Source organism: Parasteatoda tepidariorum, chromosome 3, assembly GCF_982258835.1.
Source record: "Parasteatoda tepidariorum strain Cologne lab strain chromosome 3, Ptep-v5.0, whole genome shotgun sequence".
In the NCBI taxonomy this organism is placed as follows: domain Eukaryota; kingdom Metazoa; phylum Arthropoda; class Arachnida; order Araneae; family Theridiidae; genus Parasteatoda; species Parasteatoda tepidariorum.
In genome coordinates, this window is record NC_141757.1 from 117,449,163 (window position 1) to 117,521,251 (window position 72,089).

Sequence of the window (72,089 nt, forward strand, 5' to 3'; positions counted from 1 at the left end):
GATCAAATTTAGGAAAATAGTTTATTTTCCAATTTAACTATAAATCGCGTATTGAAGGGTAGATATTATGATAATATAGTTCAAATCTTACTCATATTAGGGTTGCAGCAAATTTAAACAATATTGTGATTTAGTGCACTTAAAATTTTCTCAGTGTATTGGATGCAATAGAGTGATAAGTGATAAATTAAACTTTGAAATTGCGATGCACATTGTTTAAATATATCGAAAAAATGCCAAAATAACAAATTAATTCTTATTTTACCATATTTACGCAAAGAAGTCAAATGAAGATGTTATTCAAACTGTTATGAGAAAAACCTTTTATTAACTGTTTTCAACTAATACGGTAAAAGAACCAGAAGTTTATCTCCCACCCAATGAAGACACATAGCCGTTTCATAACCGTAAAGGTAAAAGATGATCTTTACCGTAAACCTTACTGCTGCCGGTCATTTTACAGTATTGCTGGAATGATATTTCTAACAGTTCGTAATCTCAAAAGAAATGGAAATTCCAATCACAATTAACGATAATGTAAACACATTGTGTTCCGTATTTATCGTTTTTAATTTATCTATCTATCTATATATATATATATATATATATATATATATATATATATATATATATATATATATATATATATATATATATATATATATATATATATATATATATATATATATATATATATATATATATATATATATATATATATATATATATATATATATATATATATATATATATATATATATATATATATATATATATATAATTCCTGTCAAAAATGAAGTAAAAAAATAGTGTGAATGTTAAAAGACGGAAATTGAAATTTAAGCCACTGAAGAAACGAAGATTCTATTGAAATCTGTCAAATCACTATTGAGTAAGAATGGATTATAAACATGAAAACAATGCCAATTGCTGGGATGAAAAGATGTGAGTTCACAGACGATTGTTAAAAACATATCCAACTTTCATCTGACAATCAAATTCTGTCTTCTTTTCTAGTATTTCGGCAATGTTATTGAATTTATTTCACTTCAATATAAGTTCGGCCTTTTTTGTTCTTTAAGAAAAGTAATGGGTTTATTTTTAATGAAATATATTTAACCGGTTAACCGTATTTCCTTGTGATTTACTTGAAATATATTTTTTAGTTCAAAATGCAAAGGGAAACATTTAACTGATCAAAATATTTTTCAATCTAAGCTTTAATCAATACTTTTATTATGAACGAAAAGTAACAATATTCATTACAATTGCAGTTACAACTTTCTCAATATGCTGATGTCTTAACAAATTAAAAACTAATAATTGCATTATGAAAAAAATATAATCAAAAATACCAGAATCTGGTAAAATTTATGTTACTTCTGGCTCCATGAGACCACCAAGCAAAATCTCTTTGGTAATGATTTTAGTAAAAATAACAATTAAATATTGTTTTATATTATGCGATTAAATTAGGTAAAAGTGGTAAAATTTGGTGCTTTTATCATGATACTTTAGCGTATGGTATAAAAATCATTTATTCGGTTGCATTTACCTTTTAGATTTGTATATTTTACTGTATGTATGGTAATAAGAACCATTATTTTAAAAACCAGAATTTTTGGTAAACCATTTCTATATCAATGGTAAAATTACCAAATGAAGGGTTTAGATTTCACATATTTTGATTCTATTAAGCAGAAATATAGGTTTTACCAAAACAACAACGTAATTCTGCAACACGGTACTTTTACCATAATTTTTCCTGCTTGTGATTCGCCGTACGCAGAGTTTATCCTAAACAGAAAACATTTGCCGATGCACGCACACCTGCTGCCAATAGAAATCGCCTTGTTGCTCAAGTACTTCTTCTCCGGACGCATCGATTTTAGCTTTTGATGACTTTAAATTCACTTTAATTGCCTTCAATTAAAAGTTTGTTTACGCAGTCTGTGCTGCGCTTTTTTTTCCAAATTTCCTTTTAGAAAATTGCCTGGTGGTGATTCTACTGCTACTGTATTTCACATGCAATACACGAGTGTCCCATTTTCTTTGGCATTGTAAAGCTCATTGATAACCTCTCAAAATTTAAAATTTATTCTGCGATGATAGACTATTTGCTTTGGAACAAAAATGGGTTCTAGTGGCATTTATAACTGTAATTAATGACGTCACTTATCTGCCCACACATCACAACGTGTATACACAATTGTACAAATGTCCTCAAATCTGTATTATTTTTGAGAGTAAGCTGTCAAAAAATATTTACGCTTTTGACGCCCGTACTGCCGCTGTTGGGATTAAAGTTTCCACCTGACACTGCTTAAGCCAGGGTCCGATTCTCCGTGTTAATTACTGGGGATCTGATCAGATTCCACATTCTTCAACATGTTTTAGTCGTTCCGAATTCATTTTTATGAATTTGGTCAGAAAATTCATCGAGTGGTTGAGGCTCGGGTGATCAGTCCTCTGATCTAAATTGCGGTAGTGTTATGTTAAGGTATTAACTTGAGATCACCATTGAGAATGAATCATTAATAGCCCGCATAAGTGCCCTGATGTGACGTTAATATCCGAACATGACTGAGAAAACAAAGTAGGGTCGAAACCACCGGAATATCGTGAAATTTACCACGTGTCTGGAACACTAAAAAGCTCGGTAATTTTTTCCTAGGCGTTTGGTTAATGACTTTTGGTAACATGAACAGGAAAATATGGTTTTATTACCATATTGTTTGTTAGCAAATGTGGTAAAATCTATTAATTTTATCAGTATATATTAGAGCATGTTTGGAAAATAATTTATTGGGTTAAATTTACTTTTGAGTTTCGAACTTTTTCTAAATGTGTGGTAATAAGTACAATTATTTTTAAAACCAGAATTTCCGGTAAACCGTTACCATACGAACGAAAAAATTACCAAATCAAATTTATCTATAATCAATCAATAGTTTTATTACAAGATTTAAGGTAAGTTTTACTAGAAATGTTATTACTCTTCAAGTATGGTAATTTTACTAGAATATTTTTTTTGCCGGGCTTATTTATTTCTTTTAATCTTATTTTTCAAACCTTTTGCTGACAGATTCTTTAATATTTAAGGTTCATCTATACCTATATAAAAATAGTCAAAAAAATTTCAATAAAAATGTATAAGCATTTACACTAGACACATATAAAAATTGCCGTTAAATCTAAAATATTTTTGGCTCAATCTGCAATCCTCTAATTTGTAATACGGTGCCGCATGCGTGGGAAATCTTTTAAAATGATTATTTGGAAAACATTAAATTTTCTATTCCTGTTCTTTAATTTGAGTATGACTACATGAGTTCTAAGAGTGTTGAAGTCGTGAATGTTCTATTCATCCTTAACATTTATATCAATACAAAACTTCCACAAACATTATTCATCAGCTTTAAACTCCATGAACATTCAACAAAGCATGCTATTTGAAATTTTTTGGGCCGCAGCCAAAAGAAATTTGTTTTGATCTCTGTACCGTTATAAATAACATTTACCAAACAAACTTTTGAGAAAACTTTTTCCTTTTGAATTCTGTACATATAATAGAAATCGCTTCTCTCTTGAAAGTGTTATCCATAAAATATTTGTATTTCTTAATGCTGAACATACTGTAATATCTAAATGTGAAAAATATCAGGGACTGGGTAATGACTAACGATAATATTTGGGTAAAACTATAAAAGTTAATAACTGAGAAATAGTTATGTTCTAGTTATCAACAATCATAATTTAATAGTAAAATCCGTTTAATATATTGCCCTGATCAACTAAAGGATTCATTTATTTTCGTTCTTTTAATTCATGAACAAATTTCGTTGTATTTTAAGAAAGAAACTATCTTCTGCTCCATTAAGCCCTTGTAATTTATTTTGTTACCTAAATTGTTCCTGTACGCTTGGTTTACATCTTTAAAGATCTATGTTTAACATATAAAAATATATGTTTTTTAAAAAAATATTTGTAAAATCTTTAAGGAATGATGTTGGGGTGAGACATGAAGATTTTGGAACCCACTCTAAGATGTTCTGATTCTACCCCGTTCGATAAGTCAAAACAGTTTAACCGATTTTAATCTGAAGAGTACATAGATTCTATCCTGCTCTTTTCGTTTATAAACAAGCGATTTTGTGCTGAATTAAAATGTTTTGAAGCAAGTTTTTCATTTTACTTCAAAATATTTCCGAACAATGTACACATTGTAATATTTTATTATAAACTTTGCATCGATACTAAATTTCACATGAAATATGCACTTAGAAAACGAGGATCTGATTTGTGTATTTTAAAAAGAACGCTCAAACTGGATCGAATAAAAATGTTACCAAAGTTTCTGAAAGTCGGGACTTGTATTTTATTATTTTTAAGATTTTCACTTTTCTGATTAATTTTTTTTTCTGATAGAATTATTAAAAATATTGATTAAATCATCATTATATAAAGAATTTTGACGTCGCGTAGAAACTATGAACTGGACTGTTCGAAAATTCAGATGTAAAATGACTACTAACTTTTTAAAAATAAAGAATAAAAAAATTGAGTGCTCTTAGAATAGCTTCTTGTCGCGGAACTGAGCCAGTCCGTTATCTAAATTATAAGTTTCGATCATGGTTACGCACTCATGGTTCATATTTTCAGAGTTACTTTACGAATAGCTCTGTTTGATCCATTTCAACGAACTGTGTTCATTCCGGAGGCACTTTTAAAAAGTCATGCAAACCACTAAATATGTCATACTATTTGATCCTAAAATTCCGACGCTTTTAATAACAACTATGTTTAAGGAACATATGGAGCTCGAGTATATATCTTTACTTTGATCTACAGTCACTGTTACAAATATAATGCCTGTCTAAAATTTCCATTGGTAAAGTGATTAAAGATTTAGAGATAATTTCTTTAAAAGATTAGAGATAATTTAATAGGAAAATATGTGTTTTTAATAAAGAATAATTTATAAAATCTTTTTCATGAAAGATTTCATTGAATGGCTTTATCTATTTCAGATGTTTCACTATGCATAAGGGTAACAATTTGAAGTTTATCTAATCAAGGCATTTTTCATTACATAAGATCTATTGACGATTAACTTATATCTTTTTTAAATAACTAAACAATGGTGGAAACAGATTGGTGTTAATGGCTTACAAAGTTAACATATGTTCTAAAAAAAACAGACGAACCCTACCGGAAGTCTTGAGGTAATCTTCTGACGTAATAGCATAGACGTGACTATTTATTTGTGTGTATACTCGGTATATTCATTTGTCCTGAATTTAATTTTTATGTCTGATTTTTACGAAAAAAAAGGGAAATTCTTATTTTAAAATATCAGATGAAGACATGAAAAAGAAAAAACTTCGGGAAACTATCCTATATTGATATGCAATTGCCTGATTGTTGAGATGCGGATTAACTCAATTTAGTTTACACCAGCAGAAATTTTTCTACCTGAATCTTCTACCGGAAGTTGGAACAACCTCTATAAATACTGCTACCTAACGCGAAGAACATGATACACGGTAGGGAACAAGGCGAATACCGTAGCAAGGTTTAATTGACCAAAACTTTCGTTCCATATTTTAAAGAAAAGCTACTGTAAATATTTCTAATAGTTATTACTTTATTGTTGCCTGTAAGAAATATCAAAAGCAAAGGATAACTTAAAACGAATTAAATAACGTTTATTTTTACTATTCTGCGAAATCACAACTCTACAAAGATACATTCAATACTTGAAGCTGTACAATTTGATTAAACGTATTCTTGAACAATAGTAAATCAGTACTAGTCATTAAAAAAATACTTTGAGATTTTTTTCTTCATTAAAATAGCTATATACTTCTTTTCCACGAGACACACTCCTTATATATCCTTACGAAACTCTTGCAACAAATAACAAGTTGCTGATCTATCTTAATGCCAGAAACTAGTACTTCTTTTCAAGATGATTTATTCGATATATTCTTAGAAAGAATCTTCAAAATGAGCTCGAATGACTTGATTCATCTTATCACATCATGAGACTAAACATCTGGCTGTAATGGTAGTCAGCATCATTAGTATATTTTTTTATATTTTATGCTGACAGTCTTTCACTAGAATTTGACTTCAACCAAACTTTGATGGACTAGTGTTATGAAAGTTAAAACACATTTCTGGTTTAAATGTTAGAATGCACTAAGTGTAGGATAAAATTCTGTGCAGTTTCTAATAAGGAAACACGTAGTATTAAAGCTCATAATAATTTGTTATGAATCATATGAGTTCCTTATATTGTATTTCAAGGAACCTGAATTAACTTTTAAGAGTATTGGTGCACAAGATTATGTCTTACCATGTATGTCTAAATAACATTAGAAGGGTTGTAATTTGTTACTAGCCCATCCCATCTGATAGTCTGAGATTTGTTGAATTAAAAAATTTACTTTTGTGATAATGGCTAGTTAATTCTTCGGACTGTACAATGAAAGAAAACTAAGTTCAATACTAACAGAACATGGTAAAATTTGCCAAGTTTCTGGTTCTATGGGAACAGGAAAAGGGTCGGCAATTTTTACCGAAGCACTCTGGTAATGATTTTATCATTACTATAAATAAAATATGATTTTATAATGTGTAGTAAAATTTAGCAGCTGTGGTAAAATTTAGTAATTTCGTCATACCTTTAGAACATTGCATAAAAACAATTTATCTGATTAAATGTATTTCGAAATTTTGTAATTTTTTTGGTATTGAATTATAATTTTTGAAAGTAAAATTCCTGGTAAGTCGCTACCATATGAATAAAACAATTGTCAAATGAATTGTTTAAATGCCGTATTTTTTAATTTTATTACCAGAAATATGGTTTTCCCCTACCAGAAATATGGTTTACCCCTATCAGAAATATCATTACCATATCGTACGGTAAATAAACAAAAAAAAATTTATCCGTGTAAATTTCTTTTTAAGACTTGATCTTTGCTGAATTCGATGAAAACATAAAAAAACAACATTAAAATATTTTGAACGAATCTATCCAGTTTAAAACTTGGCCTCTATCAAATTTTTTGATGTTAGACAATATCGTGTTTTAATGTTTTAAAGTGCAATAAACCAGACTGTACTCAAAAGTCATTTCCTTCGGGACTCATTTAAGTCTGTTAACCCAATTTGATTCAGGCATTAAACTGTAAAACTTATCCTGTTACAGTGGTAGACAGAATAATATATTTATATTTTATGCATAAAAAATAGCTTGATTTATTTCTAAATAAACATTTTGCACTATTGAAAATTCGAAAGGTTATAACCTTTGAATATGGTTTATTATTTTTAAATTTTTTGTTAATAATTCTACTAAAAGTCATGTTAAGTGTCAAACTTATCAAAAATGACATTTTCTGAGCTTTTAAGGAAAATGTTTGAAAAAAAATTTTACAAAATTTCTCTGTGGTCTCGATGCTATTTTATTGAGAGCAAGGACAATAATGGTCATTCTAGGTAAGTTAAAAAGTCGACCTTTCCATTGTTAAGAACTAATATACATTTAATGTATAAAGTTTCGATTTTCTTGTAAGAAGAGATGACGCTAATGATTATTTTTCATATTATGCATCATAAGTTTGTTAATTATTCTCTAACAAGCAATACTGGGTTAAAAAAAAATTTTTTAATTTAAAATGACTTGTTGGTAATTTATAACCAATTTAGGTGTACTTTTCTAGTAAAATGGCCAGATTCTAACACTTTTCCATTAAAAATGACGAAAGAAAATGTGTTATAAAATAAGCAATAAATTGAAAATTTTCAAAAAATATAATGTAATGTTTTCAATGTAAATTTATAACAAAAAATATAAACCATTGAACAATTCCCAATATTTTCAATAAACAAGCCGATTTTACGACCAAAATATCAGACCCTGTACCTTAGAATTAAGAATATAAAAAGTTTTTATTTTTAATTATTCTGCCTGTAAAATGTCTGTCATAAAGAATTCCTCTACTACATATTAGGTTAAAATGTGTTAGTACCTTGATAAGTTTTATTTAATCCTTTATCATTAGTAAGGCCCGGATTTTGATGACATTTGCATTTTTTTGCATTTTTTGCATTTTTGGACATTTTTTGTCTTTTAGAGCATTTTTTTAGATTTATAGGGCATTTTTCTTTAAATTTTGGGGCGTATTTTGCATTTTAATGCATTTTTTAAAGCTTTTTTGCTATTTTTTTTCAATTTTTATTATTTTTTATCAATTTTCATTATTACACTGGCTTCCAAACAATGAAGAAAATCTATAGGATATTAACAGGTGAAGCAAAATTTTCAAATTGAAGAAGAATTGTCAGTAAGTGAGACCGTCTTTCTCAAGTACGCACCTATAACATCAGTAGATGTTGAAAGAAGCTTCTGCAGGAATGAAAATTTACTTTCAGACAAGAGACGCTCGTTTACATTTCAAATTAACAAAAAACATTTAATAATCCAATGTAATTCTGATATTTAGTAATATTATGAGATGGAAGTTGTTATATCCATAAAAGTTTCTATACAAAATAAAAATATTTTGGTGTCAATATATTTTCCTTTTTTTGTTATTTTAGGATATAAAACATATTTTTCAAAATTTTATGAATGTAGAACAAGTATTGCATTGCTTTATATTTTTTAAATGACTCATAATAATTTTAAAGAACAAAAAAATTTTTTAATTCAATATTTTTACTTTATTTAAGGCATTTTTTGCCCTTCTTAAGGGCATTTTTTGCACTTTTTAAGGGCATTAGTTGAGACTTTTTAGGTCATCAAAATCCGGGCTCTAATCATTAGCATCATTATTTTTAACCACTTTCTATGCACTACTAGATTGGATAAAGTTCTTTTCTGAACTACAAAAAACTCCATCTGCATCTATTGCCTTGCAGTTCACATTTGTTATTTTTTTTTATTTCATTAATAGGCCTTTTTCTTGGTCGTAAGATGTAACGAGAATAAAAAAATAAGACGTAGTAAGCCCATCAATTATATGTTCGTTAAGCTGTATTATCAACTCCATTCCAGTTTTGGTGTTTATAAGTTTATTGATGAGACATACTTCTTCGTTTTGTCCTAACATTTTCAGATCTGCTTGTGACAGCCCTTGTCTTGGCTTCATAAGTAAGAATGAACATTTTACCGACCGACCTGTATGGTGGTCAGGGAAATGACTCCAAGTCAGAAAGGTCCCGGGTTCGAATTCTAAATAAAGAATGGAAGTCCTTTCTTTCTCCTTTCTGTACTATGCGCTCATCTTAATGAGGAAGCAATGTAAGCCATCCTAAAAAAGTTCCCCTTATAAAGTGGACAATCTGCCCTTCTGATGCCTTAATGATGAAAGTTAATATCAAGGTAGGAATTTTAAAAAGAAATAAGCATTATACTTCGTAAGTAAGAATATGTATACTACTTCATATGAACGGATGAAATACTTCATGAATAAAACTGGCTTTTGTGCTTCATACATAATAACTGGTATTATGCTTTATAGATGAAATCGGGTATCATGCTTCACAGATAAGAATGGGTATTATTCTTCATATTCAAGAGCGGGTGTCACATTTGAGGAATGAGAATGGATGTTGTATTTTATGTTTGAGATTATGTAGTACATTGAGTGAAAAAGGACCATTTTAATTAAAAACTTTTGATCTAATGTTCGGATCTTCACGTTCTAGGACTCATTTTTAGCGGTTCGGGGGAGAGACCTATAATATACTAATCAATTAATGCAGACGATATTTTAAGTTACAAAATCAGGCACAAAAACGTACTTTCCCAGAATAAATATATTTTTTTCAAGGAATTCATATTTCTGATCCCCAAAATATAAGGGGTAGTCGCAATCTGGGAAATATGGTCCCCATGATGTGAACAGGAGAGTGATCCAAAACTTAATTAATCTCTTAATTATAATTTTACTTTTTGCTTATTTCATCATAATTTGAGAAATATTTAAGTGAATTAAAATTTTTTACACATAACTATAAAACTCATTTTTCCAAAAATAATTCCATATAAAAAATAAATTCTAGTAAATATTTATTATTTTTTATTATTTTATTAGATTTACGAAAGTTTTTGAATTTCAAAATATTTTCAGATAGGGACCATTTTAAAGTATGTAATTTTACATAGCAAAATAAAATACTGAGAAATCAAATTTTGAAAAGTCGAGTATATTTAATAGAATTATCTTTGGATAAAAGAATTTCGTAATTGCGTGCAAAAAGTTTTCAATTCCATTTAAAATTTCTCGAGATATGGTAAAATATGCGAAAATAAAATGAACATTAAAAGGTTCAATTTTTGGTTTGTACTCCTGACTACTTTGGGAGTCAGAAATTTGACCGTTGAAAACAATGTATGTTTATTCAAGTACGCTTTTGAATCTCATTTTGTAAAATAAAACCATCTTCACTAACTACTTCGGATCATTAAGAATTAGGCTAAGAAAGTGAAGATATTTTGGGCCCACTGTACATATTGATCAAAAGCTATTTCTCCATGTTAACCCCTTGAGGCAAAATTTTTTATTAAACATATTTTTCATACATTTTTCATTATTTTGTTTCAATATAGGTGAAAGTAAGTGCAAAATAGTTTAGTATTTTTCTAAATTATGGTTATGGAATACATCATGAACACCGGTGTCTTTTTTATGAGGCTTGCTTCCCGAGCCCACCTCATTTCCAAACACATTTTTTTTTCTACAAGTTTGAACTTATTTGCATTTATTTAGATCTAATTGAAATATTTATTCCACATTGAAATTTCATGAATTTACTAAATCAATTATTGATAAGTGTTTGATAAGAATATTTTATATTTTAGTATAAATATAATTTTGATGATCTAGCAGATTTTTCTAGTAACTATTAGACTTTTTTTTATAATTAAAAATTGAGAGTAAAAATTGTAATAAGGGTGTCAGAAAAAAATATACTGAAGAGATCCTAGTGTCCAATCGAAGGGTAAATTAGATTATTATTCTTCTATCTGATTACATGTTGGTATTTCTGTTATCTTCATGACAAATCGTAAAATTTCTCTTTCTTATCATTTAGCTTAATATTTTAATTACTATGAACGCTATAATTCTATGCATATTTATAATTGAATATTTATGTAGTAATATCTATGCATAATATTAAATATATTTATTTATTTATACTTAAATTACTTTTGCTGTAAAGACGATCACTGTTCTAGCGGTTACTCTACTGGACTACGGGGCCAGTGGTTGTGGGTCCAAATCCCACAGTAGGCATGGTTGTAACTTCTCTGTGTTCTATGTCTTTTCTTCTGTGTTATTGAGTGAATATAACCAGCCCTATAAAGGGTTCTGCGGTTGTTTGACGTGGGCGACGCTACTCCACCGCCAAGGTTAAGTCATAGGTGCCTACTGGGTAACGATAACAGCATTCTCGCATTTCTTAGGCCAATGGGAAATAGACCCAATTACCTGCCATTAAAAAAGGAAAAAAAATTGCTCTAAAAAACATTGTGTTGAAAAAGCTATTAGGCAAAATTTTTCGAATTAGAATTTTTTTTTTCAATATTTTCAAACCATGTGCAGGAAATGCATACTGTTGATGCAAAACTAAATGTTTTTATAGAAATTTCAAATAAAGATATACCGGTGAAAAGTAATTACAATGTAAAGAAATTCATAAGGAATTTGTACCATAGTTTAAAGAAATCGAACTTATTAATAGAAAAATTAACTTGAACTTCTTCTTGCTACATTTCTTCTCTGAAATTTGATTGCACATTTATTTAAAATCTGCATTTCAAATTAAAAAAAGTAAAATGTTTTAATTAAAAGTATTTGCTAAATTCGAATTAGGTTAATTAAAACTAACGTAATTTCGAGTTAAAAATATTTTTAAAAAATTTATTGTTATCAGTGTAGCATATTTTACGTATTTGTGGGGTGCATAGTGCTCTAATGTCTTCTAATTTCCTTAAATAAAGAGTATTTGTGCATAGTGCTTCTAAATTTTTCACAAATAGGAATTCTTCACTTAAGAAATTAATAACTTTTAGCTTAAATCCGTAAGTCTCAAAATCTCACCTTCTAAGTTGCTGTCGTAAGAAAATGAATATTTTGATGAATAATATCCAATTTTTCAGATTTCAGTGACATTAAAACAACTATTCATGATTACTGGGTAATGTTTTGTGATTTAGCCATTATCGATTTTCTTATTATGAAAATAACGCAAAACGGAAAGCATTTTTATATATATTATAAAGATTTTTTTGTATGCTTCTTTAGTTACATTCATTAATATCTTACAGATAGCAGTGCAGTTTATTGACATTTGCTCGAGGAAAAAAATAAAATAAAATTCACCAAATCTTGAATGCCAGGAAAATGACATATTAGCTTAGAACTTTAAAAAATAGTCATTTTAAGTTAATAGTAAGTAACTCAACTTAGACTTTGATGTTAGATGGACCATAAATTGCTTAAATTAATTCTTTTTATCCACTGTAGGAAGAATCAAAAAAAAATTTTTGTTGCTGATATGGACGGAATAAAATTTTATATAATAATCAATCATTAGATAAATAAATAACTTTGATTGCACTCAAGCATATAACAATCAGACATAAACTTTGTATTAGGTTAATATTTGCTGTCCCTCCTTACTGTATTAGCAGTTAAAACAAAATTCTGCTAACACTTCAATGTCCTGGAATTCATAAGCCAGGAAAGTGACAGCCAGGATAATGACATATTCGCCATTTTATAGCACATAACTTTACTTTAATTTATTATTTTGGCCTAAGATGTTTACATTCTGCAGAAAACAACGGGATTTCTTAATATAAGTCGGACAAATCTATGTAGTTAATGTTATTAATGATTTCAAGAAGCCAGGATAATGACAACACAGAAACCTACTGGCTCTGTCTAGTTTAGTAATAAGCCACTAAATTAAAGTTGCCAGGAAAATGACAGATTTTCTTGGGACAAACAAATTATTGACCGAAAAAATTATTTTAAACGAAGCTTTTGTAAATATAACCCTCTGCGTATATTCTAGAAATACTTACACTTGTTTAGATAAAAAAAAAATTAGATGTTGAAAAATTTATGGGAAGTTTTGAAGCCTAATTATTATTGGAAACATTGTTTGGGACATGACAGGAAAACAACATTTTGAAGTTCAATTAAATTTTTAACTGTGCAAAACAGTCAATGCTAGTGCAAAGTCATTTTAAAATGCTAACAGCAATGCAATTTATTTATTTTTTAAAAGAAAGTTCTCTTAGTATTATAGTATTAGATCTTGGAGCAAGGGACAGTGAATTGTCATATTTCGTGAAAACATATATATATATATATATATATATATATATATATATATATATATATATATATATATATATATATATATATATATATATATATATATATATATATATATATATATATATATATATATATATATATATATATATATATATATATATACGTTTAAAATTATGTAAAATTGATATTGCATTAAATTTTGATGCAATTTATTCACAGACAAGCATGTTCTGAACATTTTGTAATTCAATGCGAGTTCTCATTGTTATGAACTCAGATAAATGGATTAGTCCCTCAATGAAAAATTCCATAAAAATAAAGTGCATACTTTAAAATATGTTTTATAAATTTATTTCTCCCCTCTTAGATGAATCTAATAATTTCAATAAAATTACATTTTTAAATGCCTTTTAAACAATGGTTTAAAATATTAATTTAACTGAAAAGATATTTGAACTGTCCTTAACTGAAAAAAATTACGTTCCTTTTTTGCTTCAAACAACACGAGTTAAAGATCTGAAGATGATAAATTTATTGCTAATTTCTTAAAACTATTTTGGATTGTTAGAAGCTAAGATTTTTTCCTACTTTTTGAGTAGTTTTTTTTCTCTTTGCTATAATAAAAGAACCTTTTATAACTTTAGGGATTTTTTCAATGGCAGGAATAAACATCAATATTTAAACAATTTTTATTACGATTATATTCTCGTTGATAAACAATTCTTTCTTTTTTCAGCTGACAAGTTCTGAATAAAATAACAGTTTTTAATTATATTACGCTTAGGGACAAAGCAAAAAATTATTTTCCTTTAAAGCTGAGGAGTAAAAATAAAGCCTAAACAAAATTTCATTTATTAATAAAAAATAATTAAAGTGTTTCGAGCATTACGCTTACTAATCTTGTGTAAACTTTACAATATTTTTGTTTAGAATTTATCTGATTATTTTCTATTAAATCAGATTAAAAATAAAAAAAATACTCAGGTTATAGAAAGAGTTTGAAAATAGCATCTTTTGTTTAAAATGATATGCTTTAATACAGATTTTATAATCATTCTTTTATTAAATTCATAAATATAATAGCCGTTATTTTATAATGACATACTATGAATATAATTGCTTTTATTTTATTTTATAATATAATACTATAATCTAGCATTTTCTAAGTTTTATGAATTTTGTATGCTTTTGTTAACCCTTTGAGTACATTGTTTATATTAAATTTAGTTGCATGTTAATTGGGTATAATATAGCCTACGTCACAGGTTGTGTTGTTTCTACTAAATTTAACCCATGAACGGCATTTTCTGCGAGCCTAACTTCAAGCCACAAAAAAAGAAACGAAGTGTTCGATCGTTTAAATAGCTGCTCGCCAGATTTTATTGCATTATAAAGAAAAGTTATTGAAACTAAATACAACTAAATAAACAAAGACAACTAAAACAAATAACAGCAACTACTAATAACAATAACTAAATAAACAACAACTAAATTCCATTTGTTTAGCATTGCGTCATATGTTGTTCCTACTAAATCTAAGTAGTTGTGTTTTTTTCATATTATACCCAATTCACGAAGAAAAACAATTTAGAAAAATTACCGTATTTATATGGCAAAGCTACTTCTGGTTAAAAAAAAACTAATTCTGGTACTTTTACCCAAATACATACTGAAGTACTTTGTACAACTAAATAAGATTCTTTTCACAACACTTAAATATTTACTTTATTTTCTTCTTATATAGAGAGAACAGTCGGCAAAGAATTCTGTTAGGTTAAAAACATTTTGCTAAATAAAAACAAATTCTAAAGGAAATAAAAATAAACAACTTAAAAAATAAAAATGCCGTTGCCAGCCATAGATTTTTTGAAAGTTAACTTAGCAACATAAATCAAAATGACATACAAGTGCAGCTAGATCAAAATTATGATACCTGAGCGCTTGACGTAAACTCCCACCTTTTGATTAACTATAACATCAAAATATTATTCAAAACAATCAGTCAAGCTTACTATACCAACTTCTACTAACAAATTAGAGTTGTTGCAATTAGAGTTATAAGAGTTCTGAAGGAGACTATTCAGTCAAAAAATCTGGTCGGAATCTTTACAGTTCTGCCTCTCCTTGTTATAACTCTTCGAATCGAGAGATCAGTAACTAAAACGTTTCCTTCAGGAGATTCCACTATATCATTTGTTTCAGCAGCCGCCACCGGACAAGACATCTCAAGAGGAAAAATTCTTTGAACGGATCGAACCATCTCTCCGGTAGTGGTTTTAGGACGAGCTACTCTGATGTGCCCATCTTTTCCTACGTAGGTTTCCGTCACTCTTCCCATTGCCAGAGAACGTTCTTTTTACCTTCAGTTTCAATTAGGATGATATCTCCCACAGTTATTGGTTGATTACCTTTAACCTTGGACGGACGCATTACTAATTTTCCAAGGTATTTGTCCCTAAATCGCTTTCTTAAAGATTCCCTTAGATTTTGTTGATAACGAAATCTTCACTTTAGGTTCACTCTATCGATATTATCCAAGTCTGGAACACCCACCTCTTTTAACTCACCTAAGAACAATGCAGGTGCCAATGGAATCAGGTCATTAGAGTCTTCGGAAACATATGTTAGGGGTCTTGAGTTTACACTACTTTCACAATCTATAAGAACACTTTGTAGTTCTTCGTAATTCAATTCAGATAAAACCTTTCGCAAAAAGGTCCTGATCAGCTTCGCCATGATTTCCCAAAAACCTCCCCACCATGGAGCAGCAGGGGGACTGAAGCGCCACTGAATTCGATTTATTGAAGATTCTATCTCGATAGCGTTCCAATCTATAGATTTGAATAGGTTGTCGGCTCTCACGAAGTTTGTTCCATTGTCACAATAGATGATCTTTAGTCTTCCTCTTCGGGCTATGAATCATCGAAGAGCCAATAAAAACCATGTGTGGAAAGTTACTTTTTTCTTTCCTCCAAGCCATGAGCATGTACCTAGGTTATGCAAAACCCTTAACCATATAGCCCAGGACTTGGCCACTAGTCCAGATCCACTCCAGCCAAGGAGCGGGTCCAGTCAGCGGTATTAATTTTGAAATTTTGATATCTACAAGACAATATTCGCAGTATACAAATAGTCACAGTGTATAAATACAGTGATATAGAATTTGCTACATAATAATCTCATTGAGGCTATGCTAGGTTGTATAATATACACATCAGAGGAAGAAAATAACATAATGATGTTCATTATTTCGCAAAGAAATCTTTAAGAATAGTTGTTTACAATGAAAAATTTTCTACTTAACGTAATATTTAAAAAAAAAATTTTTTTTGAACTGAAGATGAATATAGAAGAAGAAAAAAGACAAAGAGAAAAAAAATATACATGTGTAATATGAAACTACTAAAATTTTAATAAATAGTCATTATCTGCTAAAAAGTTCATTACTGTTATTAATCTCTTGGTTAAAGTATAGTTTATAACGAAATTTTTCTGCCAAATTTCAAAATTTGTTGGACTAGGCTGACAAGTATGCCAGGAGACAGTATAGGAACAGCTAGTGAGATAATGGTCAGGTAAACCTTGTTGGCCGCAGGTGCAAAGATCAGTATCTGTTATATGCAGGTTGTTAGAGATTGTAATATGTTTTTATAGTTGGTGTCACGTGACTCTGACTGCTGCTGCTGCTGATTTCATTTAATTTTTATTTTTTAACTTTGGTTTTTATGTTGGCAACCTTCTTGAAATGTTTTGTGTTGATTATTTAGTGTTCGAATTAGTTAGGTTTTGAAAATATCACTAAATTGAGATTGCTTTAGAATTAATAAATGTTTATTAAGTTTTAATTTGTATCTGTTTATTCATCTGTAGAACTAGTAGTTCATTTGAATAACATTAAAAAGGCGTCCGTGAAATTTATTTGTTTGCTGCAATTTACATTTTCTGGCGTCCGTGACAGGACATTTTTTCCGATTCGAAACAATGTTTCAAGCAGCAAAAGGATTTAAAAAAGAAGATTTGTTGTTCGTCGCTGAAGAAATTGGCGCAACATTACCACAAAAGGTCACAATATCGGAACTGAAAGAAGCAATTTTGAAAAGTAAGCAGTATTCCGAAGATCCACAGTTTGTTGAAGATATTTTGGTAACAACTGTTAGTGACCGGAAGCATAAAGAATTGGCAGAGGCGGATCAAAAACGATTAGAATATGAAGAAAAGCAAAAACAGTTAGAATGTGATGAAAAGCAAAAGCAATATGAAGAACGGGAAAGAATAAGATTACATGAACTGGAGTTGGCGCGAATTCAAGTAAACTCGCCAGTGGCAATAGCAGGTGAGTCCGAAAATTCTATGATTACTAGTGCTAGGAGGAAATTTAATTTACCCAAATTAGAGTTTCGACAATTCAGTGGGGATATCAAGGAATGGTTACCTTTTTGGAGCCAATTCCAACAGATTCATCAAGATGTAGATATTGCTCCCGAAAATAAATTTCAGTACCTTATTCAAGCTACTGTAAGCGGATCTAGAGCGCGAGAAGTTGTAGAGAGCTTTCCGCCAACCGGAGCTAACTACGCCAAGGTAATTGATAGTCTGAAAGCTCGGTTTGGAAGAGATGAACTTTTGGTAGAAGTTTATGTTCGCGAACTATTAAGATTAATAATTTCGGTTCAGAAAAATGAAAAATTTTTAATGACTTCTCTCTATGATAAACTTGAATCGTACCTTAGAGCATTAGAGACACTAGGAGTAACAACTGATAAATGTGCTTCAATACTTTATCCAATGGTTGAATCTTGTTTTCAAGAAGAGTTCCTGAAAGCATGGAACAGAAGTCCTTCTTACGCAGCTTCAACTGATGCTAAAGAACGACTGAACAATTTGATGAATTTCCTGAAAACTGAAACTGAAGGAGAGGAAAGAATAAATTTAGCCATGGCTGGGTTTGGTTTGGGTTCAAGTGAAAATCGCCAAACTTTTAGGAAAAAAGGAAAGTCTTTGATTTCAGGTAGAGTGCCTACAGCTGCCAATTTACTTACTGCGGCTTCAAAAGAGGTAAAGAAATTATGTGTTTTTTGTTCAGGAAAGCACTCCAGCTCAGACTGTTTCACCGCTCAAAGGATGAGTTTTGCCGAGAGACAAGATATAGTAAGGAAAAACCAGTGTTGTTTTGCGTGTTTGAATCCTGGTCATCCAGTACGTAAGTGCAAAATGTTTATCAAATGTATTGTATGCGGTAAAAGACATGTGCCACTTATGTGTGAGAAGCTAGATACCCGAGGTAAAGAATCAGGAGAAAGTGGTGAGAAATGTGAAAGTTCTGAGATTAACATGTCTAACATTACTTATGGTCCCAAAGTGTTTCTTCAGACATTAAAAATCAAACTGGTTTCAGATAACAAGGAAATTCTAGTGAGAGCTGTATTAGATTCCGGATCCCAAAAAACGTATATTTTGAAAAGTCTCGTGGAACAAATGGGATATACTCCGGTAAGAAAAGAAACACTTATACATTCTTTATTTGGTGGTATTAACTCTGATAAGTATGAACACACATGTTATAGAATTCGATTAAGAAATCCTAAAAGCAGCATAACTTGTAACATGGAAGCTTTGGATCAGTCTTCTATATGTGATAACATTACACCTGTAACTTCAGGTCCGTGGATCAAGGAGCTTCAGGAAATGAAGATAACTTTATCAGATATTGGTAATGAATTGCAACCTGTACAAGTACTTCTTGGAGCTGACGTGATAGGGAAGCTTATGACAGGTCAGCGTAAAGTATTAACTTGTGGACTTGTCGCCATAGAAACTTTACTTGGTTGGACTTTGTCGGGAAAAGTGCCTGAAAGCGATACATCTTTATGCAATTCTATGTTGGTAACTTCTCTTTTAGTGAAAGAAATGGATATATCAGATATGTGGACATTGGATACCATAGGGATACAGGATCCATCAGAACAGGAGACTAAAAAAGAACTTTATAACGCTTCGGTAGGTCATTTCTTAAAGACTGTTAAAGTTGAAGATCAACGTTTCCTTGTTAGTCTACCTTGGCTTGACGTACATTTGCCTTTGCCCGACAATTTTAATTTAGCACTAAAAGGGTTGCAAGTAACAACTCGGAAGCTTAAAGCAGAAAATTTGTTTGAGGAATATGGAAATGTTTTCAAAGAATGGGAACGAGAAGGCATCATCGAAGAAGTTCCTGTAGAAGAACTGAAATTGACTTGTCACTATATGCCACATCGTCACGTAGTGAAGGAGAACAGTACAACAAAGATTAGGCCGGTGTTTAATGCTTCGTCTAAACAAAAGGGACATCCCAGTCTTAATGACTGTGTTGAAAAGGGCCTAAATTTGATCGAATTAATTCCTTCCATAATGACAAGATTTCGCCTCCATAAGTTCGGCATAACAGCAGATATACGCAAAGCTTTTTTGCAAATAGGTCTCCATAAGCCAGATAGAGATTTTCTACGTTTTCTATGGCACGACGAACAAGGTGAGCTCAAACATTACCGTCATCGAAGAGTTGTCTTCGGTGTTTCTTGTAGTCCCTTTTTGCTTGCGTCAACCATACGATACCACTTAGAAAACAAACTAGATGAAGCCACACAAGGAAATGGAAGATATCCTGAAGGCATTATCCGCCAACTGCTACTCAGTTTTTATGTAGATAATTGTTTAGTTAGTGTTGAAACTGAGCAAGAGTTAGAACAGTTTATTGAAGTTGCCACAGAAATTATGGCTGAAAGAAAATTTGATTTAAGAGGGTGGGAGTTCACTAATCCCGCTGAATCCACTGTAAGGTCAACAAACATTCTAGGAATGATATGGGACAGACAACGTGATACTCTTTCCATAAATATTCCTGATGTTAATGAAACAAAGAATGAAGTGATCACAAAGCGAAATATTTTATCAGCTTCACACAAAGTTTTTGATCCCATAGGGATAACCAGTCCAGTGATGATGCGTCCAAAACTTTTGTTACAAAATTTGTGGAAGTCTAAAATTGGTTGGGACGCTGAAGTTGATCAAAAAACGGGCGAAGAATTTCTAAGATGGTTAAATGAGCTTGAATGTTTGAAGAATGTGAAGGTAGCAAGATGGTTGCACTGCGATAAGGGAGTTGAAAATATTTCACTTCATTTTTTTTGTGATGCAAGCAAGTATGCCTATTCGGCAGTAATCTTTCTGCGAGTTTGTTATATGACTAATGTTTATGTACAGCTGGTACAAAGTAAAACAAGAATTGCCCCTTGTGGGAAAAAAGAGACAACAATTGCAAGATTAGAACTTCTTGGTGCCACAATATCTGCTCGTCTATCCACTGAGGTACGAAAAGAGTTTAAAACCCACAATGTGTATTTTTGGACAGATTCCACCACAGTGTTAGCTTGGTTGAAAAGAGAAGAAACGTGGGGTGTATTCGTACAGAACCGTGTTCAAGAAATTAGGAAACTGACACCAGTTCAAGCATGGAGACATGTACCTGGATCCTTGAATCCCGCGGATCGGCCAAGTAGAGGTTGTTCAGCTAAGCAATTGTGCCAGTCAAAATGGTGGGAGGGTCCCTGTTGGTTGTACCTTCCATCCCGTGAATGGCCAACTAACGACTCAGAGGAAGATGTCAATGAAGAAGAAGTGATTAGAGAAAAAAGAAGAACGATCGTATCTTCAATTGTAAATATTGAAGTTACAGAAATATGGAGCGATCATTTTTCCTCTTACAGTAGAAACATCAGAGTGGTGTCATGGATTCTTCGTTTCATACATAACACATCACATGAAAATAAATTAAAAGGTAACTTGAGCTATGAAGAATTCAAAGAAGCAGAAACTCAAGTGCTCAAATCCATGCAATTAAAAGTGTTTCAAGATGAGAAGTTTCTTAACAAAATGCAAGCATTTAGAGATGAAAAGGGATTACTGCGAATAAGAACCAAACTTGTAAATAGTGATGAAACTGAAGATTTTAAATTTCCCATTCTTTTACCTGGTAATAGTTTCGCTATGAAGTTAATACGAGAAGAGCATGAGAAATCAATGCATGCTGGTTCTTCTATCGTACTTGTCAGACTTAGGGAGAAGTTTTGGATTCTTAAGGCTAAAAAGTTAGTAAAAGATGTCATTTCTAAATGCGTGACATGCAAGCGTTTCAAATCTAAACCAGTTGAAGTTCCCTTCGCTCCGCTGCCTAGAGAAAGAGTTACCTTGACAAAAGTCTTCGAGGTAAGTGGTGTAGATTATGCTGGTCCTCTCTACTTGAAGTCAAAAGAAAAAGCTTGGATCGTTTTATTTACGTGCGCCGTTTACCGAGCGGTCCATTTTGAACTGGTACAATCACTCACCACAGATGCTTATATCCAAGCCCTCAGACGATTCATTGCCAGACGAGGCCGGATTTCAATCCTTTATTCCGACAACGGCACAAATTTTGTGGGAGCCAACAGAGCATTGAAAGCATTAGATTGGGACAAAATAGCCGCATACTCAACCGCTCAGAGAATCACTTGGAAATTTATTCCACCTACCGCAGCATGGTGGGGTGGGTGGTGGGAGCGAATGGTCAGAATGCTCAAAGAACTGCTACGTCGAGTTCTAGGGAAATATACCATCGATTACGAAGAACTCTACACGATATTGTGTGACTGTGAGTCAGTAATAAATTCAAGGCCACTCACTTACATACAAGATAATCCAAATGAATTAGTACCGTTGACACCCGAAATGTTTATTCACGGTGGAGGTAACAGCGAAACACCAGATCTAGATAATGTAGACCGATCTTGCCTCATAAAACGAATAAAGTATTTACAGAAGCTACGTGAAAATCTCAGACAAAGATTCAGAAATGAATACCTTGCTCTTTTAGTCCACAAAGGGGTAAGAAGAAATAACGTTTTAGACGTTGGTGATGTTGTGTTAATAGGACATGACAATGTCCGTCGCATCGATTGGCCACTTGGAGTTATTTTAGAAATTTTTCCTGGTAAAGATGGTATTCCTAGAGTTGCAAAACTGAGGACCAGTAAGGGGGAAAGGATCCGTCCATTTCAAAGGCTTTACCCATTAGAAGTGTCTACCAAAACTGATATTGAGGTCTTAAAAGCTGCTAGAAGGACTGACGATTTTGTAGAAAACAATGAAGCTTTAGAGGTGAATTATTTTCCTAAAACTAAGTCGGGAAGAATCATCAAAGTTCCTGTTCGGTTGGACTTAAGAGCATTCTTTTTATTTTTAGCTCTAGTAGTTTAAAGTTCCAACTTTCGTAAAATTTTGGTTGCAAAGTTCAATAAGCCTAACTTTGCAAGGTGGGAGTATGTTAGAGATTGTAATATGTTTTTATAGTTGGTGTCACGTGACTCTGACTGCTGCTGCTGCTGATTTCATTTAATTTTTATTCTTTAACTTTGGTTTTTATGTTGGCAACCTTCTTGAAATGTTTTGTGTTGATTATTTAGTGTTCGAATTAGTTAGGTTTTGAAAATATCACTAAATTGAGATTGCTTTAGAATTAATAAATGTTTATTAAGTTTTAATTTGTATCTGTTTATTCATCTGTAGAACTAGTAGTTCATTTGAATAACATTAAAAAGGCGTCCGTGAAATTTATTTGTTTGCTGCAATTTACACAGGTAATTAAAGAAGGTTGGAAATGGTTCGTGACCCGTCAAGAACCAGATGACTTGTTTTGGAGGAATTGTTTTGAAAAAAGTAACATTATTAATAATTTTGAATAGACGTCTTCCTCTGTCTGAATTATTCCATTGAAATTCCATTTTGTTAAAAGAGATTCTTTAATACTTCGTTTAAGATATGAAACTGGAAGTGGGTATACGCAATTTTTTGGCTGTCTCGTAGATTGTTTCGCTAAATCATCTGCTTTTTCATTACCTATTCTATTGCTGGAGAAATATTTGTTAGTACTTGAAGTGCTGTCGTAGGGGTAGAATAATAGGCTCTACTCATGCTTAAAAGAAATTTTCTTTGAATAGATTGTAGAGTGCGATAAATGCGTGGAGAGATTTTCGTTGCCCATAGGCTGCAACCATTAGCTAATGCGAGAATTATTACTGTATTGTATATTAATTTTCTCGCTTATGATTGATACCCCATGATTTTTGGTTAATTTTTTGAAGCGAGTCTAATAATGTATTAGATTTTTGTTTTAAAACCCCAGTTTAATTTTTTATCAATAACCACTCCTAGATACTTAAAATGATTAGAATGTTTAATTTTAATATCATTGATTTTAAATATTGCACTGCCATCTGTGTTATAAAAGTGGATGTAAACTGTTTTTTCTATAGAGTGATTTAGAGCATTGTGAATAAGCCATGTATGAATTTCATTAAGGGAATTATTTGTAATCTCTTCCAAATTTCTCCTTGATTTGGCAAAAGTCAGATCGTCTACAAAATCTTGAATCATATAATTTTCAGAATGTATGTTTAGCAAACTATTGATTGTAAGATTCCATGCTGTAGGACCAATACATGACTCCTGGGGACAACCTTTTGAAATGTTTTTAATTACGTAACCTTGATCTGTTGAAAGAATTGCTTGTCTATTTGTGTTTATACTTCCTATGAAATGGTAAAGATTAGAGGGAATATGATGTTTTGACAATTCATGATTAATTATACTATATTAAATGTTGTCAAAAGAACTTTTAATATCTAAAGATATAGCTGCAACGTGTTTGTAATTATTTTTTAGGTTTGTTAAGTTATCTTTAAAATTATCCAAAGCTAAATTGACTGACTTGCCGAATCTGAAACCGTATTGAAGATCTGAAAGGGCGTTGATATTTTCTAAATGAAAATTTAGTCTTTTTATGATTAGTTTTTCCAGAAATTTACCCAAGCAAGGTAGAAGGGTGATTGGGCGATAAGATGTTAAATGTTTTGGATCTTGGCCCTTTTTTAGAAAAAAGTAAAACCTGACCTTTCTTAAAATGATCTGAAAAATAATTTAGAGTAAGATATTTGTTGAAAAATTTAAGTATTAAAGTACAGAAAAATGAGAATAAAATTTTAACCACAATGTAATCTATTCCATCAATGCCAGGTGCTTTTTTGTTGTTAAGAGTTTTAATTAGGCGTTGTAACTCATTGTGTGTAAATGGGGGATCTGGTGTGTTATTTCTGTAAATTAGCGGACGTTATGGAATAATATTATCGTCGGGATAAAGACTTTTAAGAATACTGTTTGCTTCGTCTAGTTGAGAATTATTATTGTATATATTTGTGAGTATTGTTGGATATGAATTTATTCTGAATGTAGATTTATAATGGACACCGTAAATATTCCTAGTGTTTTCGCAAAGGATCTGCCAACTTTTATATTTAGCTTGTATAATAAGTTTTTTACACTCTGCTCTTTTTTTCTTATAAATTGTTTTATATTTATTAATAACCTCTATATCATTTGATCTTTGAAAGCGTCTTTTCATTGCTATTTTAACTGTTAACTTTAACTCTAAACTGTTAACTGTGTTGTCCACCAAGGGGGACTTGTTGGACGATGGAAAAGTTTAGCTTTGTAAGTTTTTTGACTGCTGATTAAAATTTTATTAATTAAGTTATTCGTAAAATTGTTTAGGTCTGAAGGATTTTGTATTGTATTTAAATCATCTATTAGGACTAGGTTAAAAGTTGAAAAAACTTTTTTGAACTTATTATGATTTCCTTACTTCGTTTTGAATCCAGTGAAAGAGGAAAAGGTGTATGTGTTATTTACTTGGATTAATATGTACTTATGGTCAGAATTACTGTTTATATCCATTACATTCCATGTTGTGGATGCTAAAATATCTGGATTACTTGTTAAAGTAAAATCAGAAAATGATGAAGTTAAGGAGGTTACATATGTCAGTATTCCGGGTTGGATATTAAGAATTTTCAAATCATTACATGTTATAAAATCTGGTAAAGCATCGCCCCTGGCATCATTGTTGTTATATCCCTAGAAGTCATGATGAGAATTAAAATCCCCGCAAATTAGAGTATGTGAATTATAAAAATTTTTGCTGCTGTGGTAGATTAAATGCTTCATTAAATTTATTCCATTATCACTTGGAGAATTATAAAAAGAGATTAAAATAAATGGAGAATTATTTGATGAATTTATCGAAATCGAAACTGAATTTTGTAGGATATCTAACTGTAGAGGAGTTATTGTTTTATTTGGTATGAATATACCGCTTTTACAATCTGCCGACAGGAAAAGCTTCCAAAAGCTTGGGTATCCTATTATTGTTCCTTTAGGAGAATATGGTTCTTAAAAACAAACTATATCGATCCCATGCTCAACGACCGTTTTTTGCAATAAAAAGATAGCTACTTTGCACCTTTGAGGATTAATTTGTAGAATGTTAAGTCCATCAAGATTTGTTGATATAGTATATTGTTTTATATCATTATTAAATTGGTTAATCATGACTGAATGAAATGAAATTAAATTGAAATACTTTGAAACCAAAATTTAAACAATAACGAAAGTTGCCTTGAAAATTTAAAAAATAATTAAAAGGAGGAATAGTACGAAATGAAAAGAAAGGAGGAAAAAAAATATGGAATGTGAAAAAAAAGAATAAAATTTTAATTTAAATTAAAAAATTTTAGAACTATCTAATAATAAAAAAATAGAATCCTTGAAACAAGGGTGGAATGTTAGAAATCTGCTCTTAGTTATATAAAGTATAGTTCCAAGCGTTTGCCTGGTTTGTTAGCTGGTTGACGACGGTTTAAAAGTTTGTTGTGGGCATGTCCTGTTTTTTTTTTCTTTTTTCTTTAATAGAGTTACCTTTGTTGATTTATTTTGAGATTGACGTCTCAACTCGTTTAATTCATACTGGTACGTTGTACAATGTGGACTGGATGCTTTATGATGTACGTTGAAGTTCGATGTATATTTTGTGTTGGAATATAAATAGTTTATGCAAGTTGGGGTTGAGCTGGTGCAGTGAGAAGAATCATGTTGCGATCCACAATGTTCACACGCTATTCTGTTTTTACAGTTGTATTGGTGGTGACCTAAAATTTGGCAATGTCGACACCGCAACAGTAGTATTCTTTTTCTAATTATGCAATTCTGAAAACCTATAAAAACATAATAAATTTTTATCAATGGAATTGCCAATTGGAAGTTGGTTCGTATTATAACATGTCCTTTATTAATGCCATTGTTGTGCGGAATTGACTTGGTGATTGTTATATTGTCTGTGTTTTCATTGAAATCGCAGTTGGCTTTAAGAGTTTCTATTGCGTCTTCATCACTGCAGGATGTCGGAACATTCAGATGAATCAGGGATAGTTGCCGTTTAGGTTTTTCTTCATAGGAAATGCCAGCGTTCTCTATGCTTGTCCTTATATTCTCCTTTTGTTTGTTATTGTGAAATTTTATTTCCGCAATTTTGTCATTTACAAAGACTTTCTTAATTAACGGTTTAATGATTGTTGTTTCTATTTTCTTGAGAATATCCTTTGTACTGCGATCCGTTGTGGCTAGAATGAATAAAGGAGTGGGTGGGGCTGGTTTTTTCATGACTTCGCTAATAGTTAGTGTCTGATTTCTTGTTTCCTTGGTGTGATTAGAAATGACGTTTATTTGTTCTTGAATACTTTGTAAATGTATCGTTAGAGTTGACTCCACAATTTATTTTGTAATGACTGATAAACCTCTGTTCATATTTTCTGTGGATACTGATTTGTCCAGTTTCAATGGAGATTGATGTTGGTTGTGTTCTATTAGGTCTTTTATCTTGTGGAGAGTATCCTTGCACTCATTACGTTGTAAAATTGAGAGACTGTATTTATCTTTATATTTGTTTTCAATATTATTGATTAATGTTAATAATAATGAGTCAAGTTCATTTGAAGTATCAAGAGTAGGCCAGTTTATGTCCGCTGATGTCTCTACTGGTGAAGATTCTAATGAGGAGTCTCTATGACTATGAGTTGGACTTTGCTGAGTAGCTAAAAGTTCAGATTTATTCATTGGCTTTCTAATTCTTCCTGATGAAGATGGTGTTGATTTAACTGATCATCTGGTTGACATTTCAGCGATGAAAAGTATTTAAAAGATTATACAATATGAAGTAGTATATAATATGAGTAATTACAAAAAAAAATATTTAATGCCGTCGATGAGTCCCTCCCGACCCTCGACGAAGCCGTAGAAAAAAATTTGAAGGCAAAATAACGATGTTCCATTGTTTCTCTCTTCTTTCTTGAGCTGTGACTTGCTTGTGAACCTCAGCATCCATGCTACCATTCGTAGAATCTTCGAATACTTAGAACAGTAAGAGAAAATCCATGAAAGATCTACATTAATGCCGCAAGTTGAGACTGTTAAATATTGCCGTTGATCAGATATTATTTCTTCTCTGTCGAAGTTAGGATTCAATCGAAACCCGTCTTCTATAGTCAATTGGTTGCAATTGGTCAGAAAATCACCAGACTTTGACCGCTCTTTTACAATTTCCTCGTCATTGTGGACATCAATCTCAGTGGTTATATTCCAAGTTGAGATAGTTTCTTTCAACCAGGCTGAACCTTCCCACCATTTCATAGCTTTCAATGTTTTAGAAGAACATCCTCTGAAAGGAAGGTCTGCCGGGTTCAATTTTCCTGCAACATGGCGCCAGGAGGAGAAGTCGCTCAATTTTCTTATTTCATCTGTGCGATTCCTAACAAAAACAGACCAATTTCCTGGTATGGTTATCCAAGCGAGAACTGTCTCGAAATTGCTCCAAAAGTATTGCATGATATTCTTCCTGTCGAGAGCTTGTACAAGCCTTGGTATGGTCCCTCCTTTGAGTGGCGTAATACGAGACTTCGCCGACACAAAACTAATTTTAACACCATCTTTTTCTTCAATCCTCAAGAAAGCCACAGCTTCATAAGCCTCTTTACTGGCATCGCAAATGGTATGTAAGGAACAGTTCTCTAGATTTTCTGGATTAACCTGAATCCGCCTGGGCATCTCAGTTTCTTCCAATATTTTCAATTCTGCATACCACTGAAGAAACTCTTTTTCCAGATCTTTTCTAATCTCTTCATCCCAAACAACACCCATCACCCATGCCTTTTGTAGTATTAACTTTGGGCACAGCATGACTGGAGTGGTAAATCCAAAAGGATCGAAAATACGGTGAGCGATAGAAAGAATAGATCGTTTAGTGACTTTTTTCTTTTAAACCTAATATAATTGATTCTGTTAACGAGTCTTCGCAATGTGAGTTTTCCCAACTTCTCAACTCCCTTTCTTCATCAATTCAATAGATTTTTGCTTAAATTCTTCCATTTCATGTGGAGTATCTACACTGGTTAAAGAATTGTCGACATAGAAACTCTGCAAGAACCCTTTTCTTAAAATCTTCATCGTTATCTTGGTCATTGTGTATGTGATACCTGATGACAGATGCCAAATGAAAAGGACTACTCGTTACTCCGAAGACAACTCTTGCATGTCGAAATATTTTACACTTTTTGTCCTCCTAATTTTCCCACCAGAAGAACCTTAAAAAATCTATATCTTCTTTGGCGACACTTAATTGTGAAAACGCTCTTCTCACATCTAAAGAAATACCAATACTTCTTTCTCTTAAACGCAGTAAGACATCCAGGATAAGTTCGATTAAGTTAGGACCGCTGTGTAAACAGTCTTTAATGAAGGGTGTCCCTTCATACGGGCAGTAGCATCGAATACCGGCCTTATTGGGGTGGTGCTGCTTTCTTTTATTACAGCTCCATGTGGCAAGTAATTTCCTGGTAAGTCAGTTTCATTAGAGGGTACTTCTTCGATGGTTTTTTCTTCAAGCCAGCTTTTGAAGACCTTTTCATGATCATCATAAATTTTCTTCGATTTCAATTGAACTATGGTCCGTTCTAATCTCCTCTTTGCCAAGTTAAAGTTATTGGGTAAGAAAGATTCGTTTTCCAGCCATGGTAAACGGATTTCGTACCTTCCTTGATCATTGACCGTTACCGTCTTAAGAAAATGTTCCTGTGCTTCACAATCTTTTTTCCTTTTCAATTTCTTCTCAATGGGATCTTTGATTCCCATTAAATCGATTCTCCACAGATCGGCCATCTCAGCTTCTTTTACGAAAAGTGATATCACCGACATGGCGATAATTTCGGTACCACAGGCTTATGATGAGGTACCTTTCCCATTAAGGTCCATCCAAGATTTGTTTCGGTTGCAACCATGCCATTTGCAAAAACTTTTGCTGTCCAGTCAATAACTTGCCTATCATGTCTGATCCTACGAGTATTTGTACTTGTTCATAAGTCTGGCTAACATCATTTAAACGCATTTTTAAACTCTTAAGTTCCTTCAGCCATGGACCTCTGTTTACACGTAATATCTCTCACAAATAACATCTTGACCCAATACCTCCAAATTGAAAGAGAATTTTCCTTTCCGCGATATAACTCTTATTTCATTCTTCTTGTGTTTTCTAACATCAATAGTTACACCTCCAAAAAGGGAATGAGCCACATTCATTTCTTCTAATGGAGTATACATCATCCTCTGGGCAACGGTATTAAGGATGTAGGATCTCTGTGATGCTGTATCAATTAGCAGACGAACATTCATTTCTTTACCATTGGCGACAAGCTTGGCGACCAAAGTTTGCGGAAAAACTTCTGGCGTCTGATTTAAATTCGTCATATTAAGTTCATTTACAGATGTTTCCGTCTGCGCCTTTTCTCCCTCTTTCGAAACTGATTTTCTCATTTGCTCTAGGTTTTCACACATGAGTATCACATGTTTCCGACCACAAATCAGGCATTTGACGAAATTCCTGCAGTACTTAGCTACGTGACCGGGAACCAAACACGCAAAACACCCTTTTTTACTTTTTACAATTTCCTGCCTCTCAACTAAAGGCTTTTTTTGGGCGGAAAAACAGTCGAAACTATTATGTTTGCCATCACAAAATAAGCAACCTCTTTTTTGTTTCTTTACGTAAGAAGCTGAGTGTAAAACAACGGCTGTTGATGGTGCTCGAGATTTATTCTTTTCATATTCAACTTTTTTCTTCTTAGCTGCCTTGTTATCTTCATATTTTAGCAGGCCAAAGCCATCCATAGCTAAATTAATTCGGGATTCACCCTCCACTTCTGCCTTTAAAGACACAATCAGTTTGTTTAGCCTTTCTTTGGCTTCTAATTTTGGAGTTAAAGAATTACTCCGATGGTGGGCCTGCAAAAATTCTTCCAGAAAACAGGATTATACCATCGGGTAGAGAATAGATGCACACTTGTCTGTAGTAACCCCGAGAGTGTCTAATGCTCTTAAATATGTTTCCAGCTTATCATGTAAGGAGGTAAGCAGAAAAGATCTATTCACCTGAACATTAATAATTAATTTGAGAAGTTTCCTTACGTATATCTCCACTAAAAGATCCTCGTTTCCAAATCTCGATTTCAGACTATCGACGGACTTAGTATAATTTTCCCCAGTTGGCGGGAAACTTTATACAATATCTCTCGCTCTGGAACCCATCACAGTAGCTTGTATCTGATATTGGAATTTGTCTTTAAGGGCAATATCCGCATTATTATCTTTGTGCTGAAATTGGCTCTAAAGTGAAAGCGATTCCTTGACATCGTCGCCGAACTGCCTGAATTCCAGCTTTGGTAACGTGAACTTTCTCCTAGCATTACCAGCTTCGGCATTAATTGAACTTGAATGGCGATGTTTTGAATCGTCGATTCTCGATCTTGCGCTTGTAATCTGACCATTTCCAATTCATGTGCCATTCGGACCTTTTCCAATACTATGGCTTCGTTTCTTTTTCTTGAAGTATAGCCATTCGGGCCTTTTCCAATTCTATGGCTTCTTTATCCTGTTCTTCTTTTTTCTTTCTCTCCTTACAGTATCTTCAAATACCTGTTTTACGAATTCTGGATCCTTTTTATATTCATCGTTACCAAAATCAAGTTTTTTAATTTTGCTATCGTCGATCCAACCGGCACTGTCTCTCCAATTTTTTCTAGAACCACTAACAAATCTGCTTTCTAAAATCCGCTCTTGAAGAAGCTTGAAATTCTGCTGTGGTCCCTGTTCGGGAGCCAAATGAAGTACTTTGTACAACTAAATAAGATTCTTTTCACAATACTTAAATATTTACTTTATTTTCTTCATATATAGACAGAACAGTCGGCAAAGAATTCTGTTAGGTTAAAAACATTTTGATAAACAAAAAAACGAATTCTAAAAGAAATAAAAATAAACACTAGCCCTTGATTCTCGCAGTAAATCTGAATGAGACTGGATCATTCCATTTATTTCAAAGGTGGGGAAAGTAGAATTGACTGTGCATGCGTCGGAATTTACTCTCACCAGGGTTGCCATACGTAGTATTTTTAATAATATGTATGGCAAGTATTGTTTGACTAAAAATTAGGGATGTGGTATTTTTAGTAGTATTTTTTTTAAAGTGTTGTACTTATGTTTTTTCTTAAATCAATTCTTATATCTGTTACCGGCAAAGTATGAAATCCGGTATTATATATAATTCCTAAAACTAACCGGCAAAGAATGAAATGATTTATACTTCACACATTGCCTAGGCATTATATATAATGCCAGTTGCTATTTAGGCAAAGTATGAAATAAACGTCCTGATGAGGTTATTATGTAAATTATGTGCGTGTTACTGTGAATGACCGAAATCGGTGGTTGTTGACTTTCACCGGTGAATGTTGACAATCACATAGTAGCTTTGGTGAAAGTCCGAAATATTTATTACATCCGATTTGATATTAATTTATTCGTGGATATAATTACATTTATTCGATATTTTAATACTTACTGATGATAGATAAGAAGAACAGAAGTGTTTGGAGTATCGGGCAAATGCATACCGGGCAGTGGCCCTTGACCTCAAATAAACATAAGTGCAGGGTATACCGGGCAAATGTATACCGGGCAGTGGCCCTTGACCTAAAAAAACATCAGTGCAGGGTATACCGGGCAAATGTATACCGGGCAGTGGCCCTTGACATTAAAAACATCAGTGTAGGGTATACCGGGCAGTGGCCCTTGAACTTACGAAAACATCAATGTAGGGTATACCGGGCAAATGTATAGCGGGCAGTGGCCCTTGACCTCAGAAAAAACATCGGTGTAGGGTACACCGGGCAGTGGCCCTTGACCTTAAGAAAACATCAGTGTAGGGTATACCGGGCAAATGTATACCGGGGAGTGTCCCTTGACCTTATAAACATCAGTGTAGGGTATACCGGGCAAATGTATACCGGGCAGCGGCAATTGTATACTATGATTAATCTTTCTAGATTTTACTTAGATTTCTTACCTCAACTTCATAAAAATACATGAGATAAAAAAAAATATTTCAGACACTATATAAAATTAGTTACGATTTAAAAAAGTGTAATCAGAGTGTAAAAAATATTATCTTTGAAAACATCAGATTAGTTTAAAACTTATTAGAAATGTATATTTAAATCCGAAATTGATAAATGGCGTCATCGTTTAAATTTTAAAAATCTACTTGCAGATAGAACAGGAGCTTATGTGTCTTCAAAAAAGATCACTGTATAGTTCTTGCGCCGAAATGATGAGCAGTAAATTCTACTTTCCCCTCCTTTGAAATAAATGGAATGGTCCAGTCTCATTCAGATTCAATGTGAGATCCAGGGGATACTAAAATAAACAACTTAAAAAATAAAAATGCTGTTGCCAGCCATAGAATTTTTTGAACAACATAAATCAAAATGACATACAAGTGCAGCTAGGTAAAAATTAAGATACCTGAGCGCTTGACGTAACACATACGTTATTAAACCATTCATTTAGTATATTTTATGGTGATGTTTGTTATGGTAAAGATTTCGAAATTCCCGTTTTTCAAAATTATAGCTTACATTTAGTAAAAATACAAAACTGAGAAGTAAATCTAAACGAATAAATAATTTTCACATCGTGCTCTAAAGTATCGAGGTAAAATTACCAAAAGGTTCTTCAAAACTGTTATTCCTTTAACCATTTTTTTTGGTAATTTTAGTCTTTGCCAAATAGACTGATAAATATCTGTGTGAAGTTCCATGGTTTATTTAAAATAATAGCTTATTTAAATGGTGGATAGAATTTAGGAGAATATTAATTATTTATTTTCCTAATATATTTCTGGATTTTAACTCTGTAAAAAGGAGTCTAAATGATGTTTTTAAGTTTTCAAAATAACTATACATTGATAATCAAGCTATTGTGTCTGTTGTATGCATCTTTAATATGGGTTGTGGGTTTTACACTTACATGTTACATTTGTATCTCTTACATTTGTAGGTTTCTTGGAAAATACAAAGAGGGGCTTAAAAACTCTTTCAAATTTGAGAAACAGCACAAGTTTCATCAATATCAGTAGTCCTATCCATATACTCCTTTCAAATGTCCTATCAATAACACTAATAGTGTTAATAGAAATTGAGAAAATTTTGTCTTTTCTAATAGATTATAATATTCAGTTCTGTTAGAAAACGCTATAACATTTATTTAGATATCTGATTGGCAAATACTCCGTCTTTTATAAAGAATAAAGAACTTAGTTCTACTAAAAAAGACTAAAAATAATGGTTTAAGTATTTAAATGGGATATACTTTGTCTTTTCTAAAATGTTTAAAAAGTTTCACGTTTGGAATCAAATGTCTTATTTATATCTATTTTATTTAAATTTTTACAAAGCGTGCTTCTTATAAGAATTGCAGAACCTACAATGAGTTATCTTAAATTTGTATTGGCATATTATGATATGCATGAAATATAAAAGTTGAATTACATTAAAAATTTATTTAAATAAAAGTTACATTTAAGTGATATCGGTGACAATTAAATTCATTTTTAAACAAAATATCACAAAGTAATTCTTAATGAAAACGCATTTTAGTTCTAAATAAACTATTTAATTCTTCTGCTATCCGTGCTAGAAAATAAACGATTTACTGACTTGAGTCATAATAGTAAATGATCTCTGAAAATACTGAGCTATTTATATTTTATTACTTCTTTCCCAAATAACATAAATGTTAGATTTAAGGGTTTTCTTCATTGGCTAAAAGTATATATCGTCTTAAATAATATACGTGTCCCTTTGCACAAATTGGATTTTTCTTTTTTTGATCATTTTATTCCAATAGCTATTAACGCAAAGATTTTTTGTAAAAAAAGAACAAGCTTTAATCATTATATTTTTTTTTTACTATAAGAGAAGATTAAAACAAATGCAAGGTACATATTCTCTAATTTCGTTTCAAAATTTATTTTAGCAAAATATATTACTGCATTTTAAATATTTCTGTTAGATTAGTTCATGAAACATTTTTTCTTCGATATAACATCTAAAGTGACAAGGAATATATAAAAGATATAATATTAGTTTTACAGAATATTTCGTAAATTTTAAACGTATAATAATGTGTTACACATATATTTATTTTAGTGGGTTCATTCATTCACATAATTTTGTGTTTTCTTTTTATATTATAAATTTACTATTGAGTTTTGCCTTCATTTCTTTTTTCAAAATTTTGATATTGGAAAAATTATAAGGATTTATGCTTTTTTTATTTTCAAAATAATTTTACAGTAATTAGCAAAATATGCTTTAACCTTACAATATTTTTAAAAATATTGTTTTGTCTTAGAAATACTTTTTACTATCAATTAATACATTTTCCAAAAAATAATTTTTTATTTTTTTATTTATGTTTTGATCTGATTATTAATAAATTATAAGGCCATATGTCTCTATTCTAACTTAGTTTCTTATATTAAATTTTATGGATTTGTTTACGATTTTAAAATTGTTATTCATAAGAATATAAAGGACATAATATAATCATGTACATTACAACATAATTATGTTCATAAGCAACATAATTATAGCCTAGCGTGTACTTTAAGTGATAAAAATAATTGATGATTTTGAATACTTTTGAGTCCCAGACATGAATTATATGTGGATTGATAAAGACTTTCTAAAAAAAAATTTAAAAATAACTCAATAAAATTTTAATTATATAAATTCTTAAAATGCATTTGCTGTCTTTAAATTAATTTTTACAATCAATTCCTTTTCAATAAAGATTACACGATTAATCATTTTAATCAAATTAACTATAATAAAATCAAAAATAAGTTTTCAAGCCATTCATATAGTAATAATTACAGTTCATAAGATAACAGATTACATTAAATACTGGTTATCAAAATTATATTTTTTAATACCACACACATAAAAATAAGTTTAACCGAATAAATGATTTTTATTCCGATAAAATTAGCAAATTTCGCTACATTTACAAAATTCTAATAAACATCATAGAACAATAAAAAAATCCAAAATCGCCAAAGTTTTCCGGTAAAAGCAAACATGGGTTTTGCTGTTCTCATAGAGACAAAAACTCAGTCAATTTTACCATATTTTGTTTTTTTTCCCTAATGTATGATATAGAAATTATAATTTTTTGTTTAATATTTTAGATATTTATCTTGATACCTGATTTATTATAATTCTAAGAAACTATAATACCTCAATTGTTTTTATTAAGTTGTAATAAATGTAATGATTTTGAAGAGTATCTTAGTCCCTCTTAATGAGTTCAGGTGTTTGTTTGCGTAGAATCTGACAGTGTGACAAAAATATTATCCTCAATTTTATTCTGAAAACATTTTATTTCTGAGAACAATTGTCTGCATTTTTTAATATTAATTTTTTTCAGAAATTCTATAACTGTAAATATATATATACTTTTCAGAAATTCTATTATATAACTTTTTCAGTAATTCTATATATTTTAAACACACAAAATTTATCATTACTAAACACCATATTAGCTTAAAAGAAAATTTCTTATTTAAAAGAAAGAACTTGAATTTAAATACATTTAAAAGCAACTATTATTTGCAAAAGCAACTCTTATTTGTAATATTAAAATTATATATATTAATAACATTCAATATTATTTAAATTATTGAATGAATTTAAATACATTTAAAAGCAACTATTATTTGCAAAAGTAACTCTTATTTGTAATATTAAAATTATATATATTAGTAACATTCAATATTATTTAAATTATTGAATAAATAAAGAAAATTGTTGATATTGAAACAAAAATTATTGAACATTGTATATAATACAATAAAATATGGTGCTTTATTTGTTGAGCATTATATTCCTTTTATTTTTAAATTGTTGAAAGTGACGTAATAATTTATTTTCCTTGGATTTTATTCATCTGTGCTTTATTAGGGGAAAAATTTGAAACATAATTCTACAAATAAAATAAATAATAAAATTTGCTTTTAATTTTAAAATAATAAAATTCTAATAATTATTTGCTAAATGCATCTATTTTAATGTTAGTATTGATATTTCCTTAATTTAATCCAACCTATTACGCAAACCGCAAACTCATCTTCCCAATTTATTTTTCTTAAGAAGATAAAAATTCTAACAATTTCAATAATAACAAAAATAATAAATAAAAACATGAGGTTCTGTTGAAATATTTGCATTTGAAAACAAACTTGTTACGTAGAAAACATACGAGCGTTGAAAATTTTTAATGAGTTGAATCTATTTACGAAAAGAGATTTAAATTTTATGCTACTTTACAAATATTTTGAGGTTTGGAAATGTAAATGTTTACACTTACTTTTAAAATTAGGAATAGGTCTACGAGAAGCTAATTTAAGTTTTTCGACATTATCTTATTTCATTTTTCTCTATAAATTAAAAATTTAGCGAAATTTAATTCCAATGCAATTTATAAAATAAATGATTATAATATAAGAGTGGAAAAATAAAGTTTATGTCTTATATATTCTAGTTATAACTACTTTATAAATTGCATTATAACCTTCTGGCGAAACTTTGTTTATCCATACTAGTATTATCTTTACTAGTAATAGTTTAATTAGGCTTTTATAGCAAAATTAAGTGAGGTAAAAGATCAATTTAAGATTTTCTGTAATAAATGATACCATTTAAAGTAAAAGTTTTTCGATAAATATTTTTAATGAGACGAAGTCGTGTCATCGAAAGTTTGCTTGGAGTTACGTCGTCGAAAACTCTTTCATTTTATCAAAAATATTCTATGCAATTATATTCATTTCATTCTTAACATTTATAAGTAGTTTTGAGTATTTTTTGCTGTAAATTTAGAAGGTAACCTTTATCTTTATCTTACCAGCATCCTTAATTGACTAAATTGACCATTTTTCTCTCTATTTATTCTGCAAGAAAATTCTGTATAAATAATGATAACTTGCCCGAACGTAAGAGGCTCATTTTTCTATAATTTAACAATTCTTAAAAAAAAAACTATTTTTATTTATGTACTCTTATTTACAGCACCAGAAAGCTGCTTATCTGAAAAAAAAGTCTAGTATTTCTCATCTCTCACGATACACGACACCATTAAAGACACATTTCCCGGTTTACTTGATAAAACACGACTCAACATCCCGAATATCCATTACCTAATGAAAAGAAAACATAACCAAACTTAAATTCAACTTCAATGTCCAGCCAAATTTCATGTTTAGGGTCTGTATTCAGGATTTTTTAGCCATACCAATCGATAACGATTCCAAACCCGTAATGTTAAAGAATTGCTCCTAACCGTTAAATTGGGTGGATTGAATTAATTAGAATGAAAATTGTGAACAATATCTCTTATTCATTAAACAGATTGTGGAGATAAGCTGGCAATTATTCTGCACCAACATCACATAGAGAGAATATGATAGGATTGTAATAAGTCAGAGGTCCTTGTTATCAGCATTATAAACTTATATAAAGCAATTTTAATACAAACAATAATAAAAACTTAAAAAAAGCCAAGAAGCAATATTATTTAACACATTACTATAGGGCATTAGCTGGAGATTTATCTCCGTATTCGAAACACATTCCTATTCTATTCATGATAAATTTAGACAGTATCTAACTGCCATTAGAGAATTCGGTGCACCTAAATATGAGGATATTCAAGCTTGATCTTATAGGATGCCGGACGCTCCCTATATGGTGCTTCATCTCCCCCCCCCCAAGTAGTTTAAATTTTAAACTGAAAACAATTAAACTGAAAACAATTTAAAATATCGCAAACAAATTAAAATATGTAATATTAATAAATTGATGCTGAGTAATATTTCAAAAGCAAAACCCATTGCAAGTAATTGCCCAATTAACTACAATACTGTCAACTGACAAAATACTTTAGTTTCAATCAGACAAAAAGCAAATTATATAATAGAAACATATGTGACTGAAATTCGACAAATTAAATTAAGCAATTTATTTTTTTGGCCATATTGAATGCTAATAAAAAAACAAATGTAAAATAAAATAATTATGTTATCAATGATCAATAAACATTTTTGTCTGAGTTGTTATAAAAAAATAAGGTGAAAACAATAAAATTAAAAATTATCTACAATAGATCTCTCTGAATATTCACAAAACCTATTACATTTTTCATTGATTTTTCTTTTCACATCATTTTGCGTACCAATGATTTGCACTTTTATGCACTAATTAAGAAATATTCGCGATCGCAACACTCGAGAACCTCCTCTAGCGGGAGCCTGTAAATATCGGGCATTAATTTATCACGTTTTCAATCAGTTCCATCAGAATCACTTGCAGAGTCGGTCGCCATTTTCTTTGCACGAAATAAGAAGCAAAATTTCCCTAAGGAAAAAGCCGAAAAGCTTGAAAAAACTCTCCAGAACATTGTTAAATCTTTCAGAAACAGAACACGCTAAACTTTTGCAGAAAATTCCTCAATAATTTTCAACTTCTATTATCAACAAACTTGCAACTGATGACTTCCGATTTCGCCATCGCATACTGTTACAGATGCGTGTTTTAAGGTAAAATGCATTTCTTCTGTCTTCAATTCATTACAAATTAAAATGAAGTCAACATTGCTTTCGTCATTCCAATAAATAAATGTGAATTCAGAACGTCAAGAACAGCAATTGTTATAGAATATTCTTCTTTGTTATAGAACGGTATATATTTCTGTATCTATATAATTCGGAAAGCAACAATAAATAATCATCCGAGTTACTTGAAATAGTGTCATTTGTGCTGATGATTAATAAATTTTTTATCGTTTTCTTGGTAAGTATTTTTTAGCTTTGAAAGAATAGATAATTTCAACTAGAATTCAGCTGTTCTGTTTTTAAGCTACATATTCAAATTCATATCGAGATCTTACAATTACAAAATTTCGATGTGTGGTATGTTTACTAAAAGTAATAAAGGGATAATCTATGTACATATTATTTGAAAATAAAACTTTCAAACGAAGAACATTTCATTTGGAATTCTGCGGATTTATAAAGAAGGTAAGTGTCATGATTTTTATAACAAAAAATTAGCTTGTAAATTTTTTTTTCTTATTTGATGATAGTTCTCTACAGAATGCTTTTTTTACGTCTGATTAAGAACTATAAGAATAAAAAGAGAAGCTATATGGAAGTTTTTTATTTCAATATGAGGAATTTTTAAAATCGTTTTTTTTTATCCTAAGAATTCCTTATTTTACGTTTTTTAGTTTATAATTTTTTGATAAAAATTGTTGTTAAAATAATTGTTTTGAAAAATTGAATGGTATAAAATTATGTGTTAATGTATACTTCTTGCATATTCTAATGTTTGAAGTAATATGATTCAAAAAAGTATGGAATAAAAATTCGGTACTTACGTAATAACACCATCGCAACTACAGATTTGGCGGTCTCTAAGTGCCACCAATCTACACCTAAATTTTTGTGACAAATCATAAAATAAAACACTTTATGTAAAATCAAAGTAGTTTATTGGATTTCGGTGGACAATGGGCAAAATATTTCGCTCCTGAGAAAATAAAATTGCATCTTGTTCTATTTTTGGCAAATCCCAAATACTCATTTTTGTAGCACTAAAAAATGGTAACAAAAATCGAAGAACAAATCATTTTGGAATTCTTCTGATTAATAAAGCAGGTAAGTGTTAATTTTTATAAAATAAAAATTTTACTTTTAAGTAATTTCTTTCTTATTTGATGATAGTTTTCTATAGAATGTTTTTCTGCTTCCGATTATGAATCAAAAAAGAAAAAACATGAAAGTTGTTTATTTTAATGTAAGGAATTTTTAGAATTAGGTTTTTCTTTTTTGCTTCGTATCGTAAGCATTCTTTATTTTACGTTTCTTAGTTTCTAAATAATGATTTCTATTGAAACTTGAAATTTTTTAATAAAAATTGTTGTCAAAAAACCTTTTTTACTAAATTAAATTTCATAAAATTATAAGGCTTATGTATACTTTTTGAAAATTTGAATTTTTGAACTAATATGATTCTCAAAACTATGGAATGTAAAGTTTAAATAGGCCTTTCATGTTATATCAATAAATTTAGTAAAACTATTTTTCGGCATTAGGTTTTAACTCTTATAAAAATATGCATATTTTTTTCGGTTTATGTGCAAATATTTTTCCGATGTGTTTTGGATGTTCCTTCTCTAAAAAAAAGAGATACTATTTTGTTTTCGTTTGCATAAGAAGGGATATTAAACATTTTTCTTTTTTAAATTTAATTAGCCACGATAAAGAAGGAACGTTGCAATTCTACACGCAACATTAAAGACGTCTCTAGAGTAAATGAATGACTGTTCATATAGAAATCGCAGGTATTAGTCTCATACAACAACGCCCCCTATAGTTCGTTGCGATCGCGAATCTCAAACAAATATGAACTGTTAATTAATATTTCTGGCTGCACGATATTTTGAAAGTAAGTAAAAAATAATTAAAAGTTAGAAAAAACAATGATAAAATTAAAAATTATTTTCAAAACCTCCGTATATACAACATTTTTTATCAATTTCTGTTCCATATTATTCGTTTTCATTTAAACGTCTCGACTCTTCAACGTTTCTTCGCCATACATTCCGCTGTCGCGTATTGATAGCACTACGATTATTTTCCCGGTAATTTTGTGCTGCAAAATTATGTTCTGCCCTATGTCGCTGTTAATATCGCCTATGATATTCACGGCGATCAATTTTTTTAATAAAATATATAAGTATTTTGAAGTAAACTCTGTTCAATATATTTCACACATTCAATACAAAATAAAAATCGCAACAAGATTTAGCTGGTAAAGTTTAGTTGTAACATTTCTGCAGACAGCATTATCAAAAATTATTACCTTTGATCCTTTATTTTTACGTTTAATTAAAAATTATTACCTCAATTTTGATTGGCTGTTTTGTGCGTTTCTAGCCAGACAGTGATTAGCTATGTGTTATCATTCCACTCTCTTCTTATATATGGGGAAGGGGGAGATTTCCTGATATATATATATATATATATATATATATATATATATATATATATATCAGGAAATATGCTAGCATGATTGATAATATTAAACGAATAATTCGAAATATTTAGCGATAAAAATAGTATGCTAATAAACTTAAAAGAAACATTATTTAGAAGCAAGAGGTCAATACCTGAATTAAGGTATCTTTAAAAAAAATTTTTTTACTCAAATCTTAATCATAATAAACGAAGAGCAACATTTTCGTGAATTGAATTTTCCTGAATTCATGAATTGAAGAGGAGATTTCCAGGAATTTAATTAAAAGAAATTTACTTCAATTTGAAATGATAGTGCAGAGAAGAAGAAGAAAATTACGTTTTTACAATGAATTGTATGCAGCATTAAGCTTATTTGACTTCTATAAGAGATATGTATCATATTACTGATTTATTTTCATACAAGCAATGGATTTTGTAGATTTAAAGACACATTGCTCTTTGTATTTATAAATAAATCATGCCAAAAATAGGCAAATATCTAAATTAATCTAATGCAAACAAAATGGATGCTCTGTTTATTTTATTCATACATAAATTTTTCCCAAGCTTAGTATCATCGATTCGTGAACAGTTTACAAAACGTATCTAACAACAGTAAGAAAGCTTTGAACAGTGCTGTTAACAGGCGAGATTTGATATAAATCCTAAGCGAATAAATATCTTTCTAAAAGAAATTGCATTTTTGAACAGAAATACAGCATTGAATACTAAGTAGTTTGGTAAATAAATAGTGGTGCAAAAACTGGCTTGAATTATTTGAGCAAGAGGAATTCTGTTGAACGAAGTAGTTATTGTGCATATTATACATAATAAGTTTGAAGTATAAAATGATAGATTTAGGAGTTAAGAGATTAGGGGTGGGATTGTGAAGGAGATGCTATGGAAGCTATGAGTTTATATATTTTTCAAAGAAATGCCATTTACTTTATGAGTATCCGAAAGTTTGTTCTTAGAAAGTTATTTAGTCACGATTACGAAGATGTATTTTAGCAGGAAACAAAAAGTATATTTATAAGTAAATGATACCACCTGCTTTTATAGCTCTTTCATTTTATATATTCCTACAATACTACCTTTTCTTTCTTCTTTTTTAACCTCATTAATATTAACATTTGCAGTTATTAATTATTAATAATTTTAACACAATATTTGTGAACATAACCATTATTACCGTTATTATTATAATGAAAATTATACACAATTATCAAAATTTATTTTCGTATGAGTAACATTTTGTTAAATGAGAAAGAATATCTCGAATAACCCTGCACTTTAAATGCGTATTTGTATAATTTAGTTTAGGGTTATTCGAAAATTAAAAAAGGCCTAGAATGTTTTTCCAGATCGCTGATTCAAATAGTGTGATTCCAAATTACTGATTCGAATTCTTGATTGGAATCAAGTGATTCGGATCAAGTGATTCAAATCAATGATTCGAATCCAGTTATTTAGATTACTGATTCGAATAACATGATTTAAATGACTTAATTGCAAATCACGTGATTTGATTCAATGCTTCTAAAAAGCTCAAAATTGTAAAAAAATCAAAAAAAAGTATACTTACTTATCAGTACTTTTTTATCTAATGTCAATAGAAAAAAAATTATTATTCTCTTTCATTAATGAACTCTTTCAAGTAAATACATGTACTTAATATTAACCCATATATCTAATTAAATACATTAATATTGACCAATGATATAATTTCTATAATTATATTTCATATGTTGCTAAATGCTATAAATAATTTGAACTATGGTAAATTACAAGAAACTAAAAAATAAATATTTCATTTATTTATTTATTTTTCGTTTGAATTCATCGAATTCTTTAATTGGAAAATCTTAAGTCCTTAATAATGAATGCGCAAGAATCTCTTAGGTTTTACAAGAAATTTTTAAGTGTATATGACTTAGCATCACTGAGAAACAAACTAACTTCATTATTATTTAAATCTATTTCGATAAAATCAACTGATTGAGATCAGTGATTCGAATAAACTGATTCAGATCACTGATTCAAATCAACTGAGTCGAATCACTGATTCGAGTCAACTGAATCAAATTCCTGATTCAAGTCAATGATTTGAGTCAACTGATTCGAATCTGTTGCAAGTTGGTGATTCGAATCATCGATTCAATTTAGTAATTCGAATCATCGAATCAGTGCCCAACTCTACCTTATTTACGATTTTAAAAATTTTATTCAATGGAAATATCATTAAAATGCATGAATACATTAGTTGTATTAATCTATCTCGATACCTTAAATAAGAATTCTCGATACCTTAAATAGGAATTTATTATATACTGTCTAAAAATGTGAGTTTGAAATACCGTTATTCGATTCGTCCTTATCATTTGATGTGATTGACCACATGGTTGTTATTTTATTAAACGTCATTAACATTATATATGACTAGTTTTGACGATGCCCTATGTCCGGTTTCAGATTATTTTCCGAACTTTGTTATGAGCTTATGGCAGGATATTGTTTGAGAATGTACGTAAGCTGCAGAATTTATGACTAGATAGCTTCTCCATTAATGGGAAATTACTGGTTGTATTATTATTGTAATGATTCTAAATTAACGATTATTTGATTTGCGGAAATCGTGAGAACGTTTTACATTTTATTGCCTAGTTGATATTAGTTACTTATCACATCATTTATTAAAAGTAATTTCCCCTGTTCATTGCCTTTATTTTATTTTTTATAAGAAAAAAAGGGTAACATTTGTTTTAAAACACATCTTCAAAAATTTTGCATTATTTATACTCCATATTTTTAATTTATATTTTAATAATTTACTCAGAAATAAAGTTTGATATAAAACTAATAATTCGAATAAGGAAACTGAATTACTTATACTAGAGTTCCTTCTTTTCGCATAATTGCCTAAATTATAAGTAAGTTTATGTAATTTACAACGAATCAAATTAAAGTCTCCAACTGGGTAAAAATTGGCGATTTCGAAGAAAATTTCGATTTTTTTTATTATCCATATTTAAAATTCAGCTTATTAGTTTCTTAAAACCATTTTAAATTTTTATCTATGATTTTTAGAAATGAAGTCACAGTTGTTTTCTTCCATCCAGACAAATAAAACCGAAACCGGAAGTAAATGGCGAAAGCGAAACTAAAATGTTTAGATTTGAACCCTTTTTTACTTGAGTAAATTGCATTTATGAGATAAAAAAAAAATTTATTTTTAATAATGTTTTCACTAATTCAGCATATTTTCTTTGTTGTCAATATTTTCTTAAATTTCGGAATTTTCTTGCATTTTAAATGCATTTTCGGAAAAATTATTCATTTACATAAAATTTCTTTACACTAACAAACTTTACGAAAAAATTTATTAAATAATTCTTTAAAATTTTGAACGCAAATTTTGCGTAATGCTAACGATGTTTTGAACTAAATACTAAGGTCTAAGTTTGAATTTGTTATTTGTATCAAGCTTTAGGCAAACACATTTAGAGCTTTTCTTTAAAAATTCGAAATTAATGTATTTAGTTATTTTTTTATTGATTTTTTTACAATTTTGGTTTAAAACAAGGGTAATCACATTATTTATCTAGAAAACAATTTAGTTCGAAATTTATGCATAATAATATCTGTTGTAGAGCTGTTAATGTGAAATGAAAAAATTGCAGTTTTTAAGGTCAAATCTCGCCTTATGACTTTATTTTGAAAATTTTCTTATAAATACTTAAACTTTACTTCAAACTTATAATTTTAGGATCCTTGATTATCAAACATAATTCAAAAGAATCGGTTTTCTTTTTAAAAAAATGCGCCAAATCCAATCGGTTACCTTAAACATTTTTAATGTCATTTAAAAATGCACTAATTTTACAGATAGTTAGTTTTTAATAGCAATGACAGCAATAGTCATTGCAATTTTTAATATACTATTATAACTTATTAAATAAATCGGGCATAAATTATTTGGCACTCAACGAAAAATATAACTTAACAACTTAAGATGAATGCTAGCATGATATACTACACTGTTAAATTTTTCGAGCCGTTGTACCAAATATTGGAATTCATTTGATGGCTACATAAAACGGAGTTCAATCTTACCATATTTTATTACTTTCACTAGCTTTAAATATCATTAGAAGCTTGCAACAAAAGTAGGTGTTTTGAAAAAACAAAACACCTATTTTTATACTTTCTTTTTTTCTTTCATAAAAGCAGAAGTTTGCACCATTATAAGATATTTTTAAAGCGCTCAAATACAGGCTAAGGTTGCTATCTACCCTGGAAAAACTATTTACCGTGAGTAGGTTATTTTATGACATAACTCTAACCATTTTATACCGATAGCCAAATTTAAATGTGCAATGTAAAAGAAATGTACTTTAATTAATGCAAATAAGACATTTACCTACTTAAATAAGTTGCTACTTGAAACAACATGCATTAGTCGTCCCGATACACCGAGTCCGAGTTGTAAAGAAAATATGGCGTCGTAAGCAAATTTCGTTCAATTTACAGTCAACATCAAAGTTTTGTGTCTTTTACCAAATTTTGGTGCAGTCAGTTGCACCATGGAAGTATTTCTTGATCATAATTCACAACTTATGGTGCAACTATAATAAAATTATCTTTCATTTAACTAAACGTTGGGATATTGAGAAACTTTGCACCAAATACTGGTTAATGATTTACCAATTCTTTTTTACAGAGTTGCATGATATACCAGGTGAATGAAAAAAGGCAAAGTTAGCAGTAAAGAAACATGTTCTTTCAGCTGAACTGTTAAGCTTAAACTGTTAAGCTGAACTGTTCAGCTGCTGTTTCTTAAATTATTAAATTCAGGAGCAAAAATAAATTTTAATATTGATGTGTTTTTGTTATATACGAGTTATATTCTGTTTAGAGAGGGTAGGAAATTTTTCAAAACATTTTTAATCAATAACAAAAATATTATAATTTAGACTAAATTAAAAAAGTAATAGTTCTATTTTTCTAATAATTGATGCTTAATAAGTAATAAAACGATAAATGAATAAAATAAATATTGAAAGATAAAAAAAAGTAAAAAACAAATGTTGCCTTCTTTTCACTAAAGTTGACTTTTAGTTATTTTTGAAAAAGAAATTAATAATTGCATTTTATACAATGTCATCACTTATTACTGCAAATGTTCTAAGTTCTCCGAAGTTTCTTCATAACGATTTTGGTATAATAAACAATAAAATATGGATTTCAAATATGTAAAAAAGATTGGCAAATGTGGTAACATTTGGTAAATTTATCATAATACCATAACTTTACACTCAACAACCAAGCATATATGGTTTGACCTATTATTTATTTATTTTTTTTTAAAAAATCGAGAATCACTAAGTAAAACAGTTATTTTTCGTCACGTACAATTGATTTTCATTTACTCGTACAAAATATAATAGCGAATTTTATCAATTTTTTTTTGTTCGTCAGGATCTGTTTTTACGTTTTATGGCAAACTTTTTGGGGTACTTTTTATTAGATAATCAATTGTTATTCTCCCCCAAGCCATTTAAGAAATGAGCAGTCTTGAAACTATCAAGTAAAAAATGCGCTTCTCATTCTTTTCTCTAAAGACTTTCTTCATTGTGACAAATATTAGATTCGTATCTAAAAATAGTTTTTAACCCTTAAATGAGGTTTGTACCGCGATGTTTGTCGTCTAAATTATTATTTAAGGATCTTGCAGTAAAATATAACCATTGAACTTTCATTGTTACAACAAAATTCATCTTTCCTCTTAGTGTTAATGGGTTAGGTTCATTTTTTATTATATTAAGCTTTTGCACTGCTTGAAATCTATTTTACACGACCGTTATAAAAGTTGTTATACATAATTATTGTGTAGACATTATTAAGGGGTTCCATAAAGATCTCAATAGACATTTTTAGCAAATTCTCATCAAAAATGAAAGAAAAATCATTTGTGTCTCAAAAATTATATTTAATGAAAAAAATTTTTTTTATCAAAATCTGGAAAATCGCCGTAAAGGAAAGGTAGAGAGGAAAGTGGATGTGATAAAAGTAAAAACAAGTTTATTTTGAAGTTAAAAAATGAAAAGAGCTGTTATTATCCTTTTTCAACTGGCTTATATTTCCTCCAGAAATCAAACTTGTGATTTGTCATATGTCGGCAGTTTATTTTTCATTTTCTTGCTTAATTAAAATTCGTTATTTTTATGAGTAATTTGTTATTATGAAAGAATAGTAGGAGAAAGAACATATGTCTTAAATAAATAAGCCCAGATTAAAATAGAAAAGAAAATTAAAGAAAAGCGATTAGAATACCGTAAAAAAAGATATCTCAAAATTGTGCTAAAATATGATAAAATAGTTCCGAAGGTAATTATAGTCGATGTTGAAAATCTCAAATGTAATATTGAGGGAGATAGATATTTGTCGACTGACCTCTGTATTAAGACCAAGGGTCTCCGGGTACGTAGTGTGATGCTCTAATCACCATAGTTGTAAAACTATGTCCAGAAAGAGTTAGGAAGCTTCATATTTTGACAGCCGTATTTACTCAACATGCTAATTTCTATTTTAAAGAGTTGTCATTCGGTCGAAATGGTTGCAATTTGGAAAATATGGTACCAATAGCTTAGTGAGGAAATCGGTAAATTTAATTTCCCTTTTTTCTTATTTCACTTTGGTCAGGAGAGGATTTCAAAAGTTTTGACCCCTTAATGTTAATTGAATTTTTCTTAGTATTTCGCTGTATCTCGAGAACGTTTCAAGAGCTATTTAAAAATTTTTGAATGCAATTATAAAACTCTCTTGTCCAATTATAACAACATGCAAAAAATAAATTTCAGTAAATATTTATTATTTTTATTATTTTATTTAACAATAGTAAGAAAAAATTGAATTGTAAGATATAAAAATGTTGCATCTGCTTAAAGAATATAATTTTACATGGCAAAATACAAATTGTGAGCAAACTCGATGGAATTGTTTCAACAAAATAAAATTTAAATATTTGACTTTTTGGAAATTCATGTTTTCAGAAATTATTCGTCTGATTTTGCTCAAATTTGGTATTTTGCAATGTACAATTCTTCAAAACAATGGCAAAATTAGTTTTTAGACCATTATTAAATAAAATAATAAAAATACCAAATAATTAATAAGGGTTATTTTTGAGTTAATTATCTTTAAATAAATGAATTTTATAATTGTTGACAAAAAGTTTTGATTTCCATTGAAAAGTTTTTGAGATAAAACGAAATACACAAAAAGTAGTAAATTTAACATTAAGGGGCCTAACCTTTGGAGCACTCTCCTAACCAAACGATTGAGACCATACTTTTCAGATTGCGGGTATACCCTATATTTTGGGGGTCGGAAATCTGAATCCGTCAAAAAAGGCATTTTTTTCAGAGTAAGTACGTTTATGTGCCTGATTTCGTAATTTAAAATATCGTCCGCCTTAATTAGTTAACATATTTGAGGTCATCCCCTCGAGCCATTAAGAAAGAGTTCTAGAACGTTAAGATACGATAATTAGATCAAAAGTTATTCTGGGGGTCCTTTTTTGCGCACTGTTCATCTTTCTCACTCATTTCGCTTTTAATACTGTGTGATTTGCTCAAAAATGAGTATATTCCGTTTCAATTTTGAATGCATCGGCTGTTCTTTTATTCATTTTGGAGCTCTTTTGGTGCAATTTTGCTACACTTTGGGAAACTCTTATTTTACTGTATAATAAAAATTTATAGTTTGCTGCTTTGTGCATTCGTTGCTCTGAAATAAAGTAAATGAATAGCAAGCAGATTATGTTGTTAATTAAAAAAGACTTTTGAAGGAATGATCCAAAAATAACATTTCAAGCAACAGAGTAGAGTGGTTTGAAGAATATTCCGTGTATATATTTCAATTGAAATGATCAGACATGCTGCAAAATACATTGTTTCATATTTTTCTTTAGTGAGTTGCGCCATCTCTTGTCACACTTAATTTTGCGAGGAAAACTTCTTTTTTTCCAGCTTTTAGCTGAACGAACAAACTTGAACTTTCAGCTGTGGTGTTTCAGAGGATAGAGCGTTCACCTTTCATTGAGGCTGGATCACGGCTGGATGGTAGTCCACTCCGTGTAACGAAAAAGCAAGTTAGTTGCATCTAAAAAGTCCTCCGGGAAGGCAAATTTCTAGCGATACTTGATCCAAGAGTTTCCTTGTCTTCTGCATTGGATTCAAAATTACGAGGCGTCGGAGTTGAACATTGATAGTCGTAAACACTAAATTGGATCGACTCAGTTGTTCAAAGACAGTTATAGAAAAAAAAAACCTTGATTCTATTTTATTCCATTTTACATTTCAAATTGTTGATTGATATTTTTGAATGCATGGTGGAAAGATGATATGAAAAAGAATAATATAACTATTCAGGATAGTTTTGATAATTTTGCAGTTTGCAATCAGATGCCGGGGAAAAATTTTGTGCTCTTAAATTTCATCTTAAAAATATAATCAGCACCATTTCAATCTTTATTTAACTTTAAGTTAAAATCTACAACCTTTCCTTGAAAATCTCACGTTTATTTTACTGAATTGTACTAAGTCAAAAACAATCTTCAACATAAAAAAATCTTCCCACGCGTGATTTAAAATGACATAGTAAGCACATTCATAGAATAATTAATTCTACCTTACTCATATTGCCACAGAGTAATTAGAAACTCGATTTCCACTTTCATCAAATTATATAAAACTATCTTCCTAAGCCCAGTGACCTTCTACGCTAGAATTTAATTCTTGCATTAAACTTAATTGCATAGCTGGAATAAAGAAGTCAAGAAGAGCATATTATTCTTTTTAATTATTTTTCTCTATTTTAAAATGTCATAAAATGAAACACAATAGGGTAATTATACATCATATATTATAGTGGAAAATACTGTGTAAGCATTCGATTTATGTAATTATTAAATGTAATTTGGAATCTAAAATTGTTAATGTAATCTAAAATTATTATTGTAAAATCGAAGTGAATCAACTATCGAAACAGATTTGTTATAAGCCGATTATTTTAAAATTATGATTTGTGTTTGATATAAAAAGAAACTCTTTTATGCAAGTCACTTGTTATAAATTTTTTACTAATTATTTATCACGAGACAGAGAAATTATGAACTATTTAGAAGAGAATTGTGACGATTATGAGAATGAATGATCATGAACTCTATAAGCAATAATTAACTATTGCGAAATTATGAGTAATTTGTTATGAAAAGGGAATCAATAATTGTAAATGTACATAATTTATTACTATACCTATACGTGACTTATTAAAATATAAAATAAATTATTGTAAAAAGTTGCGGAATTCAGATTTTGTGAAATGTTAGTGTTAGTCACTGTAAATGTAATACATAGATTTATTTTTTCACTGATTCCCTCATTTACAAAATTCTCCTTTCACGTATGCACTGTAAAAATTGTGGGGGTAATAATACCTTTCTGAATTTTTTTGATTACCTTACCAAGTTTATAAAGAATCGAGAGTACTTCCACACTTCTAAGGGTGTTGTTAAATCTCGAACTCGATAATTGATAAAGCTTACCCAAATCTGCATCTCGCTTGTGAAGAAGGTCGTGTTTTTTGAAACTCCGTAAATTTGGTGAGTAATTAGTGTACATATAGAATATTTAATAAATTCTTGTGGGAAAAAATAAGTACGATGTGTTTTAATCGTATAATAAATGCTTTTAAATTATTAATAGAAGTTAAAAGGACAGAAGATGATGGTGATTTCAAAATTTTGACTATAAAATGGTCAAGATGGCGGTTTGTTTATATGAAGTATACTGGTGAAATATTAGTGCCTCCTGCCCGATTTAAAAACCAACTGTTCATAGCCAAGTATATTTCAATCTTCTTAGGCCGGGATAGCCTGGTTGGTAGGGCACTGTTCCCATGTCCAAGAGTTTGTGGGTTCGATCCCCTCCCGCCGAAGACTCCCCGTATAGTAAATGGTGACTCATGCACGTTAAATCTATCGAGTCACAAAGTCCTCCATGTTCCCATGACAAATCAATACATCTGGGGTACTAATCCAGGAGTTTCCTTGTCTTCTGAATTGATTCAAAATTACAAGGCTACGGAGTTGAACATTAGTTACCGTGGACCCAGAAATTGGGTCGGCTGTTCAACGACGGATATAATATTAAATAAAAAAAATCTTCGTCATTGATTGATAAAAAATATTGATTGTAGCTGATTAGTTTTAAAAAATATTGGACATATGCATTCTGAATTCCTGACACTTGCTTTGGATTGAGTCCTAAAAGTTACTTTACTGATTCTTATTTGTACCACATCTTACTCTAATTATAAATTTTAGTGTTACTGGATATCAAACATGGTGGGGGATAATTTACATCAATTTGCTTAAAAAATAACATTCTGTTTGGTTTACTATACAAGGAACTATCCTTGGTTATGGTGTAGTTAGAACACTTAGTGAAACACCACATTGCTGTAAAAAAGTTACATCCACTTTTTGTGTTCAGATATACGAAAACCTTTCACAGTGCATGTACAGTCCCTACTGCATTGATTTAGTGATTATTTGACTAATAGGTTAAAACGATAATACATCGAATTGATGACTGATTAAAGAATCCATGGGCCCACTTATTTCTATTTACTAACTTTTGGTTCAACGATACACAGATTAAATTATTTCCTTATTCAATGACTCATTGGTTCTTTTATCCCTTATTCACTAGCTATATCGAAAATTATTGATATAAAAAAGTTGAAGTAGTGCCTCACAGTAGTGCCAAAAGTATGTTCTTAAAGCTGAAAATAATCCAGTTTAAAATGATCTCGTGAACATTTTTTTTAAAAAAAAATTACAATGCATGAAATACATTTAGAAAATAAATAAGTTCCTATCGCAACAATAAAGGCTCTATTAAATTACAAGGGGGTTGTAATGGTTTGCTTACATTTTTCCTTCTTCCTAAATATTAAAAATAAGCAAATTTGCATTTAAACCTCAATAATAGTGCCTATTTAATATCCTCTTGTTGTTCAAGAAAATGTTACCCAGTTATTAATTAAAAATAAGGGCTTAGGTTTTCCTAAAATCCCGATCTTGTTAATTAACTGCGATTCTTAAAACTAAATAAACAATAATTTATTAATAAAATACGTTTTTATTTACCAAGAAGTTAGAACACTGGATTGTCTTAATGTGTTAATTACACTAATTTCAACTTTTGGTGCAATTATTTTTTAATTTAGTTGCTTTAATCTTATTCACATGTTCCTCATTAGAATATCAGCTTTGTCTTTATTGAAAAAAAGCCTTTAAAAATCATTAAGAATTTTCTTATCATACAACGTGAATAAGAAAAATATGTTTTTAACGATTCAATTTTTATAAGAAGGTGAAATAATTAGAAATTGGCGAGGAATTTTCCCAGAATCGAAAGAAATATGATACCGCAAATAATAATTTTTAAGTTACAAAAGAATGAATTAGTCTTTTTTCATGTTTGAGCAGTTGAAATATAATTGATGCGCTTGCTGAAGCTTAAAATCTTTTTTCATACAAAAAAATATATAATTAGAACGATATTTGAGTAACGGTGTCGTCTTAAATGAGAACAAGCTTTATTTAAATACTAAGATTTAAAGTGGGGAGAAAAAAAATTCTGAAAATTATTTTTTTGCATCTTTGCTATTGTTCTGTAATAAGCTATTGTTTAAAATAATTTTTCTGAGTCTTAACTATTTGTGCTAAAATTTTTAATAAGTTCATAACATTTTCTTAAGTATTCAGACCAGACAGCAATAGCTATTTTACTTATGTCTTAGTTATTTGCTTTAATATAAGCTAAGTCTTGAAATTTATCAATTTAAATTTTTTAAATACATCTACATGATTTTTTTTGGAATTATTTTATAAATAAGGCATACGTATATTTAAATTATGTTCTTATATAATTTATTATATCTTATCCAAAAATGCTACGTATAAGAACTTATATGAACTTTGATCTGAACATTATTTTTTTTTCGAATTATTTTTCTAATATAATAATCTTTTCTAAGCAAATCTTTCTTGAAAGGTAGTGAGTATCAGAATTTATAATCTTAAACTTTTTTAACTAAATCAAAATATTACGAAGACATGATTTATCATTTCAATTTCTTGAAGAAAACATCCAATTTCAATCATTGATTTCAATCAAAGATTTCAACAATTTTACCCTTTACTAAGCTAAAGTTTAAAAAAAATAAAAATCATATTTTGACCCAATTCAGGGAAAAGTTTTGGACACACCTTGTAATATAAGTTGTAAAAAATGAGTCAAAGTAGCTGTAAAACCAATGCGGTGGAATTTAAAAAACCCATGCATTCAAACTCGAAATAGCATGTGCTCATTTTCATGCAAATTTGTATTGTTTCAAAAACTAAGTGAAGGGAGAAATATGTGAGAGACATGTTCATTGTCTATCGTTATGATTCGAATTAAGGACCTATGGGTTCCTATTAGGATCATTTAACCACCATAGCTGTACACCCTAGTCCAGGAAGAGTTTGGATGCCTTATAGAGTGATGGCCACAAAAAAAGATATTTCATATACTTAAAAGTTTTTAAGATATATCGAAATAAAGAAAAAAGTAAAATTGAAATTACTAAACTGCGGATGAAGTTATTGGGACCATAGTTTCAAAAAATGCAATCATTTGTACTATTGAAATTGGAAATTTGTACCCAGTTGAATTGAATCATTGAACTGATAGAAACATTTTATATGTTTACATAAATTTCTTTAAAGAATCCCCACAAGTACATCGAAAGTTTAAAAAAGGGTGTTCCATAATGATGCTTTTAAATGCTTTGATTTAAAAAAAAAAATTAAAATTAATTATTGGCTCATGAAGCACATGGGTTAATAATGAATAGATAAATGAAAATTAATTGAACGCTTATAAACTTAATTTAAATATTTTAACATTAATAAAAGGGAAAAAAATATTTATTAAATAGTTCAAATATGTGAAAGGAAATTAAAATAAGTTTCAGTTATTTTTTTTTCTAATATTGAAACTTAAAGATGTAAAAATAAATTAAAATGAATTTTAGATATTGCCTTTCTAGGATTTCCTGAAAAAATAAATGTTAACATATTTGCTACGTCATAACACACATTCATAGTATAAAAGCATTCTTAGCATAAAATCTTTTAAAGCTTGAATTTAAATTCAAGAGTTTCTGTGAAGCCTATAATCATTGTAAATTTTATACAACACATTACTGGTTATATTGAAATGTAATCAGCATAAAAGAAGTTATCTGATTTTTTTAGCAAAGTTTCATTGATTCTAAGTGCTTGCACTTCGATACTTATGTCATTGAAAATACATTTTCGCAAAGTATAATAAATTTATTGGAATGCATATGTAATGTATTCTTTTGTTCCAAATAGATAATAGATCAAATCGTCACTGATTTGCTACATAATCATCAAGATTTGTTTTGGTATCGTTCAATTAGAAAATCACTTTCAGAAATTTTCTAAAAAAGTGGATTTATGAATTCTGTTATCTTGTATTTTGAAATAATTCTACAGACAGTAAAAATTAGAAACATCAAACATTTTTTAACACTAATGGTACCGTCATTCGGGGCTACATTGTGCAGGATTTCGCAGTTTTTGAACTTTGACATGTAAAAAAACTATGTTAATTCAAACTTTAGTAAAATTTATCGATATTATATTCATAACTGGACTCAGACGAGTGAATTTGATCAATATTGGCATTATTTGTATGTAATATTTGCGAATAATAAGTAAAACATACCTTGCACAAAGTAGCCCACAAATGGGACTACTTTGTGCAGCGATAGGAATTCAGTTTAATAATTATGTTTTCAGTAAAACATTGATATAAAATTGTTAAAAAAGTTAATTGTTGACATTTTTAATAACAAAAATATCAAGATATGTAAAGATATTAGTTTGAAAATAATTTTCAGCGTTAAAAAACCATTTTTCATAAAGAATTTTTTCTTAAAAATAATGTTTATTTCGAGGCATTCGAGTTGAAACAAAAGGAAACCATATACATTTTTGAACATTGAAATGGATGATATTTCAAAAATAATAATTATTACATATTCATTAACATTTATAATATTGATAAATTTGAACATAACATGCTTGAATGAACACGACAGAACTTGCTCTTCAGTTTCTGTCAAAATCACCTGATGTCCTATAAAATATAATTTTATGTGTTAAATCGTTTGATTAATTCTTTAGAAGAAAAATAATAGTTTACCAGCACGTTTCACGTGTTTCTTGTGAATTTTATTAGAAATAGTATTTCTGTGGATTTTGTACTTCCAAGAAGCTTCTGCAATCGACATACTACCAGCAACTGCTTGTAAACATTGTTGCAACTTTTCTAAAGTGTAATCAAGGTAATTTCTCGTTCGAGGTATTTTTTTTATAACGTCTGACAATTTTTCTGTCGAAAAAAAAACGAATGAAACTTTGCACAAAGTAGCCCCACAGTACATTTTTTTTCCTTTTCCGTTTATTTGCTATTAATTTTAAATTTTTTTTAACGCTAACATGATATAATTGTTTATTAATGTACAAATAAAAAATTTTGCACTTACGACAATTGACAATTGTTTTATCAACGTCTTTGCATTTCACAGCTAAAGTTTCCGCGCACACTTTTCGACATTCGACGTCCTCGGAAAATTGTTGACATTGGATGAAAGAAACACAATCTGAGATTGTTTTAAAATTCGAAAAAATGTTTGTAGTAATAAAAGAGACTTCTATCTTCAAATTCCACACATTTTTAACGTGAAATAAACACAATACTGAATAGCAGCACTTGAAAAGTGCCGAATTCGAATTTGCACAAAGTAGCCCCCGCTGCACAAAGTAGCCCCGAATGACGGTAACTATCAATGTCAACATTTAGTGATAATAATAAAAATAAGAGACATGTAGAGGACAAAATAAGAGACAAAATGAGAGACGAGCCAGGGTGAAAATGTTAACACTGAAAGTGTTTGTTTGAATATATTTTACAACAAAAAAAAGAAGAATTATTTCAAATTTTATCACGATAAAAACATTTCATCTGGCATTTTAAATGAATAATTAAATAAATATTAAAAGTTAAAATAGTCTTAGAAATTAATTCATTTACATCAATAATTGAAACAATGAACTGTAAAAGAATGAATTTGCCAGAAATACCTATATTTCTCTAAGAAAACAAAATTGTTTATTTGTTTATTACTTCACAGCATAATACTTTTTTTCTTTTTAAATTTAAGGGAGCATCTTTTCTCACCGGGTTTCCCTAAATTTTTCTTTCTTCCTGGAATTCCAGTCAAGCTAACAAGTATTTATTTCAGCCTATGCCAGAAAATCAATCAATAAGATTGTAACTTGCACAGAATACTTTGATTGCGATTTGCATTAAATGCTTAAAATTTTGTAAACTTAGCTTAATTATTTATGCATATATGGACATTTTTATTAAAAAAAATACTTTTTCTGTCTTGCGTTTTTTTCTATAACTTTGAATAGGTAAAGGTTTTTCGTAATAATTTTAAATATAATTTAATAAAAAAAAAATTTAAGAATAATTTAGAATTTGTAACAAAATTATTATTTTTTAAATTGTAAAAAATTGTTAGAAACTGTGCAAGATATAAGTATTTAAAATAATTCTTAAACATTGCGGATTGTTTTTTGTTTTTATTAATCGTATTGAGCAACTAATGACCAATTCTGATTTGATTATCTTAAAAAATTTCTAAGTAGTTTTTCAACTTTTCAGAATCAAGCTCAAAATGATCAGGGTTTTTTCACAAATTTCATTTTCTAATATTACATGTTACGCGACCCTATAATAATCGAACAGCAGGATGTGATTGTATATGGAAATAAAATGTTTGAAATATACCATAAATTAATAAGTAGTTGGCCCTTTCTGTTCTTTTTAATATATATTGTTTCATCACACAAAATGATAATTGTGAATATCCCCTCACCATTTTGAGCTTTCTCATAAAAAGTATATAAACTACTTAAATTGCATGAAACTTTTTAAATTTTTAATATAATCAAAACAGATTTTTTTAGTAGCTGCCAAATAAGATACACTACAAAATTATGAAAATTATTTTTTTAAAATTTTTTCGCACATGAACAATACGAAAGACTTGTTTAAATACTCATATCTAGCATAGTTTATAACGAATTTGTTTTTAAATTTTAAAACAATAATTTTGTTATTAATATTAAATGGTTCCAAACACATATTCAATTTTTTTGAACAATTTTAAAATTATAGAAAAAAAACAGTTTTTTTATAATAATATACAGAGCTTCATAAATAGTTAAGCTAGATTCAGGAAATAATATGCAGACATTGCAAATAAGAATCAAAGTAATTTGTATAAGATACAAGCCTATTGCTTGATTTTCTGGCATAGGGTGATCAAAAATACTTGATTTATTTCTTAATTAATAGTCAGCCCCTCAGACATTTGAAAAATTTAAACCATATTGCTAAGTAAGAAAAGTCTCATGAACTATACACTTGCGAAGTTACAAAATAATCCTCCAAGTCATTCTTGCGAAATTTTAAAAAAATGTAAAAAAAAGTGAAAGTGTCTTATCCCTTACTGTTGGCTAGTAAATATATATTATCTATCTATCTATCTATCTATCTATATATATATATATATATATATATATATATATATATATATATATATATATATATATATTGACTGCGCATTAGCTGCAAGTAAATAGAACACATAAAATAAGTTCAAAATGTAGAGAAAGCATGGAAAAAATTACAGTAAAATGAAAAATGTTGGGAAAAGAAAAATAATAATAAAAATGAAAATAATAAGAAACAGGAAAAAAGAATCCGAAAAAAGGGAAAAAATTAATAAAAAATCCGGAAAATAAAAGATATAATATCTTCTTCAGCTCACACGATTATATCCACAAAAAGGAGTTCTTTCTGATATTGTATCAATATAGCCAAAGCAAAATATATCAATACAATAGTGTGAGGAGAACTCAAAAGAAATTTACAACAAATAAAACAGAACACATTAAGTAAAAATATCACGTAAAAACAAGACAACAAGACGTAAAAAGATTGCCTGAATGCAAAACATGAAACAAAAAGCGCAAATTGAGGTACGAGCGTAAATAGAAGGATTTTGTATTAAAGTGCTTTCTTACTCCATTACTGAAGTGCATTTGATTTGTTACCAAGGATGGGCCCGAAAAAGAATGTGCGCAAGGTAATATTATACGGGATAATATGAAGAAGTTGACAATTAATATTTTTAGAAAATTAACATTTATTTAAGAAAAAAAAATAAAATAGAAAAGAGAAAGAAACGTGAATTGCCTGTTCTGCACATAATTTCAGCTACGGATTTGCCCAAAATGGATTTGTACATGGTAAAAATTATATAAATGAACAAAGAAACTTTTTAGTAAGTTTATATACAAAAATATACAATTAACTGAATGATTTTATATAGAATTTAATTGCTTAATTTGGGTATCCATTGTTATTTATCAAATTTTAAAAGATAGTTTCTATTTGCTTTTTGGATAAATAAATATTACTACATATTCTTTTAATTCTATTCATTTCATTAAAAAATAGAATATGTTTTAATATTTATCACTATATATTCCATTTACTAATTCTATTCAGTTCACTAAAAATAGAATATGTAGTAATATTTATTTATCCAAAACACAAACACACTCTTTCAAAATTTTACGTGATATTTTAATGTGTTCGATTTTATTTGTTGTAAAATTTTTGTAAAAAGTTTTTTTTTAAGTGCTCCTTACACTATCATATTGATATGTTTTGCTTTAGCTACATTGATACAACATTAGAAAGCACTCTATTTTGCGGATATAATCGTGTGAGCTGATGAAAAGATTATATCTTCTCTTTTCCGGATTTTTATGAATTGTTTTCCTCTTTTTCGGATGTTTTTTCTGGTTCCTTATTATTTTTATTTGTATTATTATTTTTCTTTTTCCCCCTTTTTTTTCATTTCATTGTTCTGTAATTTTTTCCATGTGTTCTCTGCATATATATATATATATATATATATATATATATATATATATATATATATATATATATATATATATATATATATATATATATATATATATATATATATATATATATATATATATGCAATAACGTTTCCCGGTCTTTTAAAGAGTTTTTTTGCATTTTAAGTAACATGCATAATTTCTTCTTAAAATTCTTTTTTCTACGTAGCAGCTTAAAATAGCTTAATATCTGAATTCAAATTTTAATAGCAAAATATGATGTTTAACTTTTTGTTATTCAGTGTTTTTAACTCATGCATGAGAATAACATTCACAAAAAATTTTTATTTCCTGCTTTGTTTTAATTTTTTTATTTATTTTTTTTCACTTAACGTTATATTTCTAAAACAAATATTTATTTATGCAAACGAAAAATTTTACTGATGTTTAGATAAAAAAGACCAGTAATTTCATAAGATATCTTCTCATAAAAAGTTAAATTGTTACTCTCATGGGGCTAGTGAAAATAATTTTTAAACGATTATATGACTTATTCCTAATGAAAAAATTAACCTTTGAAAGTATTTTTTTTACTAACAATTATTTTGCTTCTTTGCTATGTGAAAAAAAAGTTGTTGTCTAATGTAATAGAAATATGAAATTGCTTTAACTTAAAAAGTAACAAATATTAATAATTTTTCCTTTTCAAATGAAAATTTCTTAAATATTAAACATATATTTAATTAATACCCACGTTTCAAACTGTTATGCATTGTAATTAAATGCATTTGTAGTCGACAATGAAAGTTACGTAAGAAAATTTAAAAAAGCAAACAGAGAACATATAAACAGTTGATAAAAATGATTAGTGAAAAAGTTGTTTTGTTTGTTATCTTTTAATTCCTGTTTCTGTTTTTTTTTTTTTTATATTTTCAAACGGTTGTGTTTGTTCGAAAAAAAAAATATTCATCACAATGTTTTTCATCTAAATTATATTCTTTCAACTAATAAAAATGACTCAAATCTTAATTATCAGGAAAAAAAGAAGTTTACTTTTGCTTAATGACAAATGATCGCGAAGCAAAAGTATTTTAAAAGAAATAAATTCTGTTTCTTGTTTATCAGAAAAAAAATTTAAAACAGTATTTTTATAATCTGTAATAAATAACTAAATTCTACTTTTTAAATTATTTCTAAAGTTGTATCATCCGATTATTTAAATAAGAGGACTTAGAAAGCATCAAAATTTACTACACAAATTCTATCTAATATAAATTAGTAATTGGAAAGAAAAAGTTTAATTATAAACTATTAAAACCAGTGGTGTACATACAGATACACTTAAAATATGTATAATGTAGTAAAATTTACTGGCACTATAGAAACACCAAAAAGTTCAATAATTGTTAAATAAGCACTTTTTAATGATGTTTAATAAAATTAACAGTAAATATGGTTATCATGTTGTTTGGCAGTAAATGTTGTAAATTTTGGTAATGTTATTATGTACTTTAGAGCATGGCATGAAAACTATTTATTCGGTAAAGTTCGCTTAAAACTTTTGTCTCATTTACTAAAGGTGTTGTAATAGAATTATAATCTTGAAAACCGGAATTTCCGATAAACCATTACCATATAATCGGAGAACAATAACAAAATTAATAGTACAAATTTGTATATTTTGGTTTACCAGAATAATGGTTTCTTATACCAGAAAGGTCATTACGGTAATTAGTCATAATACAGTAATTTTAGCTATTTTAATGAGGTTTAGGTTCAATATTACAGGTATACATTCTCCAAAGTGAACTGCATTTCCAACACATGTGATATAATTAATGATATTTTTTTAAATTTTAATTTATTCGCTTTTTTAAATTTTTAGAGAGTAATGTTTAAGAAAAATTATTATGGCATAATACAATATGAGAAGTTTCTTGAAAAAAAATTTTAAATAACAACTAATGTAATTGTAATTTTATCATATTCAAATAAAAATGACAAATAACCATAAAAAAGATGTTATTGAAACTAGTAACTTTTAGATAAATGGTGCATTGACTGCTTAACCTAATACGCTTAACTCACCAAAACTATATCCGTGCGAACTAGGGCTGCAATATAAAGTCACTTAGTTCCTTGCAGCAAGGTACTTACTTTAACCGAGGGGGCTAATCTGGTCAATCTCATGACCAACTGTGCCGGGGTTAGAATCATAATGTTAACACTACTGCATTCCTTCAACAAATGTAGAGTTTCTAGTGACCTGTTTTCCCCGATCCATGATCCTCAACTATTAGAAAAGTAAACTCTCATTCACACATAGAACCACAGAGTTGATTAACTCAAAGAGGGTACCACCAGAAAAAAACTAAATAAGCCGCATTCCAAGGTTCATTTGGCAAAACCAAAATCAACCGAAACTTAACTCCATGTTTATTATCTAACGAAACGCCTAGCATACCCTAACTCCTATATCCAGTTAAATTTCATTCCTGCGGCTTTTAAATCAGGCTAATTGTAAACAGTTTCAGAAACGTAAAGGTAAAAAAATATTCCTAACCGTAAACCTAACGGTTAATTGGATGGTTGGACTGTTGCCGGTTATTGTACGGTAATTTTTGAATAAAAAATTTTTTACTGTATAATCTGCGAAGTGCATCTATCAACAAACTATATATTTAATATAAAAATCTGAAATGTTTAAAACTGTAATGAAAAACTATTCATTGTTGATATATTTAACAAATATACCCTCTATTTTTTAAATTTTTTTAATTAGGTTAGTCAGTTTTTTTAACTCACTCAATTAAAGTTATTTTTTCAATAAGACTCTCCTCAGTTTGTAATACAGATAACAGGAAAAAAATTAATGATTGTAAAATGAAGAATGTTTTCGCATCAAAACAATTAAAGCTATAATTTCAATAAGACTCTCATCATTTTGTAAGATCGAAAACTAGATAAGTATTTAATGATCATAAAATGAAGAAATTTTTTATATAAAACATCGCCAATTGATTCTCTATTATACACGATCTGCAACTCCCTCTGAATTTAAAATGGGTTGTCAAAGTATAGATTAATTAATTATTTGTTTTATCACTTTGTAATTAAATAATGGATCGATTTGAATATTTTTTGGAAAAAAAGGTACAGCTTAGTTTAGTTTAGATTAATAAATATATTGTTCCTTTTTTTAAAAAATTGTTCTTGTTAAAATAATAAACTTGCTAATAATGTGTTTCTGATATTTCTGCTTGATAAAATGTTCAATTAAAATTAATGGCTTTCCTTACTTTCTGAAAAAAATATTATTTTGCTGAACACTTTTAAGCGTAAAAGTATTTTTTGCTGAAATAAAATTGTTTGCGCAAAAACCCACACAATTACCACATATATTCCAATTCCTGAGTGTACAATTTATTTAAAAAAAATGAAAAGAAATGATAAAATGCATTTATTTCACCTTAACTCCAATTTTGTCTTTCTTCAGAGCGAAAAAATCAAAAGCAAAGGAAATGGTGGCGGCCGATTCAGCTATAAAATTTTTCTTCAGAAATTGTGTTCAACGAAGTGGAGCGATATTTTCCTGAGGGTTAACTTTAAAATATTTTTTCCGTAAATCGCATTAACCTATTTATCTTTTTATCGCTTTTTGCTTTTCTAAAAGTATAAGCTTTTTTTTCTTCATATTTTTATCTAATTTAATCCAATAAGTATGATTAGATAGATTTTTGCGAGAAAATACTAAGATGCGTTCTTTTTTTAAGTAACACGTATTATTTTTTGTCCCCTGCAATGGGTGTTTTATACATTATGATTAGGACGACGTAGAAGGAATAATGAAATAAATTTCTTTAAGAAAACACTCATAGATTTTTAAAGAAAAAACTAATTTTTTTGCTTTTTTGCACCAGCAATGACTATATTATAATTGTGATCGGATATATAATAGAAAATGGTTTTATAGATATAGTAGTACATGCAAGATTAGATAGATAGTTCTGAAGAACATGTTACAGGGAAAAAAATATGGTACACTGAAATTTCTACAGTAATAAATACCATAGAATTAATAAATCGCTCATAGATTGAATCACTTATAAATTGACTCACTCATAGACTAAATCAATGTCTGAAAAATTTTGGTATAATATTTTGCGGTAAAAATGAATTCCACGGATGATGCACTTAAAGTGTCCCTTACCGTAATTTGATCTTTTTTTCACCTTTTTTTACAGTGCAGTGCTTCCTTATACATTTCTAATTTTGGATACATTAATCAAATAAAAAATAATTACTATTAAAGAAAGCAATGATCATGAATAAAGTTCAATTTATTCTTATCAAATATTTGTTTCATGCATTTATTGTTATTATTTTTTATTCAAAAGTAAAAGCTATAATTCTAGTTTTCATTTCTTAATAAAACATAATTGCAAGGCAGTTGCTTGGTTTTATGAAAATCTTCACACATCCAATAATCAGCTTGATCCTATTTAAAATTTAACACGAATTAAACAATCTAACGAGTATTTCTTTCAGATCATTTTGTGTTAAATATGAAATTGCAAATATTATTTTAATGCAATTGTAATGGTCGTACCCACTGTGAAAAATCCTGAATCAAGTAACAGTAAAAGTATTGTAACTCAGGATGCTGCTACTTTTCACCATAAAATCCATTTTTAATGGAGCATGTGACGGGACAAAAAAAAAATCTAGCATACCGTAACATCTCTGAATCACTCTAATTGAATAAATATCACTGTAAAAAATTACGGTATGATATCCTACGGAAAAAGTGAGTTTTACAGATGATGCACCCAAAGTGCTGGTATTTTATACCGCAATTTGATCCGAAATTGCTTATAGTGCTGCGATTCCATACGCTGACTATAAGCACACTGAATGCAGTTTTGAATTTGTTTGTTTTGAATGCATCTACACTGTTTGATAAAATAAAAAAAATATTTACCATTAAAAGACGCATTGAGGAGGAAGAAAACAACATTTTATTTTAATAAATATGAACTTTATACATTTATTGAAATATTTTTTTATATTCTGAAGGTAAAGCTATAATTGTAGTTTTTACGTCTTAGTATAAAATAATTGCATTATAAAGGCTTGTATTTATGAAAGTCATCTTGCATCCAATATTCAGATTGATCCCTCCTATAAATAAAACAATATTATGGCTTTCTTTTATTCGTATCCCCTTTTTGTGTTAGGTTTATTTTATCATTACCTTTTGAATTTTTTTCATCCATTTCAGTTCACAGCAGTACAGGAAAAATATATCAAAAATTGTCAAAACACGAACGTTGCAATCTATCCAGTAGGATAACTGTTAAAATGAGGCTATGTATTGAGAAAGACGCTTCATGTGAAATTCTCTTTCATCTACATAAGTAAATTAGCAGAAAGATGAGTTCAGATAACTCAAGAAAATCCGTGAAGTTTCAAATGGTGATTCTTTTTTCAAAAAATTGAAAATTCAAACATAATGCAGATGTATTTGTTTTATTAAATTAAGGAGTGGATGAATAATCATGCAACAATATGTTTGCCTTTAGACATAATGAAAATATTTCTTCAGAATTTAGAACTGCATCATTTTCTTTATGTTACCTAGATTAGTGACTTACTTTATATACTTTAAATTTTAAATTAGCTAGTTAATTACTGGTTTTACTAGTTAGATGCTTTAAACTTTATAATACCAAGAAAAGGGATACAGAATTTGTCTTGAGAGGTTATCTGCCTGCACAGCACACTCTAAAATACACTGAGAAAAAATTAATTTCAAAACTACCAGAATGCGGTATAATTCACAGTGTTTCTGGATCTATGGGAATAACAAAATGCTCGGAAATCCAGTTGTTTTGGTAATGATTTTTGTAAAATTAACGATAAAATATGGTTGTATGAACTTTGATAAAATTTTGCAAATGTGGCAAAATTTGGCAATTTTATCATGAGGACGTCATAAAAAAAATTCTTTGGTTAAACTTTCTTTACAGGTTTGTATTTTTGACTAAATCTTCAGTAATAAAACGTTATTAATATTTACCAAAGCACTTTTGGCAATGATTTTGGCAAAATCAATAATAAAACATGCTTTAGTAATAGGTAATAAAATATGGTAACTGAGGTAAAATTTAGCACTTTTATCACAATTCCTAAAAGCATGGCATGAAAACCATTTATTCGGTTAAATTTACTTTTCAGTTTAGAACATTCCTTCAAATATGGGATAAGAACTATAATTTTGAAAACCACAGTTATATTATAGGCAGAAATATTACTGAATGAGTGGTTTAAATTCTGTATATTTTGATTTTATTAACTATCTTAATGGGTTTTTTAAACCTGTAAAGGGTTATTAAATGTAGGTTGATCTTGAACAAGAACGTTTCTCAATATAGCACCATATTGAAATACTTTATGGTTCAAATGACTAAAAATGTGGTTCAACCATTGTACCCATTTTTCTGAAAGTTCAAGTAAAGCTGAACGTGAAGGTAAAATAAAATAAAAAGTTTGCATAATATATGTGCCGTAAAATACTACTTTAATCAATATGTTTAAAACATTAAAACATGTAAAAAATAAAATTCCGAATAATGAAATAATTATTTTGAAAAATTATCTATTTTTTTTCTAATAAGACACAAAATGAAAACTAACTATAAAAATAGTAAATTGCTTTATTTATCGAAGTAAAATTAAGCTGTTAACGGGATCTGGAATGCTTATATTTATACTTTCAAGCAATTTCTTTTGCGTAATGACTGAAATTGTCCACCCTGTTAGAAATTGAGAAATATGTGGAACTATTGTAAAGTTCAAATTTTCTGCTAAAACCTATCTATGGCACTAAGATGAACTTTAATTGCATACTTTTGAAACATAATATTATTATAGAACTTAAACAAAAATATGGTTCAGTATAAAACCTGATTCTACTGTTTTATTGTGCAAAACACTGTGATTCAACATCGAACCTATTTTTCTGTGAGTTGAAGTTAAAGTGAACATGGTGATGTAAATAAAAAATAAGTTTTCAAAATATTAAAGGCTCAATTGTGTGAGAAAATACTGTTTTCATTTATGCAAAACATTAAAACATGAAAAATTATAAAATCCCGAAAAACAAAATATTTGATTTTAAAAAAATATCAATTTCTTTTTAGACATAAAAAATGGAAACTAACTATAAAAACTGCAAATTGATTTCTGTATGTCAGAGATACTAATCTATTATAAAGGTTCGAGGGCTTATCTTTATACTTCTTTTTCATAATGACTAAAATTATCCACCCTGTGAGAAAATTGTGCAATGTCTCGAACCATAATATGGTCCAAAGTTTCTGATTCAACCTTTATACTGTGCTAATCTAAACTAAGATAGCATACTTCTTAAATTTGATCCTACGATATTTTTGAACTTAAACTAAAATCTGGATCTTTATAACACCTTATTTAACTGTTTTGTGGTTCAAAATAATAATGTTGTGCTCAACGTTGAACTTATTTTCTGAGAGAGCAGGTAAAACTAAATATGGTGATAAAATAAAAATAAAAAGTTTACTAAATATTAAAACTTCATCTGTGCCATAAAATATTTCTTCCACCATTCTCAATTCTCAATATTTCTAATGCATTAAATAAAGAAAATAATGAAATTCTGAACAAAGAAATAAAATTTACAAAAAAGTATTCTTTCTGTATTCTAATCGGAAATAAAAAGAAATGAAAACTAACAATAATAACAGTAAATTGCTTTCTGAATGTAAGCAAAACAAAGCTATTAATCTTAAGAGAACGATGCAAAATAAATGATGAAGCTGTTGTGAAGAATGAATACGCGTTATATTTAGAGAAACAGCTTGTTTCTGTCATTTCTAAAGCTTCTTCACATTTCCTTACTGCAGTTCACAAAAAATTTCTAACAATAAAGAATGATTTTCTACTACCTATTATTTTTTGAAGAGTCATACAAATATTTTTTGTCTTGAAAAGTTTTTATCTGAAAGTAATTGATAAAAGATTTTTGCACGAAGTGAAAACATTAAACAGAAAAACATGTTTCATCAAAGTTTTTTTCATCAAGATGTTTTAAAACTAAACTTAGAGCATAAGATTTTTTTTGCTATTTTATTTAATGGTACAGCTATTTTTTCTCTTCTTATATTTTTAATTAGAAACTTCATTATTGTATTTTATAACATAGACGTTATATTATGTTCGATAGAGATTATTAAGTGATGCAGTATAATTGAAACTCACCTTGCGTTTGCATGACATGAAAACTAAGAAAATGCAAAACATCTAAGTCAAAAAAGAGATTACTTATTTTATCTCATAGAAGATTGCCCCTGGATTGTTTTATAGCCATCGTTGAACACCAGACCCAATTTAGTGTCTACGACTAATAACGTTCAACTCCATTAACTTATAATTTTGAACCCAATTCGAAAGACGAGGGAACTCCTAGGTCAAGTATTGGGAGAAATTTGCCTTAATGGAGGTCTTTTTTGATGGAACTAACTCGCATTTGCGTTACATGGACAAGAAAGCCACAAAACACCTCCCACTGTTAGCCTTATGGCAAGGGGACTTTAACCCACGATCAGTCTACCACTGATGATATTTTACGTCAGCACAGTGATCGGTGCGAGCAGGGTGCTGAATTCGTTTTGAACACTCATCGCTGTGATTCGAAAGCAGTTCACCTCATTGGAAGGCAATGGCTCTTTCCCCTGAGTCATCACGACTCTCACAAGAGCATTGAAGGAAACAGACCTGCATTACCACAGTTATTTGAGCTGCCATCGCCTGTAGAATAATATTCAACTTTTTACGAACACCACGCTGATTGATATACACACGATGTACGAATTGACTGAAGGAAATGTACGAGCAGCAGAAATATTGCATCGCGAGTGATGCAGAGAGTATCAATTTATGGTCAGGCAGTGTAACTAATGCATCGCTATCAATGGTGGAAACTTTGAACATCTTTTGTGACATTTCACTACAGCGCATGTAATATCTTTGAAGAATAAATATTTCAGATGATGTCAGTCTTGGGTCTCTTTGTTTGTTGTACCTGTTATACCACTTTCCCATGAAATTTTCGTCCATAGATTGCTATGCAATTCTATATGCTAGAGACAACTCTTGCCTCCCCCTAAAGTTTATCTAAATAATTCTAGGTCAACTTGCAGATTTGATTATAATAATTTATTTCCTTATTATTGATTTGTTAAATTTGAAAAAAAACATTGTGAAATTACTAAAAAAATAAGTAAAATAAGGTTATTAAGCTTAAATGCTCAGCTAATAAATTAAGGATCTTTTTTTTTTCCTTTTCATCTGCTAATTTGTTAACTAATTTTAAATGAATAACGAGAGAAAACGTTCATAACATTTTAGTATTATACATGAAATATTGTTTCAATTTACAGTATTAATAAAAGTGTTAAACTAGGCTTAATGAGACATTAAGAAATAAAAAATCTAGTAAAATTACCGTACTGTACCGTCCGTGACAATTCGTTCCCGTTGCCGTTTTGATTCCGTTGCTATTTCGATCTCTTTCCGATTCAGTCCAGTTACTAAATCAATTTGTCTAAGTTGATATAGACATTTCATCCCATTTCTTTCTTCTATTACAGTGATTAAATTTCAGTAGTACGAAATGTATACATTATTTAACTTTTTAAATTATTTATTTATTATTTCTAGAGACAGGAAACCAGCAGTTTTAAAAGTTTTTTTTAAAATATTTAAAAATTACTATGTGTGGAATTTAGCATCCAAATTTAATAAGAATATTTGCGAGAGATTGCCCGTGATTTAATAATGAATTAGGAAAACCTTCAAATTTCTATGAAAATTATCCTTTTCTTTTGTATTGCAATATTTATGTAATAATATTAATTATTATAGTAACGTATTGTGATTACAAAATGTTGTTAAGTAAATAAATAAGGAATGAGTTAGTTACCTCCATACGATCCAATCTGAAAACAATTCTCAAATAATTCCTGTCATGAAAAAAAGATGTTAAAAAACAGGCTAAATGTTTGCAGTTAAAAATTAATAAAATAGATATATGGATCATTACAATGACATTGGAATGTTATTCATAGTAGGTATTTATTTTAAGAAATTGCATTACTTAAGAAAATGGAAAATTAAAGGAAGGGGATTAAACAGCGGGATTAAATCTGAGGGGCCAGAACTGCTACACTGTTCAGAAATAACATTCCTGGTAAAAAAAAATTAAAAAAATTAATAAAATAACGCCATTTAAACCTTTTATTTAGCAACGTCCGTATGGCAACAGTTTACCGAAAATTCGGGCTTTCAAAATTATAGTTCTGGATCTTTCTCAAAGTCAACTACTTATCACAGAAAAAACAAGTATAAAATTGGGAAAATAGTTACTTGCATGCTTCAATTTATTTATTTTCAGTCTTGTATTTTCATTTAATTTCTTGAAAAAAAATCTGAATCATTCAATTTAATTCGAATTCAGTGGATTTTGTTGCTCTTCCAACAGGTGGCACAACCACAACACATTGCCACACATTAAGTAATAATAACGAATCTGAAAATTAAATGTAACCGAATAAATGGTTTTTATACCATGCTCTTACGTATAATGACAAAATCACCAAACGTTACTTTATTTACTTCGAAACATGGTTAAAAAAAAAAACATTTATCTCCTTAAAAACCGTATATTTTTATTAATTTTACCGAAATCCATATAGAACCAGAAACACGGTAAATTTTATTATATTCTCGTTGTCTCGACCATATTTGTTTCCTCAGTGTACCATTTTGGCCTAACAAACAAAATGGAAATGGAAACTCAGAATTCATATACGAGTTTCAAATTTTCTCAAAACTACTAACCTTAAAAACTATTAAAATGTGACTTATTAACTCATGATTTTACTTTGTATTTTAACCATAGTTGACAGCTGACCCAATATTGTGTGTTTACTACTACAAATATTCAATTCCGTATAATTGTAATTTTGAACCCGATCCTAAAGACAAAGTATTGGGAGAAATTGGCCCTGGTGGAGGACTCTTTTGATGGAATTAACTCGCAATTGCGTTGCATGTTGAGGAAAACCATAAAAACCTCCCACGGTTAGCCGGATGGCAAGGAGACTGTAACCAATGATCGATCTACCACTGAGGATATTTTAAGTCAGCACTGTGGTCAGTGCTAGCGGGATCAGTCGATTATATAGACTTAAACTTGCAAAATAGGTATGATGCATCCTCAGCATTTCATTCGACAGTTTCAAAATTTATTCAGCGCTTGCTTATAATTCAAATTATCTTTCCCGACTTTACCTGAATCTTACTGAATCGATTTTTACATAAATAGCAAGAATACTTTTCTACTTAAAATTCTTGTCATAAGTCGCTACATTAGGTTTTGAGAAATAGGGTTTATAAACTATTATTTAATTGAATATAAATCACTGTCAAACATGAATTAATTTCCTCCAAGATGAAATTAAAAATACGGAAATCAATTCCTTTCATAATTGCTATCAATTTCAAGTTCCGTTGGTCAATTTAAGCTAGAAAGATTGAACTAATTCAAAGATTAATTCAATTATTTGTCATAGCCTTTGATGTCATATAAATTATATTTTATAACATATATTTTTAGTGTTTTATAAGGTATTTATTTAAAGAGATGAATTTGGAAGTGTATTTAATTACAGTATCATCAACTTTTGTCAGAAACTTTACTAATCAAAAACATGTTTTTTTTTTAATTACACTCGGTTGTTAGCATTTCTACGTATTTAATTTTTTTTAAACAAAAGTCATCTGGTGTACGCAAATAGTCAAATAGTCAATCATTAATGCGATGTTAATAAATTATAATATTGGATTAAACTTCTTCATGTTCGGCTTTCGGATTTAAAATGGATCAAGTTCATAAGTTATAGTTTTAAGATAATCAGGAATAACTTATATTAACGAAAGTTGAATATAATGAAATATAAAATTTTTATTCATGGGCGAATATTAAGAAATTCACTGCTTTACTTTCATTCCCTTTCTATTCACTAGATTACAGGTATCTTTGTTTCAC

At 29.3% G+C, this 72,089-nt stretch overlaps 2 protein-coding genes across 2 annotated transcripts; one reads left to right on the top strand and one right to left on the bottom strand.

The window, feature by feature from the left end:
- The first annotated feature begins 17,351 nt into the window (after positions 1 to 17,351).
- On the top strand, positions 17,352 to 22,637 carry LOC147814224 (uncharacterized). Its single transcript, XM_087160277.1, has one exon. The coding sequence runs from the start codon at positions 17,352 to 17,354 to the stop codon at positions 22,635 to 22,637; it is 5,286 nt and encodes a 1,761-aa protein (XP_087016403.1).
- A 6,387-nt stretch (positions 22,638 to 29,024) lies between these two features.
- Positions 29,025 to 29,516, bottom strand: LOC107454873 (uncharacterized). Its single transcript, XM_016072206.1, has one exon. The coding sequence runs from the start codon at positions 29,514 to 29,516 to the stop codon at positions 29,025 to 29,027; it is 492 nt and encodes a 163-aa protein (XP_015927692.1).
- Positions 29,517 to 72,089: the final 42,573 nt, after the last annotated feature.

Excerpts from the sequence above, each read along its gene's own strand:
- LOC147814224 (XM_087160277.1), top strand. The coding sequence starts at position 17,352 with ATGTTTCAAGCAGCAAAAGGATTTAAAAAAGAAGATTTGTTGTTCGTC.
- LOC107454873 (XM_016072206.1), bottom strand. The coding sequence starts at position 29,516 with ATGTCGGTGATATCACTTTTCGTAAAAGAAGCTGAGATGGCCGATCTG.